Raw genomic sequence first — 67,440 nt, 5'->3', positions numbered from 1 at the left:
AGTCAATACCATGGTGGATAAATCATCTGTCACACTCAGGCATCTGGGGGGGAGGGGAGGGAGAAATCAGACACGCAGCATAAAGCCTGCAGAAGTGAGATTTTGGGTGACATGGGAGGGTAGAACCCCAGCAGTCTGGCCCCTCCATGGCCACCTCCTTCCCCAAGAGTGATTTGTGTGTGTGTGTGTGTGTGTATATTATTCTAAACTGTGTAGTGTTGCTGTGGGCTGTTAAACAGCTGTTGCATTTCACCCCAGAGGAGGCTGCATTTCAGTAATGTTTGATGTGATGAAGGTACCTTAATAGGCTGGCACGGCTACAGCTTCTGTAATGAGTGTTCGTGAGATTTTACAAATGGTAAAGCGTGGGATACAACTCGCTGACAGTTGTGACAGACGTATAAAATAACTGAGCCTAATAGTATAGTTCTTACTCCTTGAAACACTGGGGAAGATCCAGCAGATTTGAAGGAAGCTTATGTTGTGCCAGTATTTAAAGATTAAACAGGATGTCTTGGGTAATTATAGGCCTGTTAGTCTGACATCGATCCTGGGCAAGATAATGGAGCTGCTGCTATGGGATTCGATTAATAAAACACATCATTAGAAGGTGTTGTAATAGTAATGGACACTTTAACAATCGATCCACCATTAACCATTCACTGAAACATCTATTCATCCTTTATTAGCCCTTTGGATAAGGCGAGATCAATAAAAAGCAACATGAATATTTTTGAAAAATCGGGGTGTTTTTATACGCCATCAAGAAGGATTAAAAGAAGGGCACAGCCCCACTGTAGCCCTCCATTTAGCCATTGTCTTTAAGGTGAGCGTTACAAAGAATAGTAGCATTTGAGCTACATTCATCAGCATGTTCCGGCTGCTTTGGGCCGGTCCAGCAAAACAGCTGGAGCAGCCCAGTGAATCTAGCCCAAATTCTTCTTGCAAAATTAAATCTTTCCCCCCAGCTTCCCATCACCCTCCATAAATTCTAGCCCTAGAGCTTGGGTTTTAAAAAGCCATCCACGCCCTGAGAAAAGCCTGTGCCGTTTTTGTCATTCTTTGCCTTTGCATCCGCTCCGGCATGGGACGCGTAGCCGGACAGTGCAAACACGTGCAGGAGAACTCAAGGTGGGTGGGGGATGGGCTTGTCGTGGAATGTGATTCGTAATTTTAAACAGCACACCGCTCCGGCTGCCCAGAGGAAACCCGGAGGGGGCGTGGCTGGGAGCAAAGGGGGCGGAGCAGTCACGGGGCCCGGCCATGTGAAATCGACATTCCCTTCTCCGGGCCAAGTGGGATAATAGAATTCAGCAACACGGTGACTCACGCTCAGAAATAGTTGGCAGCCAGTCGGTTCCACGACTCCTGCGGTGCCATGGGAGAGACAGAGCACGCGGCCTCCTGCCTTGGCAGCGTTCGCACGGAGAGGGGCCGCGCACATGGGAGGCCCCAGTGACCAAGCTGGAGGGCCCCGCTCTGTCCGTGCCCGTAGGGGAAGGGCTGCCGCTTTTTGAATGTCAACAGCTGCCTCTGTGACATCCCCAAAAGGAATGCCCTCGGCTGAGACCTTCATGGAGGGGTGGGGAGCAGATTATCCCCTACCTAATAATAAATAAAATAATAACATATGGAGATATACCTATCTCCTAGAACTGGAAGGGACCTTGAAAGGTCATCAAGTCCAGCCCCCGCCTTCACTAGCAGGAGCAAGTACTGATTTTGCCCCAGATCCCTAAGTGGCCCCCCCTCAAGGATTGAACTCCCAACCCTGGGTTTAGCAGGCCAATGCTCAAACCACTGAGCTATCCTTCCCCGAGAGCAGGGTCCCTGCTCCTTCCTCTGCAGAATCTGGTGCAGGCCCCCGTCAGAGACAGGATACACTGCCTACGTTGCTAGGTGAGCACAATCACTTTCACAATAACCCGACCACAGTCCATGGTAATACCCCTCCCCTCCCCTCCCAGGGGTGGGGGCGGACTCAGGGGCTGGGGGTCTCTAAGTAGCTGGATGGATGCGCTGGGTGAAGGGCTGCACCTGAGAAGCGGCAAAGATGGTTACGGCCTGCAAGCCCGTACGGGTGAGAGTCAGTGAGGTCACCTCGGAACTAAAGGGATGCTACCTTAGCCTCTCCCTGGGCAGCCCCTGGAGACCTGGCTCACCCTCTCAGACTCACCAAGCCAGTGCTTTACCCATAGGAGGAAGAGGTGCAGGATCAGGCCCAGCCAGCGCTAGGCTCACCAGAAAATCCTGAGGTGGGTGGGTGGATAAAGCACGACACAGTCCCATCCCTGCGCTGCATAAAGTCAGACGCCCGCCCGCCTGCCATCTCACTTCCATTGAAATCAATGGCCAAACGCCCACTGGGGCAGGCCTGGCCGCTCAGTACCACAGACGGGCCAGGCCAGAGCCCCCACTTCCCGAGTCTCACCTCAAAGCACTGCCTGGTAGTTAAAACATCAGCTCCCTTGTTCCCTGGGGCAGGAATGTTCCCTGGGACACACATTCACCTGTGGAATGTGTGAGGAGAGGGAGGGTGTGTGTACACAACTATCACACCTTGCAGCACTTCACAAACATCAGAGAGGGAGCCAATCTGGCCCAGCAGGACTAACGGGGACAGACCCCGGCCTTCCCCCAGAGCCAGGCTGGACCTGCCGGGCTAACAGGGATAGGTCCTGGCTCCCTCCCCAAAGCCAGGCTGGCCATGTAGGGGGACCATGAGCAAAAAGTGGGGCTCATTCCTTTCAGGCTGAGTGCACAGGTGATTCGATTATGTTAAGAGCAGAATCTGTGAGGTAGAAAATAATTTTACCCCCATTTTATGGATGGGAAACTGAGGCACGGATCGAGTAAGTGACGTGCCCAGGGTCACACACAGGGAGGCTGTCGCCGAGCCGGGAACTGACGGCAGCTCTCCTTCGTTCCAGGCCTGTGTGTAATCACAGCCAGTCTTCCTTTAGCAGAAGGGCGATGTGGGATGGCAGGAAGCCAAGGGTGGAGGGAGGAGACAAAGGGCGGTTAGGAAGCACTGGCATGCCAGGCAGTGACCCGGGGCTGTTAGGCCAGGCCAGGGAACACACTCTGGACAGTTAGAAACCCAGCTCAGGTGGCACTAAGACCCCGTGCCAGCTCTGGGGCTGACAGAGGTGTTTGCATGTTAAAGACAAACTTGCCGAAATCCAGTTTTGGCTCATGGTTGCCGCATGCGGATTCCACGTCACGCTGCGACCTGCTGCAAAGAGGCCCAGAGTCCAGGCTGGGTGGGCGGCGGAGGAGAAATCGCAGTGGGGCAGGTTTGCATGATCCCTGCAGCATGGGCCAACATGGTGCCCCGGGTTCTGTTCCTGGCTCTGCCGGGTGCCCTTGGGTAGGTCACGTCCCCTCGCTCCTCTAGAATGGGGGCTAGTGACATTCCCCACCCTGGCGAAGGACTTGCAGATCTGCGATGGAGCGCTAAGCTGTGTTATCTAGAACACACACACACACACACACACCCGTGACACTCTCATCGGCCCTATTACAACCAACGCCGGTGAGAGGTGCCTGTTAGCACAACAGCCACGCTGGGTGTGAGTCCATCTGCCCTGCTGCCTCTTCGTCCCAGAGGAAAATCCCCAGAGAACGACGCCCTCCCGAGTTCCACCGCCCAGAACGCTGGGAGGAAGGAGGCCAGGCCAAACCAGTGGCAGAGGCATAGCCAGGGCACCCATCTCAATGGCATTGTCCTGAACCAATCACAGAAATGGGCCAGCGCTGCACGAACTGCTGAGCAGCTGCAGCAGGGCCAGCTCTCAAAGCCCTCTTTGATAACAGGGTTAAGGCGAGGCAGCCACTGAACTGTTTGTTTTAACGGGGTTTGCCACTGTGTGCCTCAGTTTCCCCATCTCAGCGCTGCGGGGGGAAGAGGGCGCTCGGCGATGGTTTGCAAAAGCGATCCAAAATGCTCAGGAGAGCGCTTGAGATGGGCCAAGGGTTCCAATCTTTCCCGTTACAGGTGAGAACGTTTACTCAAACCCAGCGCTTCACCCGGTGCTGCAATGCAGCCACCTCTGGGGCGAAGCTAGTAGCCACGCAGCCGCATTGAGAATTGGCGAACAGGAAACCCAGCATGTTTTCTCAGCCCCGTTTCTGAGCCTCACGCCTTGCCGAGCCCCGGCCGGAAACGCCGCACACCAGAAGCGCTGAGCTCCAAGGGGCTCTGCCAGGGTTATTTTAACCTCGGCTGCCACGTGAGCAGCCTGCGAAGTGCTTGCCAGGCCAGCCCCTCCCCTGCACGTGCCGGCGCACTCAAGTGGGCAGCAGGGTGGAGCTTTCCCAGACATTAGCACGTCGCTTCCAAAATGGGCCCCGGGGAGTGGAGAGAGAGTTTCGTTTTTCTCACCACTTTGAGGAAGCCAAAACCGTACGCGTGATGGGTGGGGCTGGTTCATGGAGCCACGTGAAATCTTGGCTCATTTGGCTACGGCCGTAAGAGACACAAGCCGAGATGCAACGGGGCCAAGGAATTGACAAGTAGTTGGCTTGCTGCTGTGATTTAAAACTTTTCAAAAAAATTACTCAAGAGCTGGGATTTAACGTCGCTGCCTCCACATTAAAGCTCGGCAGGAATTCCCCCCTCCCCCTTATATCCTTTAAACATTACAGACCAGGAATCCAAGCGTCTCGGAGTTTGTATGAAGACAGGGAGTCACTAAGTCGGGGTGGGTGTGAATCAGGCCTTAAATAGCCCGGACGTTTGAGATCACTTCTGTGCCTTTAGTTCGCTCTGCACTGGAAGCCGAGGCCCTTACCGCAGCAGGTTTCAGATTTCTCGCATCCCCCCTCTGAAGCCCAGCACAAAGCCCAGGCACTATCTCAACACCTTGCGTTGGCCCTGGGGTTACAGTGAATCTACACCCAGCTGTACAAATGTCATTCCACCCTTACCTGGTGGAGACCTTCCTACTGACTCTTGGGCCCGCTGAGCTCGGCTGGGTTTGCACCTGCCACCTGGGCCATTGCATGTACAAAGGGAGCGGAGTTACAACCCCAGCTCGCAATCCGTGCAGGTACACCTAGCCGGATCCTTTGCAAATTCCCCTTAAAGGAATGACCCAGGGCCCCCACTATCCTTGCCCAGAATTCCCTTCCTTGGGGGCCCTGCCCATCCCAGAAATTGGGGTGGGGAAGTGCTGTGTGGAGCTTGGAAAGTATGTTGGAACCTTTTATGGTCTCTGTCTGCCTCCCTGCAGAGTTGCAGGATTGCCAGGAATTCACAGGCTTGACCCTGCAGGAGAGGCTGCTACGCCTCCCTAGACCATAAAGCGCCCTGGAGCACTGCAGAAATAAACGGCAGCCTGAAGGTTCATGCAATTGTTTGCACTGGGTGTGTGAAAGTGGATATGAAGTGCTACCAGTTCAGAACAGCAGGGCCTTACCCCAGCAAGTGACTCTGTGCCCGTGCAGCAGGGCTGTATTGCAAGTTTGCTCTGGGTGTGGCTACATCAGTGCAGTTTTGCACCTGTGCAGATGATTTCACAAGAGTTCGTACATGTGGAGCCAGATTCTCCTGGTATAAAGCCAGCAAAGTCAATGGACTTACATGGATTGAAGAACAAACTCAAGGAGCCTGACCTGACACGCCTCTTCCCTGGGTAGTGGATACAGTTAAAGCTCAAAGATGCTGGAGACACTGACCCCTAAGGAGTACCTTTGACCCAGACGTTTATTTTTCTCTTGGTTACACATCACTGCATCGGAAACCAGGAGAGATCTCCTCTCCCCAGACATAGAAAAATAAGTCATGAAGGGGGTGTAAATCTTTTAACACAAATGTACAGACAAAGAAAACAAAAGCAATCACACAGCTCACAATACCCCACACCCTGCACTCAGCTTCAGTCCAATGAGTCTCCTGTACAACACAGGTAGCATCCACCTGGTCGGTTGGGGCAGAGCACCCCTCTGTTAAAGGCAGGACATTTCCACTGGAGGGTAGTTTAGGAAACACCAAGCTGCCTTGCACCTCATGGTGTCATTCACACCGGTGTAAATGCGGATCGGGTAGCGTTTCCATGGTGCGGGCCAGATCGGTTTAAAGCGCGAGTCAATGGCATTGCTTCATACTTACGCTGGAAGATGCGGGATCAGAATCCAGCCCACTGGGTCATTGAAGCCTCCACCTCCATAGGGGGTTTTATTCTTGTTGCATCCACGAGTGACTGATTTGATCATTTGTACAAATCGACATTGGAAATTTTGGGGTCATAAATATACATGAAAGATAACCCTCCCCGCCCACTACATAAAAAATTGCTTAACATATTTGGAAATAGCATTATTAAAATACAAAATCTGTTAAATAATTAAAAAACAACAACACACACACACCTGGCGTCAGATGCAATCGAAGAGTTAATGTTCCCAATGATTCAGAACTCAGATTGGTGCAGGAGGCACGGCCTGATCTCGCCTCACCTTTCACAGGACACCATCTTCCCTCTGACTCCAAGGCAGTCACTCCTGATTTACGCCGGAGCAAGCAGAGCAGTGGGCCCTTACGCAGGCACAAAGCTACAGCTGGTCTTGCTCTTTGGGGGCAAATTCGGTTTAAGTGCTTTTCCCACATTGCTGCTGAATGAGGCCCGGTGTGGGCATCCCAGTGCTTCTAGTTTCTTGCTCTTAAGTTAGAGTCAATACTGAGGACGCGCCAGAGGGACGGGACCAACCCAGCCCTAGCTGCCCCAGGATGATCACAGAACACGGGATTGAAGAGTTTCTCCCAGGTGGTTTTAGTTCATGGCTATTCGGAGAGGCTGTAAGATTCTCTATTTCACAGCCTGTTTTTCATTGGGCCAATTCACACTAGTTATTACTGATTAGATACACCCGTGGGATAGCCCTGACGTCAGGTTCCTACTATTTCAATGCAATTACACTCACAGAGTATCACAATGGTGAATCCGGACCCAGAATTCCACTGGTCATAGAGAACACAAGCCCACAAAAGATACATTTGCACGGCGTTTTTACCCCTCGCCCACTGGTGCAAAGACGGGTCAGTATTTGTGGAAGGCGGTCAGATACTACAGTGATGGGCAGCAGTGTCAAATCCTACAACACAGAGATGGGGAAACTGAGGCAGCAAGAGGTTAAAGCCCTAATTCAGATCTAAATTTACCCTGATGCAAATCTGGATTGACCCCACTGGAGTCAATGGAGCTAAACTGGGTTTTTACACCTGTAATTAAAAGGAGACTCAGGCCCAGAGCCTAACCCAAGAACAAAACCAAGGTGGCCCTGACTTCCCCAGGCTTGGCTCTAACCACCTCACTCCGCTGCCTCCCTGAACTCAGCAGTGTGATGTAGAGGGATGAAGCAGAGCCAATCCTAAGGCTGCCGAGCATCCCCACCTCCCCTATGGGGAAGATAAGGTGGCTGGTTTAGGCTAACCAAGGCCCTCTGAAGCAAGCAATTTTGCAGCCTAGCAGGACCGCCGCTGTCCAGAGGTTTGATGCTTCGCTACCCTCTGATCTAGGCGCCTCATGGGATTTGCTTTCAGTCAGGTCACACATCCTGCACAGCGGCATTGCCTCAGGCAGAAGTTGGTGTTTCCACCTTGTGCCACCAACAGGCACTCTAGGTGTGACCTTGCAGGAGTTAAGGGAACGGTTTCTGACCTCAAGAGCAGATACAATAAGTGCTGGCTCCAGCTGAGTCCAAGCCATTCTGCTCACCCCCAACTGGTTTTATCCGTTTCCTAAATCCTCCCCTCTGAATAGGACGAGAGGAATCGAACTCTCTTCTCGTCACCACCCCAGGGCCAGGGCTTGGAAAGGCACCGTGAGCATCTGGTGCCGACCTCTGCTTTTTTCAGTCTCGCAAAGTCAGATAATTCACATTCCAAGTCACGTCGCTCGGATTACCATCTTGCTTCTCCATTTTTGAGCCCTGCCTCTGTCTCCCCCCAACACCCCCATATTAGTCACTTCACAAAACAAGTTACTGCCCAGAAGAGGGGGGGGCTTTTAAATGAGGGTCACGAACAGACTGGATGTCGGGGGGCAGTGGGGTAGCCATGACAGAGTGGCTATATTAAGATCACTCAGCGAGGCCCGTGCACATCTTAATGCCCTGGTTTGTTTTGCTGGTGGTGCCCCTCCCCCCTGTTCACATTCTTAGCCTGTTCCTGTCATCGTGAGGTCTGAGCCACTCCCAGCAAGGTCGCTAGCCCCCGTCCCTCGCTCTCCACTTAAATCGATGCCAATGACGTTAACAGCCAGGCTTATTCACGGCTAGAGTCAGAGGCGAATGCTTTAGGGGACGCCAGGGCTCTATAGTGCTGGGTTGTCGCTGTAGCTGTTGGAGACGGTGGCTGCTGACATGGGGGCAGGGGGGAAGCGAGCTGGCAATTGGCAGGGGACGGTTCTAAGATCTGCCAGTGGCAGAGCCGAGGGGATCTGGAAGATTGGTCACTAGGAGCTGGAAATTCCCTACCCGCCTCCCATCCAAGCCCAAGCGAGCGTGGAGCCGGCTCGAGGGGGAGCTGGATATGGGCCTTTGGTTCCGGCCCTGACGACTGGAAGAGATGGGATTTGAAAAGGCACTGGGGCTCCTCTGTCTAGCAGAGCTTTTCTCAGCACGGAATTTGGCAAATCCTGGAGCTTTTCCCCCAGTCCCTGAGGCCTGTCTTTTTAGCCCCCTCACCCCGTCCCCGGAGCATTCCTGCTCTTGGCCATGATTTCAATAACACATGTAAGATGAAAAGGACAAACAACATCCCTTGCTAAGACAGCAATCCACGCTGCACCCAAGGGCCATGAGGCTCCAGGAGGCCCTAGACGACTGAACTGGGCAGAAATGAAGATCTCAGTCAAGCACGACCTTCCCCCGAGTCAGCTTCAGACTGCATTTGATTTGTTCAACCTTTCAAGAGACGGAAGGCACAACAGCTTGTGGACACACATCCACACCCAGAACAGCTTGCAGGGCGGCATGATGCAACACTCACACCTCTTGCAGCAATTGGTGGATGCTCGACAGCCTCCTGGTTTTCACCTCCTCAAGGCAGTGCAGGTGCCACTGCAGATGCTGAAAGAGGATCCCACCAATCAGGTCGGAGAACAGTCGCCATTTGAAACACGCAGACTTGGACAGCTTCAACCCGACCCTTCCATGGTACCTGAAATATCCAGCCTCGCTCCCATGTCCAGTGCAACCACCCGTTCATGGAGGAGCTGGGTCAACCTCAGAGCTACAAATCCTATCCCCGGCAGGAGTTTCACAGCATGGAGACGGCAACGAGCCCAGGGGATTCGGAAGCCCTTGAGCGCCACACAGTTCTGTTGTTACGGGAGGTATGTGCGGTTACGGGAGGTATGTGCGTGTGTTACTCTGTCCCATGGCTTCCTGGCCAAGGAGTAGATGGATCTCCAACCGTGTCCAAAGAAACTGGCTCAGCAGAACGGTTCTCACCTCGGGAACCAGCCCCAGCCTTGCGGCAAGGTGTGTCAAGTCTCTCTTCAATGCATGTGGCAGTTGCCCTGTGGCCCCCCCACCCTGCCCCAGCTTCCCCGGGCCCCTTTAGAAGTTCTTGAGGCGGCTGTATAGCTCCCGCTTGCTCTTCTCTCCTGCCCACGTGCGGCTCTTCTGGCGGAACTTCCGCAGGTCCTCCTTGAAGTCCTCGTGATGCATGGGACGATAGTCCCGAGGTTCACAATGTGCCTGGGGACAGATGCACAGGGCTCGTGTTAACAGAGTGGCCAACCGCCCGCAGGGTGACCCCTAGCAGGGGCCGAGCCCTTCCCACCCACAACTCCGCTACAGTCAAAAGCCCTTTGGAACAGCCGTTGGTTTACCTGCTAAGGAGCAGCCACGCGTACAGCAGTGTTTTAAAACCGGTGACAATGCCAGGAGGCCGGATATCTCCCCAAGCCCCTTTCTCGATCGCCAGGGGGCCCAAGGCACTGCAGCCAGACTGCTCTTGGCCCCGTCCTCGCTCCCCGTCACAGGCTAATCAACTAGCCTCAGAGACGCTGGCTCCTTTGCTGGCTTCCTGCAGCCACCTGGAAATCACCCTCTTTGGTTTTTAAACTCGCCATGGACTCGGTCACCACCAGCCCCGCTCATAAGGCCTCTCCTTCAACCACGACCTCACACCCCGTAATGCCCCAGTTCCTGGGGAGGGGAAATGCGGCAGCTCTTGTGTCTCCAGCTCCCCCAGTCTCTGTACAATGAGTCACTTCCCTTCTCCAAGTCTCACTTTAAAACCCGTCCCGCTCTCCGGGTCCCCTTATTCCGCAGCGCTCAGCCGCAGGCTCTGCACTGGCTCAAAGTCTGGAAGTTTTAAACAGACCCTGGAACCTCTTGCTTCCAGGATACCGGCTGTCCCCATTCCAGAGAGTGAATGTGCCAGTGCAGGGAAGCATCCGAAGAAGTGAGGTTTTTACTCACGAAAGCTTATGCCCAAATAAATCTGTTAGGGCTTGTCTACACCCAGCCGCTACTTCGGCGGCTGGGGATCCAAGTTCCGAGTTCGATTTATCGCGTCTGGTCTGGACGCGATAAATCGAACCAGGAAGTGCTCGCCGTCGACTGCGGTACTCCAGCTATACGAGAGGAGTACCGCGGAGTCGACGGGGAGCCTGACCGCCGCGTGTGGACCGCGTCTGAACCGCGGTAAGTTCGAAGTAAGGTATGTCGAATTCAGCTACGTTATTCACGTAGCTGAATTTGTGTACCTTACTTCGACTTGGGGGGTAAGTGTAGACCAAGCCTTAGTCTTTAAGGTGCCACCAGACTCCTTGTTGTTTTTGTAGATACAGACTAACACGGCTACCCCCTGATACTTGACACCAGTGCAGGGAAGGTATTTTGGTGCACGCTATCGCCACCTGACATCTGCCAACCTCAGAGAAGGTAGCACAAGCCTTAGTCACACACACTCAGCTATGCTTCCCGTAGCACCAGTGGGTGCCCCCAGCAGACGAGGGCAGTGCTTCTGGGATGGACAGACACACACACACACACACACACACACACTTCGCTGACGGGAAGACTCCGCCATGACTTACTTGGTACTGCGGGAAGAATTCTTTGTATCCTCCTTTCAAGATGTACAGTTCGGGATAGTGCAGGTTGGGGTACTCATTGCGTGCCCGATCTTTTTCCCTGACAAACCGGCACCTTCAAGACACAGATGCATGAGGTTAAAGATCATCTGACCCGGTTTAATTTTGCGCACACAAGGGTCTGCGTTGAATGCCATTGGGCCATGGAATGATTGGGCCAGATCCTTCGCTAGCTGCTCTGAAGTCAGAGCTGGGCCAATGTACGTTGGGCTAAGGATCTGGCCCACAGCACCTTTGACCCAAATACATTCGGGCTGTGAAATGCAGCCACCTCTGGGGTGGAATGTGACAGCAGCACTACACAACCCCTTCAGTTCTTCCCTCATTCAGCTACAGACTTCAGTGGCATTGCTCTGGGTCTATGCTGGTTTGAGGAGGATCAGGCCCAGTGTCTGAAAGTGAGGATTTAGCCTGATGTGGAAGCTGCAGGGAGAATCTTGGGATTCCCCCAGGCCATGAGTGGTCGAGAGCTCAGATTCTTTCGGTTCTCTCCCACCAAGACAGGCTATTCCGTTCAGACAGCAAGCGCTTACGGGACCACAAGCCAGACAGAGCGAGCCAATGGACAACCGAGTCCTCCAGAAGCCTAGATCCAAGAGGCAATTCTCTATCATTTAGTCTTGTAGGTCGATCTGTCAACACACAAGTTTCTTGGGGACCCAACGGCTCAGGGATGGATGAGCCGCTTTATACCGGTCCCAACATTTTGGGATCTGTAACTTGGTGGGATGGCGTCACTATGCCAGGGATCGTTCAGACAAGTCCTGACTGGTACGGTCAAACTGGGTCCTTAAACAACCCCCTGCAGCCACATCATTTCAAGCTCTTTTAAGTACACCAGTGTCTAAACAGAGCCCCGCTCCCGTGGCCCGTAGACGAGGGGGTTGGGAGGACATGTAGCACCCACGCAGCTTGTGGCCCACTTACATTCTGGGACCCCTCTCCGAAGAAAATTCACAGTGGAATATCACGATCACCCTCTTCTGCACGTCCAACGGGACGATGGGGTTCCTCAGCAGGAAGTCCTCGATGTCCTGCTCCAGCGGCAGGTTCACAGCCCCCTGGAGGAAAAGGGCATTTCCCTGTCAGAGGCGGCAGGAAAGACCCTCCCCTTTCCCACTGACCCAGAGAAGCAGCAGGAGGTGTAAAACCCTACAGGACCACTGAGGTCTAAGAAATCGCGAGGGCTGAAGGGCCTGATTCCCTGCGCCACTGCTCATCACTCAGCCTGTGCAATGGGTGAACAATGCTGCACAACCGGCATTTCCCCTCCCCCACTCTTTGCAAAGGGCAGTGTTCACGTCCACCATTGTTATCTGCCCCTGGGATCGCTGTCCAGTGCCCACAAACCCACTAAGCACCTGTACCCCCAGTCCAGTGAAGGGAATTCGCAGGAGCTCAGCATCGTGAAGAGAATCAGCCCATTGTTTGGGTGCCTAGAGTTTGGCACCCGTGTTTCAGCGATTTTGCTTGAAGGACTGACCCCGGGTCACGGAGGAGAGCGGAACTCCCCAGCACTGGCTCCTGGGCTCACACCACTAGGCCATGCTGCCTCTCAAGGTTAAACAGAGAGAAACAAGCTGGCGGTTCTGACCTTGATGTGACCCCCTTCATATTCGTAGGGATACCGGCAGTCCACGATCACACAGTTCTCAATGAGGCTGTTGAACTGGCCATTCAGCACGGCCACCATCTGCAGCGGAGAGAAGAAAAGGGCACGGTCACTTGACGCGGGACTGTGCCGTTCCACTAGCGTACACGAGCCCCTGCTCCCCCGGGGCCTGGCCCTACTGCCACCGCTCGGGCTAAACAGCTGGAGCTGCAGAATCAGGCCCAAGCCCGTGGTGGTCACAGTGAGGGCTGCAGGGTGTCACGGCGAAGTCACGGAGCAGATTTAGTACAAGTCACGGGTATAATGGCTGCTCATTGCAAATGTGGGGGCACCAGCCAGCCCCGGCGCCGTTACCCTAATCCCAGCCTGTTGAGGAGGGGAGGGAGGGGCTGGAAAGCAAACCTCCCCCACACTCACCCTGGGCCTTGCTCCCTGCAAGCTGTAGCATGGGATCACAGCACCATTCACTCAAGTTTGGCCCTGCCACTCCTCCATTAAGGCCAGGAGGGATGCATGCCAGTTTGAGTTAGTGTCACTGCAGCCCCATGCGCCAGGTCGTAATGCTGAGCCCAAACAGTGGAGCAGGGCTTGCCATCTGTCCCACGCCCCAGGGGCTCCCCTCCACACTGGGGAGGGGACCCACTCCAAGCCTTCCTGCAGGAAGTAAGTCAGACAAAACAAGAAATCGCAGTGTCTGGAACTTTTTACTGCACTGTGATAAACCTGCAGCCCTAGTCACAATCAATCGCCTCCTTACCATTTCTGGGGAGATGTATTTCAAGTCCTGATGTCTCCCTTCCACAGTCTGTAGAAGGTAAGCCTACAACAAAGGGGCAGTTAGCAACCCAAGTTAAGCTCTTGCCTCCTGGGATTTAGACAGAGCTGGGGTGATGGTTTTTAGAGCATTTCCCAGCATTATTAACAATACCTTAGATCAGAACTTTATAAAGGGCACTATCAATTCAAGTTTCCATTTTTAGAAGAGTTTTATTAAAACTCATTAAGACCAAAAGAAATCATTCCTTTACCACTCCGAGGCAGACAGCTGTTTCAAACCAAACATTCATCTGTGGGTTTGAAATCCCACAATGGGACCAATTCTGCCCTCTCTCCTGTTGTAATTGTACAATTGGGGTGGAGCTGGCACCATTTTGATCTGGTAGCTTTTATAACGTTGGCATGGGTGTAAAGGAAGGGGCAAAACGGGAGAATCCACCGCCCTTGTCTTGTCTGTAAAATGCCAGGCACGACTCACAAACAGGCATTTCTTTCCATTGGGACAATGACATTAGACTTGTCTGTTTCACATCAACGTCTAGTCTGTTTCATGGCCCATGCAAGGGCAGGCGGCTACTGTGTTTCCGACACAACCTAGGTAGGGAAGGTTTCAATAACTTTTGGGGGTGGGGGAGGGAGGTTCATTTTGGTCGATTTAGTACGAAGGGATTTTCCTTCTTTCCCCCAATACCTTTGAGAAGTCCCCGATGAGTTCTCGGTGATCGTTATCCAAGATGTTCTCGATCTCATCATGGCAGAAGGACCTGGAGCGCAACAGCCTTGATTTCTAGGAGGAAACCGAGACTGGGTGTCAAATCAACACTGAGAGCCTTCTACAAGAACTCAGCCAGCAGTTCTGGGCGGAGGAACCCCGGGGTGGAGGGTCTGGCCTGGGCTAGGCAGGAGGTCAGACAAGACGATCAGAATACTCCCGCAGATTGCAAGGCCAGAAGGGACCATTGTGACCATCTAGTCTGACCTCCTGCCTCCCCCAGGCCAGAGACCTGCCCCACAGTAATCCCTAGAGCCGAGCTTTTAAACAAACAGCCCATCTTGATTCAAAAATTGTCAGGGATGGAAAATCCACCACGACCCTGGGTAAATTGTTCCATGTGGCCCTAAAGACTGGGAAATCAGGTTGAAGAGATACAACGGTCACAGACGTTTATGCTCCCAGCACAGATAAATGGATCACCACCAATCCTTGCCAGATTTTGCAGCTATATGGTTAATTCAGTTTGGTCTATCCTGGTTTTAATCATATGGGGGTGCCAGAATCTAAAGAGGCAAGAAGCCTGCAGCCTTCAACTCATGTGATCAGCCCCATAGAAGTCAGTGGGTCTGGATCGCTCCCCTCCAGTGCCTTGAATGTTGTGTAGTTCCTTCGACTCGTGCACCATGAGCGAGAGACAGGGACGGCAGCAGGAGCGCAGGGTTCTGATACAGGAGCATCTCACAGCCGCTTCGCGGGAGTGCCAGGGAGGACACCCGGCAGCCAAGTATTGACAGCCACTCGTCTCGGCGGTAGCTCTTAGATCTCACCCGCCCCGTTTTCCTAGCTGCTCCCTGTTGCTGTCTGCGGGCGACAGGCCGGCACGCACGCAGGCTATGCGGAGGTCGGAGATTCCAGCTGGGTTACAGCAGAGAATCGCTTGCTCCTCCCAGGACGGCAGGAGGAGGGAAGAATGAAGAAAAACCGATTTGGGAGGAGCAGAACGTGGGGAAAACACCCCCCATTTAAGGAGGCAGCACCCCTCGATTTCTGAAGCGCTGGGGCCCATGCTCCAGTGCTGGGGGGAGAAGGACGTATGACATGGCGGGGCTAGCCAAGAGGCTTCCCCCTACCACCCACTGATTTCCAGATGGCTGGCTGGGCCATTCCAGATGCCTACAGTACAGCCCTAGCTGCTGAAGGCTTTGCGGGGAAGGGAGGTCTCGAAGCATACCCCAGTATGTCTAGTAGACAGCCCTCCCTGGGCTGGGAGGTTCTGGAGCCAGGGAATGGAGAGGGAGATCTCCCTGGCCCCAAGTCCATCTCCGTATCACCTACCGGCTCCTCCGCCTTCTCCTCGATCGGGGTGCCAGCTACGCTCTTCCGCCTCTTGGTTTTGACCGGAGTGTCTTTGTCCTGCGGCCTGTCCAGCCGTTTCAGGATGGGCCGGATCACGCTGCTGGGCATGGAGGGGGACCTGAAGAGCTGGCGACATTTGCTGTGTCTCACCGACCTCTGCACGGACGAGAGCGAGCCGTGGTTAGAGCCTCATTCTGGCCCCTTGCTCGCCCATGGGCACAGAGCAGCCATTTGCCACGGCCTGGGAGGGGCAGGTCTCGTCTGCCCCATTTCACATTCACGGGGGTGGCAGTTTGACCCAAACATGCCGATTTTGGCTTCACGCTCTGTTTAGGAGACGCCAAAAGGCCACTGGCCCAATTCTGCTCCCAGCCACACCCGTGTGGGGGAGCGACTCCGACTTGGTGTCAGTGGGACTCAGGCAGGAGACTGAGGTGCAGAACCCGGTCCCCCACCACTTGGCCCTGTGCTCCATGCACACCAATTGCCTTTACAGAGCGGCCTCCCACCGGGTCGGGGGTGTGTGTGAGGGGTGGGGGTCTCCTAATCTAGCTCTCAGCACAGGGTGTGAAAACAAAATACCCCCCGCCCTCTCCGCAAACACAACAGTAGCCTGAGAGATCTCAGACCAGAGGTGGCCAACCTGAGCCTGAGAAGGAGCCAGAATTTACCAATGAACATTGCCAAAGAGCCACAGTAATACGGCAGCAGCCTCCCATCAGCTCCCCGCCACCCCGCTCCCAGCACCTCCTGCCCACCAGCAGCTCCACTAATCAGCGCCTCCCCCTCCCTCTGCATCTCCTGATCAGCTGTTTCATGGTGTGCAGGAGGCTCTGGGGGGGGGAGGGGGAGGAGCAAGGGTACGGCAGGCTCAGAGGAGGGGGTGGGAAGGGGTGGAGTGGGGGCAGAGCCAGGGGTTGAGCAGTGAGCACCCCCCCCGGCACATTGGAAAGTTGGCGCCTGTAGCTCCAGCCCCGGAGTTGGTGCCTAGACAAGGAGCGGCATATTAACCTCTTAAGAGCCGCATGTGGCTCCGGAGCCACAGGTTGGACACCCCTGCCTTAGACTCCAACAGGTCACTATGGTCAGTGTCTCGCACGCACACACCCCCTCCTGGTCACAATTCCCATCTGGGCCAGGCTAGTAGTGACCTCAGGTCACACCATCCGGTGGCCATGGGGGGGAGGAAGGTGCCAGGAGTCACAATCCAGTTGCCTGTGGTGAGGCGTCCTCAGACTGACCCCAGCACGTCAGCAGAGAGCACACGGGGGCCCCTTCAGAACAAGGGGAGCAGTCTCCAGGCTGGCTCGCCTGGCACCTTTCACCCCCTGCCAGCTCTTTGGAAGGAGAGGCCCCAACCCTGTGCCAGGCTCCCCATACCAGATCAGTGCCTTCCTTTTTCACCAGTGGGGCAGTCAGCAGGTTCTCCATCCCCGGCGGCACGTCCGCGTCGTTCTGAGGAAGAGGCAGCGGGATCACAGAGAGAGAAAGCGAGCGCATGAGGCAGTGGATTCCCACCAGCCCCATCCCATCCTCCCCTCTTGGCAGGGAGCACGAGACAGGAGCTGGCAAATCACCAGCTACTGAGGGGCTGCAGGAGCCAGACAGACCCTGGGGTTCTCTCTGGCTCTCAGCAGGGGCCGGAGGGTTTCCCTAAAACCTGCTCTCCCCAGATCGTTAGCTATATTTGCCCCATTAACATTCATTCGCGATTCTAGAGTTAGAGACCACCCCAGCTACAGGGGAGGGACTGGCAGGTCATCCAGACGGAGTGTGGTGGATCTTCAGACAGCCCCTGCCCGAGGGAGGCCAGGCAGGAACGAGGGGCTGGGTGGTACGCGTGAGCCAGGGGGATGGGGCTGTGCTCCATTTCGGAGCAGGATGGGAGCACAGGCTCAAGGTTAGCTCCCGAAGCCAGAGCTCCCCAAGCTACGATCCAGCGGCCCGCGGGAGCAGCCGGGGCGCAGGATGTTAGGGGGCCGCGAGGGACGATCCGCGCACGCTGTACCTTCAGCTCCTCCTCGTCCAGGATCTCCATAAACCCATCGTCCTCTTCGTCAGTCACGAAGGAGGTGAGGGAGGAGCGGCGTAGGAACACTGGGCTCTCGGCTTCCACCCCCATGTTCTCCTTCTCGGGGGTGCCACACTGGGGAGCACACAGCGAAGGGGGAGGGGTTAGCGCGGGCCTGGGGGCCGCAGACTGAGCAGGAGCCGTCTGGCCGTGGGACCTGCCGTGACGCTGGGCTCTGAGGGAGGCCTCCTCTGACAAAGGAGGCGTGCGACTGGGGGACAAGCCACCAGGAAGTGAAAAGCCAAGGCCTGAGACGTGGACCCAAAGTCTCAGCCACCTGCAGCAATTAGGGATCCCAAAGCATGGAACTAGCTTGCTGCCCGCTGGAGCAAGGGACAGATCCTGGCCTGGTACCTCCTTCACCTCCCGTCCCAGACGGTCACTATTAGACATGGACTGTACCCTGCCCCAGAAGCAGCTGCATTTCAGCCATGGGTAGTTCCTGTATTTACACATCTCCACCCCGGTCCATAAGGCAGCACAGGTGTTATGGAGATGATGGGGATTAATCCGAAGAGGGACCCTGCATCAGCTTCACAGGTGCAGGCATCACCACATTAACAGCAGGTGTTAAGTGCAGCTGGTATCACTGGAGGTGATGCCTCCCTTTGCTATGCTCCAGGCCTCCCCATTACGGCCAGGCACACCCCCACCCGCCCTATCCCGCCCCCATCCCCCACCCCAGGCCTGCGCTCACCAGGAGGTCCGGGGCGGAGTTTGGTCTCTGTGCAAAAGGGTCCTTCTCGCTGCTCCCATCGAAGGGGTGAAGCCGGCTGTGATTGGTGGGCCTCAACGGGATCTTAAATACAAACCCTGCCTGCAAAGGCAAAAGGCCTGAACGTTACCCGACCAGGGACGCACTCCACGGGCATTTCGCCAACCCTTCTGGGCCACCCACGGCTCTGAGTGCTCACCAGTAACACGCCATCCGAGCAGGACACAGCCCTGGCTTGAGTGGACATGACTCAGTCGCCAATGCCGAAGGGACAGAGCTGGGCTCTCCCTGGGCCAGGGCACGATGGTTCGCCGAGGACAGAGTCTACACGAGCCCAGGGCTAAGTCCCACCTGCCTGAGACCAGCCCTTTTCTGGGCTCACGAGATGGGAGGGTCAGGCTGATCAGAAAGGGGCTGCCGCTGGAGGGCTGAAGGGGGTGGAGCTAAGAGGCTTGGGATGAAACTGAGCAGAGAATTCAGGCTGAGTATCTGGGACCATCTCCAGAAGGCGAGACCCCTTCATACTTCAGCGGGAACTAGATGGGCCGCGGCCCCAAGGAACGGCCTGTAAGGGACAAGCCCACCCTGCTCCTTCCTTCAGTGGTGGGGCTGGGACAGCGCTTGGAATCTGCTCTCCCGTCACATCCCCTGTCCGTCCCTTCTCTGCCTCCCGACTCACATTCTCCTTGTTCTCTTTCCGGCGCGAGGGCCGTTCGTGGGTCTCCGGGCTGCTGAACTCCTGGGCGTTGGAAATGTTTTTCAGGGCAGGGCTGGTGCCCAGGAGCCTCTCCTGGAAGGGAGGAGGGAGAGATCAAACCTTCTGCCACACAGGCTCCCGCCACCACTCAGGGGCCACAGGGCCCTGCCCCAGAAGCTGAGACTGGCCGACAGGGGATGGATCACTCGGTAATTGCCTTGTTCGGTCCATTCCCTCTGGGGCACCTGGCATTGACCACTGTCAGCAGACAGGACACTGGGCTAGATGGACCATTGCTTTGCCCCAGTCTGGCCATTCTTATGGGGCCCTGGTTCTGACACAGGTTTGCCATCAGTGGGTCACCTATTTCCCCACCTCAACGCAGCCCCTGGGGGCTCTTTCTACCCCCACCCAAGCACGTGACTGGGGACTGACCCACTGTGTGCTGGATGCTGCTCCCTTCAGAGCCCATCACGGCCGCTTCTAGCCCAGAGACAGGAAAGGGGGGGGTAGGGGAAGTAGCAATGCGCTCACCCCCTAAGGGCTGAGCTGCACCCCCCAAACCCTGAATCCCTCCCCTCTGTCATGGGCCAGCAGCCGTGGGCTCCTCCCAGGCCAGATCTCCTTGGCCACCACAGCAGCTGTCACCCTGGGCAGCAGGTCAGAAGCTGTCGCCCTTGGGTTTCCCCGAAGCCGGCGCTTCCGGCCGTGCAGTCAGATCCGCAGAGGGGAGACGGGGACTCACCGGCAGGGAGTGGATCCTCCGGACGGGGAATCTTTTGCTAAAAAGACAAAGCAGGAAAAGGTGTTGGGTGGTGGTCAGCGAGGTGGCGGAGTGGTCCTTCTGCAGACCCCTGCCAGAGGCTGTGTCCTGAACCCACCCAGGCCCCAAAAGCCACCAAGAGACCCTGCAAGAACTGACCGGTGCAGGCAACCCCCCAGCTAACCAGCTCTCACAAGTGACCCTCCCATAACTTACAAGTGAGGGCAGGGGAAGCAAATTTCTGTGGCAGGTTGCTATACAGGAGGGGCAGCGGTCAGGGGAAATATACATAGATGGGTTTGATTCTCCGATGCACGACTGAAGGCTGCTTCACACCAATCCGGCAGCGTAAGGGCTCTCAGAACAGAACGGGATTCCCGTCACGCTCAGTTTTTCCCTGAGGGGCGTGGTGGAAAGTGGCCTTAGTGTCAATGAGAACCAGACTCCGTCCTGACGGCACTGCCTTTGTGAGCGCAGCTCCGCTCCCCTGCCCACTCAGCGGTCTGGACACGGCACTAAGGCCTTTCCCTTTAGCGATCAACGCTCTGAACACAGCAAGCTGGGAGAAAAGCTCTCGAGAGGGCAAACAGCCGCTGCCTCCTGCCACGCAGGCAGGACAGCAGTGGATGTGGGCTGGACGTCGGCGGCTGGATGCTGCCAGAGGTTTGTTAGGGACCCGATCAACCCTGCCCCAAGTGGGAAATCAAATCCGAACAGCCTGATCCGCACGGAGGAACTGGGCTCTTCCCTTCCCCTGGGTTCAGCATGCACGTAGGGGTGCAGCACAGCGAGGAGAGATTGCGGAGGATAAAAATCAGACTTTACACATTTTTACCACGAGGAGGGGGGAAAAGACAGGTCAGTGCACTTACCCTTTGACAACTCTTCCCGACTCCTGAATTGCTTTCTCGAAGCTGCAGGAAGAGAGGGAGGAGAGCCAGGTGTTATGTTCATGTTCACACAAGCAAAGGGCCCGCGTCTGAGCCAAATTACAGTGCTCCTGACTGCCCAGGGAGAGGTTAAGGAGGGGTTTGAACTCCCGGGCCCAATTCCGCCACCCTTCCTCACACTGCGCCACTCACTCCACAAGCAGGAGCCCGGGGAGCAGTGCCGTACTCCACGCGCCCCGTGACTAAGCCATCTGGCCCAACACGGCTTCCCAGCTGGTGAAAGGAGAGGGGACGGTGTGTCTCCGGTCATGCCGGACAGCTCCAAAAAGCAACCGAGAAGCGATCTGGTCCATGGGTCAGAACTCCCTCTCCCTGCTTCCCTTCATCCCCTCTAACGCCTCCTGCCCCACAATCCAGCCAGGGAAGCTGCGTAACAGAAGGATGGTGATGGGTTTAGAGTACGGCACAGGCCGGATGCCTGGGTTCCAGTCCCAGCGCTGCTCGAGGTCATAACAGCCAAGGTTGTTGAGGGGCTATTGATTTCGGGCGTCTCTGAATCTGGGCCTGCGGGGTGCTGTGCACTCACTGACTTCAGACGGAGTTGGGGGGAGGGGGGGAAATCAGGCATCCCAAAGACTGTTTGCATATTTATACGGAAAAAAAAAAATTCAGGCCTAAACTGTCACAAGTTGCACATCAGCCTGCAAGATTGTAAAGTCCCAGCATACAGACGAGGGCCCTGGCCGCATGTGGGGTTAAGCCATGTTTGAATACAGCTGATGTCAGCCAGGTTTAAACCCTTGTGGGGGCAGGTCCTTAAAGGGACGCCGGCTCCCTGCGTGCACGAGCCGTGTCGGGCCACTGGAGTTAAGGAGCACGGATTAATTAAACGCCCTCTGAACAACCGGGTGGGCTTGGAAAAAAAACAATCCGAGAAGCCGCCGTGGCGGCGGCTGACCTAGTTCTGATTCACATGACGTTAAATCAAAGCTGGGCTGGGTGGGGGCTCTCTGAAGCCAGCCGGGGACAAAGCTCTCCCAGAAAGGAAGCCAATGAAAGCCCCTTTTGTGAGCAAGGCTCCGGATCGCGAGGGCATTTCTATAGCAACTGGCCTGAAGCGGCTGCTTTCCACCTGTATGTAAATGGGCGCCATGGTGGGAGGGGAGCGTCTGTCAGATCAAGGCCCCAGGCCTGACCGGAGCAGCTGGTCGGGAGGGGTGAAGTGTGGCGGCACAATGGGAGAGGGCTGCCACTCAGCATGTGGGGGAGGGGGCCCCCCCCCCATGCCAATGTGCCCAGCCCCAATTCATTCAGGACAGGAGGAGGGGGGGGGGGGTCTGCAACCTTTGGACTCTCTCCCTTGTGGAATTCAATCCTCCAGCCTGCCTAGCAACCGCTGGATCACCTGGTAACCCAGGGGGCTCCCGCTGGAAAGGAACTCGGGAGTGCAGGCATGTGGGCAGAGCCGGCCCAGAGCCATCTGTTCACCTCCACCCCGAAGTTACACATTCTCCAGCACAGGGGGGGGGGGGGGGGGGGGGGCTCCTCCCAAACCGTCAGAGCAGGGCCAGATGCAGCCGCCTTTTTTCAAAATGTCAGATGTCAATCAAAATAGACAACAGAGCTTCCAAGGGCCCAGGAGGGTCCCCGATCACCCGGCTCGGCTCTGCCTGACTCGCCCGGGTCCTGCAGCGTGTGCAGCTGTTGACGCCAGTGTGAGGCAGTTTCAGAGTGAAACGCTTGGACTAAACCCCCCATCCCCAGATCTAACATCTGCACGCAGCATCTCGCGCTCACTGCCAGATCTCCAGTTGTTGGACCGTGGGTACTGTGCTAGCTCATTGGTTATGGTTTGGCTATATATAGTGTAGGTTTTATAGTAAACATTAAGGTATTAAAATAAATAAATAGAATAGTAAATACTAGTATTAGCCATTTGGATCTAGACTGTTCTCAGTGGTGGCAGATGACAGAACAAGGAGCAATGGTCTCAAGTTGCAGTGGGGGAGGTGTAGGCTGGATATTAGGAAACACTATTTCACTAGGATGATAGTGAAGTACTGGAATGGGTTCCCTAGGGAGGTGGTGGAATCTCCTTCCTTAGAGGTTTTTAAGATCAGGCTTGACAGAGCCCTGGCTGGGATGATTTAGTTGGGGTTGGTCCTGCTTTGAGCAGGGAGTTGGACTAGATACCTCCTGAGGTCCCTTCCAACCCTGATATTCTATGATTTTCTTTTTATGCCTTGTAAGTAACAAACAGGATTTTGTCTGTGTCTATGTTAATTAAATTACAAAAATTTCAGAGGCCCAGGCTCCAATGTGGGAAAGGACAGTTACAAAATTTAGTAAGGTCTAATTTATGATGCCTTTTTTGTTTAACATAAAACACTGCTACGTGTTAAGTTTTGAAGGTCTTTGCAAAAAACTGTTTGTGTGAATGAGGAATGTATGCATCAGGGGAAAATAAGGTGTAAAGGCCATTTTTTAAGCCAGATGGCCAAAAAAAAATAAAAATAAAAAAAGTAAAAAAAACTGAAAAGACTCAAAAACACCAGCGCACATCCATGGCTGAGGAGGGGCAGACTGATGACCCCAAGATAAAAACTAGCACCCTTAAAACACAAAATAATTAATTAAATCAAAACCAAACAACATAACCCTCAAAAATATTTTAAGCCATCAAAAAACACCAATTAAAAAATAACCAATCACAAACTAACAGCAAAATCCATAAACCTAAAAAACCAAACAAACAAAAAAAACATAAAAACAAAATGTTTTGCCATAAAACTTTGGGTTTGTCTTGCCACTACTCCAAAAGCATCAAATCGCAACCAACAAAGCCCGGCTCCCCTCTGCAACCAATCTGGCTGGCCACTAAATTAATCCAAACTTCAAACTAATCACTGTAAACATCAACTAGCAAAACTATGTGCATAATGTATGTGTATATATACACATAGAACTAAAAAGCATATGCTAATTGCTATATTCTCAATAAATGCGGTATGTTGCCTTTTCCCCTATAAAAAAATCTCGTGTGCTCTGTTTAAGCATAACACAGTGGCCCCGTTCAGAATGGCCTCCATCCACAACAGGAATCCTGAGCCATTCAAGAGGAGGGACTTTCAAGAGCAAATGCAGAACTACCACGACTTCGGTGGCTCCCCACCCCCAAGACAATTGTTAACAGGAACTCAGGCAGCCACACGCAGCAGCAAACTGCAGTGTGTGAGAAAGGGCAGACCACAGTGACCACCATACCTCCTTGATCTGGCTGGAGTGATGGGTTTAAGATCCCCTCCCACTTTTACTGCCTTCACACCTGAACCCAACTGGGGAGGAATTTTGGAGATGCTGTCCAGGACTCTGGATGTCACCAGGGAGAGCAGTTACTCCACATTTACACCCGTGTAACCAGAATCTGGCTCAGCGACAGTGCCATAAAGCACCTACATGAGTGCTCCCTTCGATTTCCTGTGTGCAATTGATTCCACCTCCGAGTTCTGTTTGAAGCAGAGCCCGACAGACTGCTGGGGGAGTTGCACAAGGGATGAACTTGGCCCATGATCTTTCTACAGCTAGCTGGTTTCTGAACTCCAAGAAAGATTTCAGACTCTGACAGCCACAGCCCAGAGGGCCTAATTGCTCGATACCTTAATCCCAGTATTAAACTGATGCAACTCCAGTGAAGTAACAGAGGACAATCCGGCACAGAGATCTTTAAGCTCAACTTGAAAACAAAAGCTTATGTCCAGAACGGAATAACGAACACCGATTTCCAGGCTCAAATCTCAAAGGGACTAGAAAGAACCCTCTGCCCACATACATCTATTGAAAGCCCGAGCTCCAGGTTCATTAGTGCCCGGGAGTCCCTGGGGTCTGCTCTACACTACAGACCAATATCGGTATATCTATATCACTCAGGGGTGTGAAAAATCCACCCCCCTGAGCAATGTAGTTAACCCCCCCTTGTAGAAAGCGCTATGTGGATCCGAGAGCTTCTCCCACCAACACAGCTACCGCCTCTCGAGGAGGTGGGTTAACTACGCTCTCTCATCGGCGTAGAGCGTCTTCGTTACAGTGCTGCAGCAGCCCAGCTGTGCCAATGCAGCGTCTTAAACCGCAGGTGCCAGATGGCTTTGGAGAGATGCCAGTCGTCCCTTTACGGACTTGCCGCGGCCTCGTCTGTGCATGGATACCCTGGCCACCAGCTATCAGCCCCAGGAGAGTTTGCAGCAAGGCCTGGGGATGCAGCATCAGAAGTGAAGACAACACCAGTTCTGTCTGCGGGTATGTCTACACTAGGAACACTGTAACAGTGGTGCAGCTGCACTGCGGCCGCATAGACACTTTCTTCAGCACCAGGAGGGTTCTTCCATCGCTGTGGTTAATCCACCTCTCGGAGAGGCGGTAGCTAGGTTGATGTCCACTCCTTCCTTCCCCCCTCCCCCAAATGGATTACGCTGACATGTGGACAATCGTTGGAAAAGTAGATCCAATTACAACTTCACTTTATACTGGATGACAGGAGTCCCCCACTACTGAAATGCAGCCACTTCTGGGGTGGAGCACAGAAGCTGTTGAACAGCACCCAGCAACACTTCACACTACAGTTTGGGACAGGAATTGATGAAGGGGGGAATACAGGGAGGCAGAATGGAATGACTTCAAAACAGGGTTTGCAAAAAGTGCCCTGACTTTAAAGGCCACTGGCAAATTCACCTCTGATTTGACAACAGGCACCTCCAGCAGCATAGCACCCCCTAGTGATGCACTGATTTAGTGCTGCCTTCCAGAGACAGGCACCAGTCCTGAGTCACCAACACCACCTTGGGCAGCATCTAGGTTTACTTGGGTGTCTCCCATCCAAGAATTAACCTGGCCTGTCCCTGCTTAGCAAGGTTTCCCAGGATCACAGCACAAGGCATATGTACCCAAACTCCTACATTAACCCTTAAAACTCCAGCTATACTGTAACCCCTGGAAAAGAGGGAGCTAAGTGGGATCCAACAGGCCAAGTGACAAGGTAAAGGAGACATTAACTTACACGTCTTCAAAGGGTTCTGGGTCCAGCTGTCCAGGGGAATCCAGCCCAACTCCTGTGCAAATGAAACACCCATGGGTAAGTCCCTAGGGAAGCGGAGGTGGGGGCCCAGCAGCAGCGAAACCTCGGCTTCCTTCACATACATTTCATCTCTTGGGGAGAGGTGAATGACAGCAGGGTGAAGGCAGATGCTACCAAGTCTGCCGACTTCTCCACCAAGCTGCCCGCAAGCCAAGCCGAGAGGGATTTAAAGTTCATTGCAATTAGGGGAAACAAGAGCACTAGCCCTTGCCGTTCTTTCACAGGTTTAATTAAGCCTCCGCCGGTTAATTAGTCAACTGTCATCTCCATTTTAGAGACAGGGGAAGCGACCTGCCCACAGCCACACAGCAAGTCAGTGGCAAGCTGAGAACAGAACTCCGGAGTCCTATCTCCCAGTCCCCATGGCTGCAGCCACAAAACCCACTCCCTCCCAGAGACAGCAATTGAACCCCGGAGTCCTGATGCCCTGTGCTCTGCAGCAGTCAGGGAATAAGAGACTTGTTCCATACGGCTGCGTCTCTCTCTCTCTCGCTTTCCCCAGTGTACAGAACGAAGGCTTCCTAGATTCCAACCTCTGCCCGCCCCAAACTCCCCCGTGGGCCAAGGGGGCTAGACTGCAGCTCCGCCCAGAGCCCACAGTGCAGGAGGTGCCAGGAGCTGTTGCCTTCTCCCAGAGGATTGATTTAATCACACACACCCCTCCACCACATCAATGGTTTCCCTTATCTGGAGATGGCCAATAACTTAAAGGCAAGTCAGCCTCATTTCTCCCCGCCACACCGCTCCAGCGGCAAGCAGCATTCCAGATAGATGGCTTAAACGCAGCTGGGACCTCAGAGCAGATTTCAACCCAGGGGGCAGGTCACTCAACCCAGATCATTTTTAGTGATAATAGTGTAAACAAAACCCAGCCCAGGGGGCCATTAACTGTCCATTCCTATTCCATGCATCGGAATTCAATCAGGCAAGGATTGGATTCCTAGCACCCTTTCCCCTCCACTCAGAGCATCCCTGGCTTCCCGCGCTGGCTGGGGACCTGGGACCCTAGCAACGCTCGGGACCTTAGGAAGCATTACCTAGGGTGGTGGTGAAATCGCCTTCCTTAGAGGTTTTTAAGGTCAGGTTTGACAAAGCTCTGGCTGGGATGATTTAGTTGGGGTTGGTCCTGCTTTGAGCAGGGGGTTGGACTAGATACCTCCTGAGGTCCCTTCCAACCCTGATATTCTATGAAGCGCCCGACGGGAAATGAAGGCTCTCCCCATAGGGAGACGAGAGGGCCAAATGGAAGAGTGTCTCTTTAGCGAACGTTCCCCCCACGACAGGGACAGCAAAGGCCGAGCCCAGACACAGCCGGGATCTGTTTAAACGGGAGGGAATTTAGTTCACGTGGAAGTGAGCTGCGGACAGCACAGACCAGAGGCAGGCAATGTGTATGTACGCTTCACCCCGGACCCGCAGCCCCCTGCGGTGCCAGGCCTGGGCCTCCCCCACACACAGCTGGGCCCAGGCCCCTCGCTTCCAGTTGCTATTCCACTCCTGGAACAGTTAAGGCTCCTCACACCGGTTCTGCAGCATGGTTCCTCCTCCACGCTATTCCAGGCCTTGACATGCTTTGCCTGAGAGGCCCAGCACTGCAAACTGCATGGTGGGTAAGTAGTACAAAGACATGGGAGACCTCCCCTTACACTCTCCAATTGCACTTGGAGACCTGGCCCTGCCCCAGCGTCCAGGGACAAAAGCCAAGGGAGTGGCCCCACCCCCATCCCCGTTCCACGGCAGCACTGACCTGAATCCAAAGACTCGGACCACCCGGAGTCCTGCGACGACTCAGACGAGACGGAGTCCTGCGACAGCGAAGACCATTCGCTCTTGAAGCCGATCCCCAGCTTCTTCCTCTTTGGGGTGTCATATGGACTGGAAGTGGGGGCAGAGAACACAATTACTCAGAAGCCAGCAGGCAAGCCAAGCAAGAGGCATGGTGACCCACCTAGGCAGAGGCGGAAGCTAGCGGTTCGGCAAGGTACCAAGGTTCAGGACTCCTGGGTTTCTCTTATGCTAACCCTGCCACGGACTCACTGGATCTTCGGCGAGTCTCTCATGCCTACGTTTTCTTAGGTGTTCACTGATTTTGGGTGCCCAACTTGAGACACTCAGTGCTTGGTTTTCAGGAGGTGCCCAACCCGAGACAGATTTAAGGCACCCAAAGTCAGCAGCGACTTTTGAAAATTTTGGACACCAGCCCCACTCATTGGTAAAATGGGCATAACGCTATCGCCAGCCGTCCTGGGATCTGAGAAGGCTGGGTCACTTCCATCTGCAGAGCCCTGAGATCCGCAGAGGGAGGCGGTGGAGGAGGGGGAGCTAGCTTGAAAGAATCGTTAGCTATGAGCCAGAGATAATGGTGTTTAGCTCCGTTCCTCCAGGGACCTCCAAGTGTTTTACAATCCTGGGGCAGGCCCCTTATCTCCACTTACAGATATGGGAAGCCGAGGGGGCAGAGAGGAAGTGATTTGCTCAAAGTCAGAGATGGACTCTGTGGCAGAGCGTCCATCTCCAGAGGATTAAAACAACAACGCATATCCTCAGCTGCATAAACTGGATGTCAAAGACGTCCATGGAGCTGGACGCTGCTTTATATCCCCTGAAGGGTCTAGTCCAACATTTTTCCAGCACCTGTCACCTGGAAATGCCTGACCTGGACCTGACCAGTTATCCAGAAGCCCATAAGCAACACTGCCAGCGGCTTCAACAGGGCCAGGATCTCATCCCTTCATTCCCCGAACACTCCCCCACCCCCTGGGAGGGGAAAAAAAATAATTCTGCTGCATGGAGCAGGATCCCCGACACCCGCCCGCCTGCTCTATGGAGAAGGGCCAAAGGTTGCTCTCGGTTATGTGGCTGTACGTCCTTACCAACTGCACACATGGAACCCAGCACAGAGAATTCAGTTCGCTCATCGATTTGGGGACGGAGCTTGCACGGTCTGCCAGTGAAACCACGGGGAACTTTGCGCCGATGCCTTTGGGGAGAGCAGGATCGGGCCCCTTAGCATCGCCCTGTGCAGTCCAGGCTGCAGCTGATGGTAACAGAATACTCTCCGTCCCCCCACGAGCCCTCTTGGAAGGGAAGCAAACAGGCAAAATGAAACTAGGCCAGGCACAGCTCGCAGAAAACCTGCAGCTTCCTGCCTAGAGTCATTCTGAGCTGGCTGTTCCCACCCAGAGCCCACATGAGCAGCTATTCTACAGCAAGGAACATAAGCAGCTCTGTTCCCCCTGCACTTGGGCCTTGAACTAAGGCATGGAAATAACATTCATTACCCCGCATGTAACTTCCCCGGCCCTGGCTTCAAAGCCAGCTTGGAAAAAAATCTGTTCCCCGAGGCCCAAATCCTGAAAGGTATTGCCTCAGTACAGGGTGCAAGGGAGATTTCACACTGCCCCTGAGCTCAGAAAAAGCAGGGCCTAGGGTGCGTCACAGCAGGGCTGCGATGGTTGGTTATTTATGCCGGGCTCTTAAAATAGCAGGAGAATTGGGACACTGAGCAAGAGAAAATAAGATTAGCTGTTTTTCTAAATCAGGGGTTCTCAAACTGGGGGTCGGGACCCCTCAGGGGGTTGCAAGGTTATTACATGGGGGGCCGCAAGCTGTCAGCCTCCACCCCAAGCCCCGCTTTGCCTCCAGCATTTATAATGGTGTTAAATATATATATAAAAAAAAAGTGTTTTTAATGTATAAGGGGGGGTCGCACTCAGAGGCTTGCTGTGTGAAAGGGGTCACCAGTACAAAAGTCTGAGAACCCCTGTTCTAAATGGTTTGCTCTGGGAATTATCTCCGGCCTGGGGAATGCAGAGGGTCAGACTAGATGATCACAATGGTCCCTTATGTGGGGCTCAATTGTGAGTGCACCCTGGTGTAAGACCAGACCTGTGCGTGCACTGGCACAGCTGGGCACTGCCATCCCCGGCTCAGCCCTCAGACACACCAGGGCAGCTTCACTTCTTCTGGAGCAGGGTCAGAATCAGGCCTGCTTAGTTAACTTCCCAGCCACGCTCTTCCCGGCTGAGCCGCATGGCGATTTGCCCTTCCCCCAGTGCAGGTAGGGCTGACAGCCCAGCCCTGCGCTCTGTTCTGGAACCCTCTCTTTGGGGGTGGGGAAGGGGAACACATGCACCAACTAAGCCCTGGGGCCTGCCCCGCTGGGGACCAGGGCCAGTGGCTGCTCTTGGGGTGGAGGGAATATTTTGCAGTTTGGGATTTTGATCCTGCACCCTCTGCATGGGTTATATGAAATACAGGAGGCAACCCCAGCCCCTCACTCCCCAATACATTCTAGACCCCCCCATGCCACAGATCCAGCAGCCAGGTCGTCTTCCTCCTCACACCAACATAGTCTGCATGTGATACACACACACAGTACACGGAATGCACTCACATCATACACACACACACTGACAAAGAGTACATGCAATCCACCCCTTCCCCCGCACTGCATACAATGCGCCCACATCACCCACGCAGAATGAATGCAACGCACCCCCCCACACACACACACACAGTACATGCAATCCACCCCTTCCCCCCACACCGCATACAATGCACCCACATCACCCACGCAGAATGAATGCAATGCACCCCCCCCACACACACAGTACATGCAATCCACCCCTTCCCCCCACACCACATACAATGCACCCACACAGAATGAAAGCAACGCACCCCTCCCACACACACATGCAATCCACCCCTTCCCCCCACTACATACAATGCATCCACACACATGGTGCATGCCATGCACCGATACACACACACACTGCATGCAATACACACACACAGAATGAATGCAACGCAGCGCCCCCCAATACATGCAATCCCTTCCTTCCCCCCTCCTCCGCATACAACGCATCCCCATCCTCCCCACACACAGTGCACACAGTGCCCCGACACACACACACACACACACCCCGGCACGCCGCAGCGGCACTCACCTGCCCAGCCCGGCCAGGTTGTTCAGATCGAGGGTCAGGTTGGTGACCGGAGACAGGACCCCTGGCGCCGGCGGCAAGAGGCCGCTGCCCCCCCGGGGGAAGCCGCAGGGCAGCCGGGACGGTCTCCCCGCCGCGCTCCTGCTCCGGGCAGGGCTGGAGCCGCCCGGCATGTCCTGGCCGTCCATGCGGAGCGGAGCGGGGCTGTTACGGGCACCCGGGAGAGCGGCTCAGCGCTGCGGGATGGGGCGTGCGGGGCCGGGCGCTGCGGGACGGGGCGTGCGGGGCCGGGCGCTGCGGGACGGGACGGGGCGTGCGGGGCCGGGCAGGACTCGGGGCGCTGAGCCGGGCCCCCCCCCCCCGCTTCTCGCTTTCTCCGGCTCCGCCTGGCCCGAGTCAGCGCGCCCCAGCGCCGGGCCCCGTATTTATATTCGAAAAATAACACGGGCGGGCGGCGAGCGGCCAGCCAATAGCACGGGCCGCCCGGCAGAGCCAGCCCCGCCAGCCGGGGGGGGGACCGCCAGCCCCAGCCGGGGAGGGGTCAGGCTGCGGGGGGGCTGGGAAAGCGGCAGCGGGGCTTGCAGCCCGCAGAGCTTGGGGGCGCCACCTGGCCTCATCCCAGGGGTCCCCCCATCTTTGCTCCCCCAATCCGAGCCTTCTCCACGCCCTCGCCTACCGCCTGCGACGGGGATCGAGCCACCAAAAGTCCCGATTTCCCCCCCCCCCCTCCTCCCCCCACCACCTAAATACGAAGCCCCCTGCAGCTGCGGCCCCGGAGAGGTGAATTTCCGCAGGCAGAGACACCGAGCCAGCCCCCCCGTGCGGGGGTTGACAAGGACTTGTGTGGATAGAAATGTTCGCTGGGCTTTTTATTTAAATGGTGCAATCCCAGGGGAGGCTGCTGGGCATTAAATCCTCTCTGCCCACCCCCCCCTTCCCGCAATGTTTGCAGCTGGATGCTAAGGAGCTCGGAGGTGGGGGGAGCGGGGCAGTTTCTTGGGGTGCGAGGGCCCCACCGGGGCTGGGAGAAGCTGACTGTGAAACTGGCTCCGAGCAAAAGTGAAAGCTGCAGGGCTTGTTTTCGTTGCAAAGAATGAGACATGTTGGGAAGCTTCCTGTGGGGACAGGTTTAAGGGTGCGAGTGACGGGGCCTGAGGGGACATCTTAGACCCTGATCCTGCCATGCTGCCGGAGCCCCCACCGCCTGCAGGGAGCAGCTGACAGGCTCTGGGCCTGAAATGTTACCGTTCACCCCATTGCTTAAGGGCTAAAGTCCCCCTCCTCCATCCTGCCCCCACCCCACCCCATTTGCAGGGTGACGGGGTTGGGTGGCGGCTCCACCGAAACGCTAATCTGTGCCCCAACTTTGCAGCTCCCGGCGCCGGCCTACTTGGGCTTGCCACGGAGAGCATCTGCTGGGCCCAGGCCCCCTCTTTCCCGCCACCCCCAAAGCCACATCTCAGGGCTTGTGGGACGCAGAGGGTCTTGCACGGGGCCTGCACACCAGGGTGCATTTAGCACAAGGGCACCATTCCGAGCCACCCAGCCAACACTCCGCGGAGCCAGGCTCCTGGCTGGATCCGAGGAGGCCAGTTGGGTCAGGCAGGTCAAGGGAAAATTAGGGGAGTGTCCATGGGCTCCGTGACCGTGCAGAGTCGGGGGCCAGACCCCCGCGCGGTGGCTGAGAAAGCCGGTTATTTATTTTCTCGAGCAAAAAATGAACCAGGAAGTTGTGCAGTGGAGGCCTAGCCCTGCCCCCATTGAAATCAATGGGGGTTTTGCTGTGGATACCCGCCAGGATTAAGAACTCATACGCCAGCGCACCATCCGTTAACCCTTTGGAGACTGCAGCCCCTCGGTGCAGAATGAGCCCCTAAGTATTCGGGGACAGACTACGGCTAGAAGAGCTATTCTGAAGGTAACAGCAGATGCAAACAGCTAAAGGAAGCAAGGTTAAAGGTGACATTTCAAAGCATGAGGCCTTCCCAGGGTTCCTACATGCGCAGAGAAAGGGGAATTCTGCTCCTTGGTTGTATTCTGGTTTTCTTCCTTTTTTTCTTCTGTTCAATCCAAAGCTCACAAAGGTCCCAACGTTTTCTTTATCTTTTTGTCTCCACGCATAAAACCTAAATATTAAACCACTGCAATTTTCAGACTCAGACATGCTAAGGTGAATTTCCACACAGCCATAAACAAAGCCAGGATATATTCTAGCATAGTTTGAAGGATTTATTCCACAGATTCCCTGGGGAAACGGTGAGATTCCTCCCCCTGCCCACCCACCCAAAGGCAATTCCCTTGTAATACAACTGAAAACACTTATAAATGGCATACGGACATTAGTTGTGACTTTCCTTAGTCGTTTGTTTAAAAGCTGCTTTTTTATTTCACCCAGTCTTGTTAAAAATCAAAACTCCCTCACACCACATCCCTGAGAATGATCTCCCCCCTAAAGGTTTTGTCGTACTTCTCAGGCTCCTAGTTTAAGGAGATTAGATAGATAGATAGATGGGGTGTATGGGGATAGATAGATAGATAGATAGATGGGGTGTATGGGGATAGATAGATAGATAGATAGATAGATAGATAGATTAGATTAGATGAGGTGTATGGGGATAGATAGATAGAGGGGGTGGATGGGGATAGATAGATAGATAGATAGATAGATGGGGTGTATGGGGATAGATACATAGATAGACAGATGGGGTGTACGGGGATAGATAGATAGATAGATAGATGAGGTGTATGGGGATAGATAGATAGAGGGGGTGGATGGGGATAGATAGATAGATAGATAGATGGGGTGTATGGGGATAGATACATAGATAGACAGATGGGTGTACGGGGATAGATAGATAGATAGAGGGGGTGTATGGGGATAGATAGATAGATAGATAGATAGATGAGGTGTATGGGGATAGCTAGATAGATGGGGTGTACGGGGATAGATAGATAGATAGAGGGGGTGTATGGGGATAGATAGATAGATAGTTGGGGTGTACGGGGATAGATAGATAGATGGGGTGTATGGAGATAGATAGAGGGGGTGTATGGAGATAGATTAGATTAGATAGATACAGGGGGTGTACGGGGATAGATCGATTAGATTAGCTATTTGTATGATGTAGCACATAGGAGCCCCAGTCATGGATTAGGATTGTGCTAGGTGCTGTACAAACCCAGAACAAATTATTACAGATTGGAAGCTCCTCAGGGCAGGGACCATTTTTTGTCCTAGGTTTGTACAGCAGCTAGCGCCATGGGTGGGGCTCCTCCCACACTGCTGCACCAGTAATCCTATTAGAAGTCAAGAGAATATTTGCATCGTTCAGAGTTTTTTTCGCCTTGTGGAATGGTCTATCCAGCCCCTGCTGGGTTAGCACTTCACATTAGGTGGATGTTTCCGCTGAGACCAATTAGCAGTGAGGGAGTTAACAAGGCTGACACTGAAATGGTCATTTTTGCCCCAACACCCCATTGAACTGAATGGGTCGGTTCACACCTTCTCCCTAGAGATATTGTGTTGGGCTTTCTCCCCACCTGCACTCACCGGATGGCCTTACCTTCACAAGCAGACAGGGCTGCCCTTTGGTTCTGTGTTTGTCCAGTGGGGTCCTGGCTCCTCGGCACTGTGGTAATACAAATAATAAATCCTAATAACATCTGTTTGTATTTTTACCATGACAGCATGGATTGTGGGAAACACTAAATAGCCAGGACTGCTGTGGACACCCTGAAGCCACGTTCCCATGTGGAAGTTCCAGGAATCCCCACTCATCGTCCTGTGTTATGCTCCTGCAGTTCCAGCCCCTCCTCATCTGACCCGCCCCCAGGATCCCCCCAATCCAGCCTCCCCCGTCTGTGTCCTAGCCGTCTCCCCTGCCTGTAACACCCAGCTCCTTCACACTCGGATTAGCCTCAAACAGCCATGTTGGGGGGCTCCCGTGATGATGGCCCGCTAAGAACATGGCTGTGCCATGCTCTGGACACACAGGCCCAGTTCGAGAACGTGGTTAAGGTTGTAGCACGTTGTGGCTGGCCCTTTGGACATGGGTCCTTTCGTAGTCAAGGATGTTGAGGCCAGCAGGGACTGTTACAAGTATCCAGTCTGACCGCCTGCGTAGCACAGGGCAGAGACCCACGCCCAGAGATTCCAGCATCCAGCCCCATCGCCTGTGCTGGAGCGAGAGAGTGTGGAGACTCCGCCACACCCCGGGCAATCTCCAGTAAAGTTACCTTCCTTGGTTAAAATTACCTCTCGTTTCTAGTTTGCATTGTAATCTGGCACGTCCACTCCGGCCCGGAACGAGCGATGGGTTCAACCCTCCACAACCTCAGAGCGTCCGAGATCATGCCAGGGCCATCTCCACCCTGCCTCCCAGGTCCCTAGGGGCTCTCCCCACAGCCCCATCCCATGCAAACACCCCGAGCAGTTGGACAGGCTCAGCCTGGCATCGCTGCAGGCTTGGGGGGTGCAGGGGACCATGCTGTGGAAGGCAATGGGCCCCACCCACAGGATCAGGAGTTGTCAGGGAGCAGGCCTGCGAGTGGGCATTTGCTCCCCTTTCACTCACCCCCAGCCTGGGCCGGCTGAATTTTGCACCCAGAGGGCCTTGCCCGTCCCAGGGTTATCCATTCAGCTGTGCATGGCACAGCAAAGAAGGCAACGGTGGAGGGTGGGAGGCCGATTGTGGCCTAGGATGAGTTACTTACAGCTGAAAAACACCTCTAATTTAAGCTGAGCGTTCTGGGCCAAATTCACCCCGGCGTAAGGGCCGTTGTATTCTGGGGAGTTGCACCAGCCACAGACTGAGGTCACAGGGGCCTAAATTGTTTCATAAGTCTGTTTCACGGAGGTTTCTTAAACAGGAAATCTACAAATCTACTCTGTGTTATTTCAGGAAGGGCTCTAGGGAGGAAGTGTACTTTTGTGGCTAGGGCAGAGAGGGGCTGGGAGTCAGGACTCCTGGGTTCTAATGCCAGTTCTGGGGGGGGGGTCTAGTGGCCACGGGGGGGGCTAGGAATCAGGACTCCTGGGTTCTAATCCCAGTTCTGGAAGGGGAGTGGGGTCTAGTGGATTAGTGTAGCGGGGATTCAACACGGATTGGGAGTCCGGAGACTTGGAGTCTATTCCTGGCTCTGCCACTGATCTGCTGAGTCACTTCCTCTCTCTGTACCTCAGTTTCCCCTTCTGGGAATGATGATGTTGATTCACTTCACAGAACAAATTCATGAATGTGCGAGAAGTGCCATGAGAGGCTCAGCTGGAGCGGGGAGGGGCGGAGTACTACGCTGGGTCATATCCTCCCCTGGTGCGACGACTCCATCCACTTCGGCAGAGTCACAGCAAGTGTGCGCTTCACCCAGGAGCTACTGCTGTCAACTGCCAGGGCCCAGACGTGCCAGGCTGCCCTTTAAACCCCATCAGCTCTCCCATTTATCCCATGCTAAGCAAGGAGGGCTGGTCCGCTTTGGTGATTGTTAGTGGAGAGCTTTGTCTACACAAGGCTTTTTTGCCAGAATCCCAATCTTGGCTACCCTTGAACACCAATGGTGGGAGTGCTAGTGTAGACAGGTCTCTGGCACCCACTGGAGTTTTAGGACAGAGTCTATAGGTCTGATTCTCCTTTTAGTTATGCCAATTTTATAGCATTGCAATTCCAGTGGAGTTACTTCTGATTGACATTAGGGTCAATCAATTAGGGGACCATCAGTCCCAGGGAATCTAAGGGAAGTGTGATCTACCCCCCCCCCCCATTCACATCAGTTGGGGCATTGACTCTGAAACATAATGATGACCATTTGAATGTCAACGTGTACTTTTTCACTAGTGATGACTTTAGCAGAAACATTCAGCTAATGGTCGTAGATTCTAAAGCTAGAACGGAGCACTGTGGTTGTCTAGTCCAACCTGCATCACACAGGCCAGAGAATCCTTCCCGGAGCTGGATTAAAGCCTATCTGTTAGAAAGATATCCAATCTCGTTTTAAAGACCCCAAAGCAATGGTGAGTGCACCAACACCCCTGATAAGCTGTTCCAATGTTTAATCATCCCTTGCTGCTAGGAAATTGCATCTTATTTCAAGGCTGAATTTGTTTAACTTCAGCTTCCAGCCATTGGATCTTGTTATGCCTTTGTCAACACGATTGCAAAGCCCCTCCGCTATCAGATCTCTTGTCCACGTGCAAGTCCATATACCCAGGGATCAAATCACCTCTCAACCGCTCTTCCGTAAACCGAATAGGTGGAGTCCCTCCACCACTGCAAGGCTTCTTTTCCAGCCCCGTGATCATTTCTACAGCTCTCCTTTTGAACTCTCTCCCCATCCTTCTTCAAGTCTGAACACCAGGACTGGACGCTGTATTCTAGTAACGGTCTTACCAGCGCAGTGTACAGAGGCAAGGTCTCTTCCCTACTTTCTACTTACTATACATTTGAGGATCACGTTAGCTCTTTTAGCCAGAGCAAGCATCACACTGAAATCACTCATGCCGAGCTCAGGTACTGCGCTATACCCCAGAGCGTTTGGATTCCTTTGAAAGGAGACGCCACAGCGGGGTAGGGGAGAAAGGAGGCTGCACATTTTAAATGCAGTTAATGTAATGTTCTCTCCAATGCCTGATTTCAGTTATTTGTCCTCCTCAAAACAGGAATCTTGGGAGAGGGTGTGGGGGAAGGTAATCTTGATTAGGAAAAGCATGGTGAAGGCAAATTCTAGTCTTCAAAAGACAAAACTAGGGTGAAAACACCCCTCATCATTCAAAGTTAGTAGCAATATGCTCAAGTGGTTGTTAGCGTTCTCAGCTGTGTTGGGAGTGAATTTGCTTTAAAACATGTCAGATTAAAAAAAAGCCCCATTGAACAATTTACTGTGGGTAGTCTGGGTACGTGTGACAAAGCGAGAGTGTGTGTGGATGTAATATGGTGCACACGGCCACAACACTGCTGATATTTTTCCAGTGCTTCCGCTCCTTTGGGATTCAGCTCGAGCCAGAGTTTGTCTCATCGGCAGCTCTCGGGATTTCGTCGTGACTCCCATGATATCTGGATGTTTTTTCTGAATCATTTTCCAAAGGCTTGTCCTGGTTTTCTTAAATCCCCAGCTCCTGGAGTCCTGGGGTTAGCCGAGTCTCAGCTTTTACTTTTTAAAATGTGAATTTCTGGAGTCATGGCTGCAAATAAAAGCTCGAAAACATGACCAGTCCCACGCTGACCCCAAAGGCTCAAAAACCTGCAGGCAAATAAAAAGATCCAATGTTCATTTTTGTAAAAAATCTGATTTTGCGGGGTCCTTGCTCATGATTTTTGAGCCTTTGACATTGGCAATACTGTATATATTGTATATTACAGTAATGCCTAGGGGCTTTGTCCGTACTGAGCCCCAGCGTGCTGGGTGCTGTATAAACATATAGGACATGAAGTGCTTATAGTCTAAAAGAAGATAAACCCTAGACTGCAATTGTGCCTGATTTGTTGTTTCATGCCACTTCCCCTTTGATGGGTGGGTTTATCTGTTCCAGCTGCTGGGGGAGCTCAGGCACCTCGCACTCTGCCTCAGTTTCCCCAGCTGTAAAATGGGGAACATGATGCTGACCCATCCCCCAGGGCGAATCTGGGGACTGATTAATTAACATGTGTGAAGTGCTTTGATGGCAAGTGCTATAGAAAGGCTGAAGATTATTTTTCTAATGAAGGAGCTCAGAAGACAGATGGCCTTTCTACATGGTTTGTCCCACTGGAAAGTTTTCATACCATCCCCCTGAATTTATCTTTGCTCAAATGCACCTGCAGATTGAATCTGGAGGGATAATAGCTGCATTTTGCAACCAGTTTTCAGGAAATTTACGTTCCTCATAAACTGGAGGCAGTTGCCCAGTGAATGAACACTTAAGAAATGTCATTATCACAAATCAAGGGCTGCCCAGTTGTGACTTGAACCTATGAAGAGAATTGGGCTGATCCCTGGTCCAAGCCTCCCGGGGCAGAGTGATCTAATTATGACTGTTATGCAGAGCTGGGGTGATTGCAGTGTCCAGACAGAGAACTAGATCAACTGCCTGCTGAAATCAATTGAAAGCCTCCCATTGACTTCAGGGAGGTTTGGATGGGGCGCAGAGGGCATGTCTGTGCTGCAGCTTGCAGGTGTAATTCCCAGCATGGGTAGACAGACTGGCAGTGTGCTAACAGCAGTGTGGACACTATGGCCTGGGCAGTGGCTCGGGCTAGCCACCAGAGTCCAAGTCTGCCTGACCCCCGGACATTTCTATAGCCTCTGACAAGGCTCAGCAACCTATGCACCCTGACTTAGGCCTTGTCTACACGGGGTTACGCCGATTTCAGCTGTCAGGATCGCTGGCCTAGTGCAACCATCAGTGTAGACAGGCAAAGCCACTATGTGCACTGATGGTGCTTAGTCCTTCTTGAAATAGGGGGGTAACCTGTCCTGCAGGTGTGCAAATGGCGGCTTTGCCTGTCTGCACTGATAACTGATATCTGGGCAATGTAGGACAAGGTCCTACAAACTAGGAGTGAGTCCTCATTCCATTTTTACCCAGTCCTTACTCAGACAAAACTCCAGGCCATTCCTGCACTTGGAGAGCTTCGCTTGAATGTCCCCCGATCGCTATCACCAGTTCAACTCCACCCATGACAGCAACAGCGATGGGCGTGCCAGTAGAGACGGTGGCTGCTGGTGTTTGAACCACTGCATCGCGTGGACCTAGTCTGAGTGGGGTTAAACGGCATGGTGCTTGAAACAGTGGTGGCCAGCCGGAGACCTGTCTACACTAGGGCTCACACAATGGCAGTCACCAATGGAGCTGAACTTGGTGGTAGCCGTGGTTGGACTTTGGAGGGGGGGGGTCAAAAAGCCTAGTGTAGACACCTCTCCTCCCCATAGGGTCAGAGCCTGTAGTACACAGGCAAACTCTCTTATAGGCAGTATAGTCTAGTAGATAGGGCACTGAACCTAGGTCACAGGAGACTATGCTTTCAGGGCACTTCACAGTCTATTCTCACCATCCCTATCATCCCTCATTCGCTGTCAAGCTGTGGATCCTCACCTCTGATCGGCCTCCATCACCCACTTGTAAAATTTTCAGACAAGCCCCTTCATGCTTCTTCACACATGACCCATGGTGCTTGGGAGGAGCTCCCGGTAAACATCCACAACACTAATCGTCCCCCTCCAAATCCCTCCTTAAAACTCTCCTTTGCCGCCACGCCAGCAAAAAAACTGGCCCCGGTTAGGCTGCGGCTGTGCTGAGATCCCGGCTGATCATGCTGAGCTGTATTGTCTCCCGGTTTCCTTGCACTCCCCTGTCTGCCTGTCTCCATCTGTCGCCTCTTGTCTTATACTTAGCTTGTCAGCTGCTGGGGGGCAGCGCGGCGGGACACGCCCCCGTGCCTGACAGCCAGCTGCCCAAGGAGCATCCTCATAGCAATTTGGCGCACCCGCAGAGTGTGCTGTGTCTGGAGAAGGAAGCTTGAGACGGTGAAGCTGGCCACAGAGTTGGAGAGAAGTTTGCGCAGGAAGAGAGGCTGCCAGAGAGCCCAGCCCAGCCCACTCGCCTTCCCTCCCTTGCGTAGGGCAGACGTACACCACAGCCCTGAGCGGGGCTCGGGACCTCGGCTCAGTCAGTGCCCTGCAGCTGGACTTGAGGTGTGGCCCCAGGGGCTGGAGGTAACTAGACTGGGAAAAGTCCGGGGTGAACCCAGCTCTCTCAGGGAACATTGAGTGTGCCCAGGACTGGGGTTTCCAGAGGGGATCCAGGGGCAAGGGACATAAAGAGATGAGAGCCAGGTGACCCCAGGCAGGGACTGTCTTTTTATTCTGTTTGTACAGCGCCTAGCACAATGGGGCCTGGGCCATGACCAAGGCTCATAGGTGCTACTGTAATACAAATACATTATAACAATTAACAATCACAATAAATTATAACTGGCTCACTGGGTGGCCTTGTGCAATTCGCTTCCCCTCCCAGTGCCTCAGTTTTCTCATCTGTAAAATGGGGCTAATGATACTGACCCCCCCATCCCAAGGCACGTTGAGATCTACTGATGGAAATCGCTATATAAGAGCTAGGTGTTATTAATTATTATTGTATTTAATGAGTAAGGACTGAGCTAAAAACAGAGTCTGTATCCATCCATCCACACCCCGCTATCTATCTCTACCGTGTCCGTTGCCGTGGCGTCTGAGCTGGGATGTATCACTGTCCAGTCCCGAGGGTGCTGGGTGATCTGTGTGTGGCTACACCTGCACCCAGGGCCTGATCCAAAGCCCACCAAGGTGACGTCAATGGCAAGGCTCCCATTGGCATCAATGCGCGTGGGATCAGGCCCGAATGAGGAAGCCTACAGGGACGCTGCATGACGCGGCTGGCTGTGACGCTCACCCTTCCGCTGCTCAGTTGTGGATGGCGGCATTCACCACAGCGAACTGGGAAATCAGGGGAGTTAGGCGCCCAGCGGCTTTTAAAAATCCCACCAAACTGCCTCTTCAGGCACCAAAATACTGGTACAAATCTGGCCCCAACATGGGCGACTGCCCCAGTGCATCGTGGGGCTCCTGCAGCAGCTATCCCACAATGCCGAGCACTAGTGCCAAGAGCAGGGCTGTGGAGGCGAGTTCCCAAATGCTAAGGAAAAGATCATGCACGCTTGAGAAGCCGCCTCAACCACCTGGGATCCGTCCTGACTCTCCCCACCAACCACCAGCCTGCCTGCGCTCCCAGAGCTCAGCACCCCACTCCTCAGGGAGTTCTGCGGGCGCTAAAGGAGGCCTGGCCCAAGACTTGCGCCTCCCACGCACGCCCTGCCTGGCTGGTGAAAGAGAGTCACATAACGACTGGTACCGGTCCTGACCAGGACAGCCAAGGAGTCATTCCTCCCTTCCTTCTTCAAACACACAACCGTCCAAATACCACTGGAGAAACCCACCCTGGACACTTCAGTCCTAGGCCACTGCCACCCTGTGTCTAATCTCGTGGAGAAGCCAGAAAGGCCAACTCCAAACACTTCCAACATCTAGCCACATCTAGCCACAGCACAATCGGGAGTCAGGCCAGGACACGGAACCGAAACGGCTTCCATGGCACTGAGGGATGCTCTCCTGCTCTCAATGGACAGGGCAGACATCCATTCCTGCCCCGCTGGACGTCTCTGCAGCATTGGACGCTGCTGACCTGCCTGAGGGAGGTGGCCGGAGTCTAGGGTCATGCGTTAAAATAGGTTGAGTCCTTCTTGCAGGGACACACCCAAAGAGAAGTGATGAGAAACTGCACCTCCACCACTGGACCCCCCTCCCTTGTGGAGTCCCGCAAGGATTCTTTCTCTCCACAGTCCTATTCATCATCTACACGGAACCACTAGGTGAACTACTTAGAGGACACAGACTAGCGTGCCAGCTATATGCAGATGATGCGCACCACATCCGACCACGCCACTGCCACCAAGATAGCCTGGTGCTTGCATGAGACCAGTTCTTGGCTGAAGAACAGCTGGCCGAAGCTGAACCTGAGCAAGACAGAGGCGATGCTGATGGGTAGAGGGAAGTATTTTGAAGAGCTTGCTGAAGATACACCCCCTGAATTGATCAGTTCAGTCCACAGTCTAGGAGTACTCTTGGATTCCTCGCTGACGCTGAGTTTGTGCACAGCAGCATCCACGAATTACGCTTTACAACATCTCCGGTTGCTAGGAGACTCCATCCCACCCTGGCGGACAATGACCTGGCCTCAGTTACTCATACCTTCATCACCTCGCAGCTGGGCTCCAGCAACGTGATATACCTGGGCATGAAACCCGCAGTGCTTAGGAAACTCCAAGCTAGACCAGAACACTGCCGCTTGTCTCCTCAGCAACATGGGCTACCGTGGGCACATCAGACCTGTCCTCTGCTCAAGTTCAAGATCTTGGTCCTTATCTCCAAGGCGCTCCATGGCCTGGGCCCAGGATACCTAAAGGTTCTTCTAAAGGTCTGGGATGAAGACCGTAGTTGACAGCTCTGCTCCTCTGGCTCAGAGGAACTTTCCCATGAGGGCAAAGCTTGTCTGTGCAGGAGACAGAACCTTCTCCGGGGTGGTCTGAGATTGTGGCATGAACTCCCCCAGGAACGAAGGACTATCACGAACCACATCTCCTCCCGCTCCAAGTGCAAGTCACCTTTCTTTGACCTCCCCTCTCTACTATCAACAGGTAGCAACAGGTATATTTATATTTTAAAAAATTGCCAAGAGACACACTCTACCAAAACAAGACTCATAGACTCATAGACTTTAAGGTCAGAAGGGACCATTATGGTCATCTAGTCTGACCTCCCGCATGATGCAGGCCACAAAAGATGACCCACCCGCTTTCCCTTAACTCAGCTGTTGAAGTCTCCAGATCATGATTTAAAGACTTCAAGTCGCAGAGAATCCTCCAGCTTGGGACCCCTGCCTCATGCTGCGGAGGAAGGCAAAAAACCTCCAGGGCCTCTGCCAATCTACCCTGGAGGAAAATTCCTTCCCGACCCCAAATATGGCGATCAGTAGAACCCCGAGCATACAGGCAAGATTCTCCAGCCGGACCCTCATTTTACCAGCGATGGCACGTTATTGCCTAATTGACTAAAATCACGTTATCCCATCAAACCATTCCCTCCATAAACTTATCTAGCCTAATCTTAAAGCCAGAGAGGTCTTTCGCCCCCACTGTTTCCCTCGGAAGGCTGTTCCAAAATTTCACCCCTCTGATGATTAGAAACCTTCATCTAATTTCAAGCCTAAACTTCCCCACAGCCAGTTTATATCCATCCAAGACACTCCGCGGCACACGCATCCTCTCTCTGGAGAGGATGAGAGAACAAACAGCACGCAACCGATGTGTGGTCATGTGGCTGAACACGATTGCAAGGCTCATCCTATGGCGCTGAGCGTGGTACGAAAACCTGCCTAGGCTAGAATAGAAAGTACTGTGCCATGGAGTGGAGCAGGGCGGCCTGGCCAGGCTGACCTGGTGCCGCACCCGCTCTTCTGCATCCAGACCCCACAAAAGGGGAGCTGTTGCAGATGACACCAGTTGAGTGGGTCCTGAGCTAACGATCCCATTGCAGTCCAAGGAGTGCAATCAGCATAGAATGGAGCAACTGGTGCATCAGATCAGGCCACAAGCCAGTCCCAGCCGCTTCAGAGGAAGGTGCAAGAAACCCATTTGTGGCCCATTATAGGCTTGAAAGAGGACAATAACCGCAAATTTCTTCCTCACCCCCCATCGATGAGGCCCCATCTATCCAGGGTGTTTTCACACGAGTGTAGCTGCACCAACATGGTGGTGCTAGTGATATATTGGTGCAAACCCCTAATCTAGATATGTTGTTAACACTGAGCTTTCCCAGTGCAGTTCTGACACCAGAGTGGGACGCATCTCTGCAAGCTCTGCTTTCCACCAGCTGCAGCACATTTTACACCAGGGGTTCGCACCGGGGGAACTACGCGGGTGCAAAAACCCCTTTATCGATGGGCCCCTAGTGGGTAGCTTCAGCCCCAGAGTAGGAGAGTTTGTAACCCCATCTAGCGTGACTCTGGCTGTTCCCACTATCCAACCTTTTTTGGACACCTGCAAAGCTCTTGTCTCAGGAATATCTTGTGGCGATGGGTTCCACAGGACAATTATTGTTAATTAATGTTATCTGTGTCTCAGTCATTGTGCTAGGTGCTGGACAAACACAGAGTAAGAGACAATCCCTGCCTGGAAGATCTTACAGTCTAATGGCTGGTGCATGTAATGCAGTGTTTCCTTTTGTCAGTTCTGTGGCCCCAATCAATCTCGCAGGTGAACCCATGCTGGAGGACCCCGGGCCTGTGTGGAGCCCCATGGCAGGGGTCTAACCACAGGGATCCGAATTCAGGATCAGGGCCTGAGTTTGTTGCCCTTCACTTTCAGTGGACACCCCTTTACGCCATCCATATGACTGGCAATCCCATGTCCAAATGCCTCTGATGCTCTCTGCGTGAGGACAGGCCCAGGCCTCCTGCAAGCCGAAGACCTTCCAAGCAGCGGGGTTAGGCCGGGGCTATACTAAAAAGTTAGGTCAAGCCAGCTATGGCGCTCAGGGGTGTGAAAACCCCCTACCCCTGAGCAACAGAGTTAAGCCGACCTAAACCCCGGTGCAGCCAGCGCCAGGCTGACGGAAGAATTCTTGCAGCGCTGCCGCTGTTGCGGTTTAAGTGAAGATGCAGCCTTATCTTTTGCAAAGCTTTTGGGTTTAGTGTGGATGGGCTCCACCTGTCAACGCCAGCCAGAGCTTGTGTGACTTGGGAGGTTTCCAGGGCTGAGTGGTGTGGAGCTTTCTCATGCAAAGCAGCTGTTATCAGCATTCCACTCCCCTGACCCCGGCTCTCCGAGGGCTCCCCAGGGCTGGGGGTGGCATTCCTGTCAAGCCAGTGTCAGGGAGGGCTTCATTCTTTCTTTTCGGGGGGAGGGGGGACCCAAAGGGGGACAGAGGGGCGGGATCTGTTTTGCCTTTGCCCAGGAGCTCTGAGCCTTGCTTTGTGCCGGGGCCGGGAGTGGGGAGCGGGGAGTGGAGGATGGGAACAGCAGGCTGGGTTGACAGACCACAGGGGAACCTCTCGGCTCACCAAGCTGAGTGGGGGGAGGTTGGAAGGAGACAGAGAGTTCAGTAAGATCACTTGCTCCGTGGGGAATAGACAGTGGGCCAGATTCCATCAGGGACACGGGGTAAAGGCCAGATTCTGCTCTCAAGTCATTGACTTGGATAGGGCCAGGGATCAGCCCTAAATCCAGAGAAACTCAAGTCCAGGGGGACACTTTGGATTGACACCAGCATCACTGAAGTCTGGCCCAGCTTCTTTATTACTCCTGGGAGCAGGGCTGGAGCCAGACTGTGTGTGCCAGGACGCGAGGACGGCACCTCGCTTACCTAATACATTGACCTAGGTTTGAATATTAAAATTCAGTAATACGCCAACACCTTCCCCATTCCCAGAACGAGTCAGGCTGTCACTGATCCCCTCCGCCCTCCCCTCCCCAGCACCCCTGGTTTCTCCTGCTCTTGTCCTCTCCCGGCTTCCTGCCCCATCCATGCACTGGCGAGTGCCCGATCGTGGCTCTCCACCGGCTCGCTGGAAGAGCGTTCGCGCTCGAGCAGGGAACATCACAGGGAGGCTTCCTATTCCGAGGCTCTGCCGTGGTCACAGGCAGCGGGGCCGCTGATGAAGCCCCACTCGACACCGAGCAGCCCCAGTGTGGAGTCGTTGGAGGCTACGCCGTATAATCCAAGGCTGCTCTGCACAGGTGGCAGGTGCTCGGCTGGTGGGAGCCGGAGCAGCCCTGGCGAGGGAGGAACATAAGTACCGTAGTCCCCCAGCATGGGCCATCTCCCGGGCAGTGGGGATGTGGCTCATCGCTCCTGATAGCAGCAAGACCGGAGGGGAACTGACTTACCGACTGGTCGGGGGCCCCTCGGACACTGGGGCACACGGCCCTCGTTTAGCACAAGGCCAGGCACGCTTGGGCACTTAGCAGGATGTGATGAATTATGCTGCCCAGCCCTCCCATCTGCCCTTCCCGATCGGCCCCCCTTGTAACCCAGCCAGCCAGAAAGCCCAGGGGGCCAGACCCTCCGCTGCGTTCCCAAGCAGCACTGGCCACCAGAGGTGACTCTGAGCCACCTTGGATTGGTGGGGGGGGGGCCTTCTGTGGTCAAAGCGCAGAGCCAAGCAAACAGAGCTCTCCCCGGTGCGCGGCCTGGCCCCACCCAGCAGGGCTGCCGTGCCAGGGCTAAGGCCTCCCAGGGTCCTGAAAACTCGCTGGAGCCAGCTGGCTGCAGTCTCGTTCGGCTGGCGAGGGGTTTAATTGCTTCCAGTTTCATAAACAAAAGCTTGATGGGGGGATGGGATGACAGAAGGCGCCTTCGCCCGGAGGCCACCGCTTCCACTTCCGGTGCTGCTTGGGAGGGACCAAAAGCCGCCCCGGCCCAGCCGCGATTCCGCCGCCTCCAGCTGAGATGGGGGAGGTCTCGGTCCAGTCCATAAACCACCACAAAACGAGGGGACCTTCCCCTCCTGGCGTCCCGGGGATGTGCTCCCGGAGAGCAGTCGCTGCCAGGCTGCTGCCCATCCAGCTGCTCCCCGGGGATGGGCTGCTCCCTGGCGGTGTCACACATTGCGATGTTCGCGTCCAAAGAACTCAAACCCGGCCCGGTCAGGGAGCGAGGCTGGTCCAGCGATTTGGGTGCTAGCCCGCGGCTGGCGAGAGCAAGGCTCAGGTCCTAGTTCTGCCCCAGATGCCCTGTGTGACCTGGGGCAAATCATGTAACCTCTCTGGGGCGCAGTCCCCCATCTGTAAATCAGGGCGAACAGCACGGCCATCCCTGCCTCCCGGAGGCACATGAGGATAAATACACTAACGCCTGCGAGCTGTTCAGATACTGTGACACTGACTCGGGGCCAGATGGGGACCTAGAGCTAAGGACTGATTTATAGATAACTCAGCTGGGGATGGGTGTGATCAGGATTGATTCGAGCGAAGCCAGGGGCCTCCGGAAAGGCCTGCACCCCTGCACCAGGTCAGCCCCAGGGTGTGCATAGGGGACAGACCCTGTGTGTGTCCAGAACTCGGCTGTGCAGCTGAGAAAGGACTGGATGGAGGAACTTCAATGGGAGGAGGGGGAGACTGGGCCATGCCCCGGGCAAGACAGAGATACGGGGGAGACATGCCTGGGAGGCCTCCAGTTCTCAGCCCCACAGAGCTCTCTCAGCCAGCACGAAGCAGCTTGCAGCCCAGCTCAGACACTCGCTGGGCCATGAACCAGGATCAGCCAGCAAGCCCTGGGTAGGGTTTGAAGTTATTTTCTGAAGCACTCGCCCAGCCCTTGCTGAAATGGGGCTGGGGGCAGAGTGGGCCGCCGAGGGAGTGGGGTGGATCCCCACGCAGCAACCCTGAGCTTCCCACTACATCCCTCCCAGCGCCCAGATCCCTTCCCATGGGATCAGGGCAGAACCCTCCCTTGCCCTCCTCGGGGAATGCAGCCCAGGAGGGCGGCCAGCTAAGTGGGAAGGGAGGGAGCTGGGTCCAGAGGGAGCTGGTCTCACTTTAATGGCTGTGCTGGGAGAGCTGCCGTAACAATTAGTTTAATTAATGGCGATGGGGCCCTGGGAATATTTGCTGCCTTCCAGCCCAGCACCTGGCTGGAGAGACTAGGGCAAGGTTCGTCCCGCCGCATTCCCAAACGGGGTGTCTCAGTCGTCGAACTGCCAGGTAAGGAACCCACATGGATTGAAATCTTGGCAGTGCCAGCCCAGCTGGGCCTTCCTCCACGCTGGGCCAATGGATCACCAGGCACGTGCTGTGGGTGGGTCTTTCAGATCAAACCCAGATCCTCTCCACTCTGAGCACGTGGATCTTAACAAAACCAACATGGCCACTCGGCGAAGGCTCCCTCAGCACCTGCTGGTTGCCCTCCGCCCCAGAGAGCTAATGGAAACCTAGGCAAACAGGCCCTGAGGTGGAGAAACGGAGAGAAAGACAGAAAGACAGTGATCCTTTGTATGAACACAGCCATGCTGAACAGCATATCCACTAACAACAACAAGAACGCCTCTCTCTTATAGACCATGGGTCATCAGCAGATCTCAAAAGCACTTCACAAAGCAGGTCAGTAGCATTATCTCCATTTCACAGATGGGGAAACCGAGGCACACAGTGGTGAAGTGACTTGCTCAAGGTCACCCAGCAGGACAGTGGCTGAGACTGTCAGGGCAAAAATCCTGTATTTTCTCCTAGTAAATGTCCTTGTTTGCAGAGCCGAACAAGTACTGTAAAAAGGATCTGCGAACTAATAAAGGCCACAGATTTGCTATTGCGATCCCCGGTCATTCACTTTCCAGGAACGTTGGTACAAGCAAACATTTGTTTCAAGGAAAGGGATGGTGCGGCGGATACTTGTGGCAAATGCATTTCGCCCATCAATGCTTGTGCAAACCTGTATTCTCATGAGTGTTCACGTGGGAAGTCTTCAGGCAGCCAGTTTGAAGACTCCTTGTAGGTTTGGGGGTCATCCAACCAGAGAATGGAAACGATGCCGGGTGACTGAGGTGGGCCATGTGAATAGTGCATTACTGACTGCGACAATTCAGAGCAATAGTCCTGGTAAATTGTTTGCGAGCGACCCAGGAGGCTGAAATCACTTTACTTCCACCATGTGTGAATTTTAAATCTGTTACTGGATGATCCACAAATGGGAAAAGCGGCTGAATGTGCCGAACGGTTCCTTGCCAACAGCTGTCCCTGCTCTAGTTACAGAGACTATCTCGCATTGGTGCAGCTCCCATCATTGGGAAAATCCCCATTTCTTTTATAAGCACAGGGGCCGTTTGTTTGCTGAGCGCCCTTTGCTAGCTAGACTGGTCAGCTTCACTTTTGTTTGTAGTCAGTTTCACTTTCCAGTTCCCATGCAGACCAGGGGCTTGTCTACATTTGAAATGGCGCACAGCCGCTGCAGTGCTTCAGCGTAGACACGACCCACTCAAACAGGAGGGGTTCTCCCGTCGCCGTAGCTAATCCACCTCCCTGCGAGCGGTAGCTAGGTCGAAGGAAGAATTTTAGGGCTGTCTACACTGGGGGTTAGGTTGTCTTACTTACATCCCTCAGGGACGTGGATTTTCCACACCCCTGAGCAACGTAGCTGGGTCAATCTAATTTTCTACTGTGGACCAGCCCTAGGAGAGCAAATTCTCATGCATGCTGTGTTCTGTTATCTGGACTTTCTCTTCCAATGCCCATGCAATGATCACACCCAACAGACACACTCTTGGCAGGATATTGAATAAGTAGCACTTACAGAGCATTGTACCTTCCAGCTTCAAAGCACTCTACAGACATTAACTAATTAATCCATCTACACTCACGTCACTCCAGAATCGTGAGCTGGGTGATGAATATGTGTTCCGAGCGCCCTCTACTGGATGGAACTGGAGCTGCTCAACCATGAGTCCACGGCCCTATACTACTGAGTGCTAATAATGATTCTCCTGTAGCTCAAGGTTACAAGCTCTTGTGGGCAGGGCCCTTCAGATACAGACAGCACCTAGCACACTGTGGGTGCAACTGGAACACAAATAATAATATTGACAAGTGGGATGTAGTATTGTTACCATTTTACATAGGAGGAAGCTGGGAGGAGACTCCATAAGGAGGATCCAGGGAGTTAGGCCTCGTTATTTCAGGCTCTAGGACCTAGTGTGTTATCTGCATTCTGATTGCATCACCATTTCTCCCCTTCTATCTTAGTTGGGTCAGACTGTGGAGAATGATCTCCCGCTGTTTGCTCCATGGGCCATACAAGCACGCAACTCCCCCAAAGTAAAGTCTGCCCTGCGTCAGCTGCCAGCGTCCCTGGAGCTCCGCACATCACACTGAAAACAGACCCCCCCGATTTGGAAAGACCCTGTTGCTTTCAGTCTGTTGTGTGAGTGTTTTGGGGGGACACTGATGTGTCATCGTTTTGTGGCACTGTGGCAAGGCCGTTGCACTGCAGGGAGTGTGGTCAGAGGCTTTCCCGCACACTGGCTTCCTGATGTGAATTTCAAGCAGTCTCGGGCTTCTTTGAAATGGGCTGAGGGGAAGCGTGTGTGTGTGTGGGCCTAGACATCACAGTGGCAGATGGCTGGACTGGGCGGAGCTCCTGGGCGAAGCAGGGGCAAATGCAATGGGGTTGTTTTGTCTGGTGAATGTGTGACTGGCAGACCAGGTCTCTTTCCTTTGAACTGACTCATTCAAGCTCTTTTAAAGGACAACTGCAGGACTCGTTATAAAACTGTAGGCAGTTAGATATTTACTAAGGCCATGTCTACACTATTTGCCTTTATAGAGCTATACAAGAGACATAGTAGGGATATAGTAGTTCTTTTGCCGGTATATCTTAAACCAGTTCCCTGCATGGAGTAAACCAGGGATCGGCAACCTTTCAGAAGTGGTGTGCCGAGTCTTCATTTATTCACTCTAATTTAAGGTTTCGCGTGCCAGTCATACATTTTAACGTTCTTAGAAGGTCTCTTTCTATAAGTCTATAACATATAACTAAACTATTGTTGTATGTAAAGTAAATAAGGTTTTTAAAATATTTAAGAAGCTTCATTTAAAATTAAATTAAAACACCGAGCCCCCCCGACCGGTGGCCAGGACCCCGGGCAGTGTGAGTGCCACTGAAAATCAGCTCACGTGTCGCCTTCAGTGCACGTGCCATAGGTTGCCTACCCCTGGAGTAAACTGTACCAGCAAAAGGACCTTTTGTTGCTATAACTGTGTCTACACTACAGGATTTGTTGGTTTAGCCATGTTGGACAGGGGTGGGGTAAAAAAGCACACCCCTGACTGATGTAGCCACCTGAGCAAGTCTTGTGTCGAAGTGGGTATTCACCCACGAAAGCTTATGCTCCAATACATCTGTTAGTCTATAAGGTGCCACAGGACCCTTTGTTGCTTTTTACAGATCCAGACTAACACGCCTACCCCTCTGATACTTGAGTCTTGTAAATGTCGACCAAGCCTAAGAAAAGATACTTCAACAGATCCTAGGTGTTCATGGCTGTGCTGCACCCTTGGAACTTCATAGAAAGAGCAACAATAGAACTCAGATCCTGCATTACTGCTGAAGCTAAAAGAGAATCTCCATTAGCTACTAGCAGTATAGGACCTATGAAACACAGCTGAGCCATTCTTAGTCCATCCCGCAGAGGGCAGTGCCGATACACACTATGAAAAGTCATTTTTCAGAAGTTTTTCTTTTCGGAACACCTGTCTGTTTCTCGCCACAATTGCCCGTGGCGCTGGGGGTTTCTCTCTGCAACAGCTGCCATTTTACTGTGCTTCCCAGCAGGAGCCCTAGTCGAATGTGAAAGGGCTGATTTCCAGGAAAGGCAGCTGGTTGGTGCAAGGCATAACAAAGGCCTTTCAGAGCTGGTGGAAGTGGAGTTTTTGTTTATTCAAATCAGTTTTTACAAAACCGAAAACCACTAGAAGGATTTCCATGATTTTTTAAAATAAAAAAGATTAAGTTGCAATGGATGAAGTTGTTAATAGAAACACATAACCATTCCCCTGTGCCTTCTGCAACCCAGCCATGGAGCTGGTGCACCAAAAAACAAAACAAAACACCAAGAAACCCTCACCGTGAAACTGATTAGGGGCTCTCAGGGATTGTTTGCCCAAACTTGCAACCATTTAGCTCTAGGAGTATTTTGACAAGAATTGAGTGAAGCATCAGCAGGTGAGTGAAAGCCCTGCGGATTTGTGTGTGGAATTCCTATGGCGGTTTCAAAGTGCTTTGTGGCAATTTGGCTTATGTTGTTTCCTTATCAGTTTAAGCTAAACTGCAATAAGCCACGTTTAAAACTAAAACTAAGAGCATGTACAGAGGGGTGTGCCCTGGTTTAACTAAATCACTTGAAAAAACGATTTCAATTTAAACCAGTGGGACTCTGAATATACACAGGGTCTGCCGATGTGGAGCTGATGGCAGGATTGTGGTCCAAGGCTTTCTCTTTAGGCAGCTCTTCACAATTCTTGTAAAACACGTTGCATCCATTCCACCCACAAAAGAGCAGCCACCAGTTTACAGGCCTGTTCAGAGCTGGCTGGCGTCGATCCTGTCGACAGGGTTGAGAACCAGCTCACTCTAAACTGGTTTATTAAGTGCCAGACCTAGACAAGCAGAAATGGTTAAACTCGTCCACCCGCTACTCTTCCACAGTGCACCGGTGTGGCTTTCTGAAATCTCCCAGAATGCCCTGCTTCCAGGAGCTGTGCCGAGAACTCTGGGATAGGTGAGCAGAGGGCATTGCAACTGACACGGTTCAGGACAGCGCTGATGTGGATATGGGGCAAAAGTGCCAGGGTTCCCAAACGGATTCAGCAAGGCCTGGTGTGAACAGGCTGAACGGTTTGTGCCGACCCCTGGTCTGTCTGGACACTTTGTCTAGCGCAGAGCTGGAGGTAGGGCGTCTGGCGCTGCACCACAGAAAGCAGAACTTAGCGCCCCCTATGGGTTCAGAGACAAGAGAGAAAATTTTAGGGAGCTTTGCCAAGGAGACAAAGAAGTGTATGTACCTAAGGTACTTATCTACCCCCTGTTACCGCGGTACCTGCGCCTGTCACAATCATTAATGTATTTAGCCTCATCACCACCACCCCCGGGAGGCAGGCCGCTGCTGTTATCCCCATTGCACAGATGGGGAAACTGAGGCACAGAGCAACTAAGTGACTTCAGCTCAAACAGGGAGTCTGTGGCAGAGCAGGGAATTGAACCCTGCTTTTTTCCACCCCCAGTTAGCACCCTAAGTTGTGGACTAGCCTTCCCTGCAGGGACCTGGATCTCCCCCTCGTCGTCACACACCCCCCCCCCCGCCCCCCGGCAGTGTGAGCTTGTCACTGGAGCAGGAAGTAGTGATAAGCAGCACCAGCTGTGTCAGTCCCCTTGGGGAGAGCAGAGCCCTCCCTGAGGACACCACCCTGTGCCAGCTCAGGAAACCAGAGGCCTCTTTGCGGTTTAGAAGCATCAGCAGGTGAGGAGGGCGTCAGCAGGCAGCACATGTTTGTCGAGAGCAGAGGCAGAGCGGAACAGAGACACTCCCGACGAGGAAGTGCTCACCCTGCTCAGAGGAGCATTGCACAGACAGACACAACGCAGAACGCACAAGTAGCTGTGGTCTACACCACAGTGGGTGTGGCTGGGGTGAGCACCCCCTGCTGTCTCTGCGTGGAAAGCCGCCTGCAGCCCAGCAAACATGCACCTGGAGAGTCCTGGCAGTTCTCATGTAGCCCCTGCCGAGCTCATAAAGTCTGGGACTAATCTCCAGGCTCCTGGGCAAATATATGGCTGTGACCAGCTCTAGGCGAGGGGGGCATGTGTGGGCATCAGCAGCAGAGCCAATGGCCTCCCAGCAGCCCTCCACTCGCCCCCAGAGCTTTCCCTGGGCACGTCCAGCTGTCGCTGCCAGTCTCTGCTCCGTGGGCAAATTAGGGTGGCCTCTTTCCAGGGCCCGATCCTGAGGCGTGCTGAGCTCCCTTTGCCTCCAGGATGGGAGCCCACACGCCAGCACGTCTCAGCGCCGCCCAGCACCTCACGGCCCACCTGTCCACATTCTTGAATGCACAACCCCGCCAGCGTCCCCTGCTGCTTATTCAGCTGCAGCAAAGCCAGTGGGGGAGAGTGGTTTGCAGAGCAGACCCCAGGGCCCAGGACAATGGCCTCTCTCCCTAGGCAGCTCTTTGTAGGCTAGATTGGGTGATAATCTGGCCCTCCTTTTGGAAGGCACCTGGAGGGATCGGAGGGCAGGTGCAGGCCGCCTGTTCCTCTGGGGTGGGGGGAACATGTGAGTTGCAGAGGAATCTGCTTCCTTTGGCTTCAGGCTTGTGAATTCAGCCCCATTGCCCCCTCCTGCTGGAAAACCACATGGGAGACGAGCTCTGCCCCCAGGGCCTCTCTAAAGGGGCAAGCAAACCTCACTCACCAGGAAGGAGCTGGGGCAGGAACAGTGTAGCCTCAGGCTGAGTTATACTGGCAGCCCCAATCAGATCAGGGCCCCGCGTGCTAAGCGCAGCACACGCAGAGAACAGGCCCTGCCCTCACATCTTACCATCTAACCCAGTGGTTCTCAACCAGGGGGTACATGTACCCCTGGGGGCAGGCAGAGCTCTTCCGGGGGGACATCAGCTCATCTAGAGATTTGCCTAGTTTTACCACAGGCTACATCAAAAGCACTAGCGACGTCAGTACAAACGAAAATTTCATACAGACACTGACTTGCTCTATGATACACTGACATGTAAGTACAAGATTTATATTCCAATGGATTTATTTTATAATTATATGGTAAAAATGAGAGTCAGCAATTTTTCTGACTGGTGTGGCTATAACACTTTGGTATTTTTACCTCTGATTTTGCAAGCAAGTCGTTTTGAAGTGAGGTGAAATTTGGGGTATACAAGTGCAATCAGCCTCCTGAAAGGGGGACAGACAGTGGTCTGGAAAGGTCAAGAGCCACTGATCTAACAGACAAAGGAAGGATCGTGATCGCCATTGTACATAGAGTAAGTGATGTGCCCAAGGTCACACAGAGTGTCGGTGGCAGAGCCAAGAGTAGAAACCAGGTCTCCCGCGTGCTAGCCAGCTCCCTGGTCACATGACCAGCCTGCCTTTCCCTTAGCCTCATTTCTCTGCTCTGATTTCATCTCAGGTGGGTGTGTGGCAATGGGTATCCACCCCGCCCCCCTGCTTCTCCCAATCCTCTCCAGTTCATCTCTTAATCCTACACAGATCCTTGGATCGTGAAATGCCGCTGGGGAGTCTGGGGTAACAGAGGGGGTTTACTGCCACGGAGGAAGCTGAGCCCCCCCCCCCTTAACATGCCACGGTGCAAACGCTGAATCGCCCGGGTCAGAAAGGACTGGTGAGATGGACAGACTGCTGGAAAACAGGCAGAGAGAAAGGGATGGGTGGGGATAGAGAGACTGGAACTGGTTAGATTAAACAGAGAATTCCTCACCCACCTTACTAATAACCTTACTCTGTAAGAGTCTTAACACGGATTCCCAGTTTGAGAGAGGCATGGGTTTAATTTATGGGGGTGGCTGGCAGCACATTATGCTACGAGATGGAGACAGGACTCCTGGGTTCTGTCCCCAGCTACTGTACTGACTCACAGGGCTGCCTTCGGCGAGCCACAGCAGTCCTTTGTGCCTCAGTTTCCCCACCTGTAAATTGGGGCCGGTGACACTGATCTTGCATTCTTTGGCTGTAGAGGGGTGATCTGGACTTGGCCTGGGGTGCTGAGCATCCTCTCTCCCCACTGAAAGCAGGAGGTGCTCCGCTCTGCCAAATGGGGGTCAGAGCCTAGAAGGGCGCTGCATGGGATTGGGCCCTGCTAGGACATGGTTAGGATGGCCTGGTGCGCAGGGTATTAATATAAGGGGGTGGGGAAGGCAGAGGGAAAAAAACCAATTGATTATTAATCAGCTGCCAGTTTAAAGAAAATGCTGTGAAAATTGCTTCCTGCAGCAGATCACAGAGACCGGGAACCATGACAGATGCCTAATTCAGGATGCTCTTTAGGGCTATTGTCAGCAGCAAATGCTCTTTTCCCATCTGGCCCGAGTGCCAGCTGTCCCAACGGGTGTGTTGTATTAATTTGGAAGGCATCAGAGGTGTTAACGTCACCACTGTCCAGAGTTAAACAAGGTTTGGGGTTTGGTACACAGAGACCTCAGCTCGCTTAATACCATGGGAGACACATTAGGAAACGTCCTTTTAACCTTCTATTAAAGCAGAAAGGCAAAGCGGTCAGAGTGTTTGCAATGGAAAGTGTTCAGCAAGGCTTCCATTGTAACACCATCCCTTGCTCCCTTTCCCTTTAGCTGGAGAGAGATTTTAGAAGGAAAAAGCCCCTTGTCTGATAGTGTGTTAGAGGGTATCAGAGATGAGGTAACTGGGCTTTTGGGGACTCGAGAAGGAGTTAGCTGAGAGCGGCTGGAACTGGCATTGTTGCTGCTTTTGTTAAAGTCTGATCCTAAGGAGACAAAACAAGGCAAACCCACGCCAAAGGGAAGAGAAAAGAACAGCAAAGGGAGAAAATGCAGCGTCTGTCTCTAGCGCTGCTTATCACTGCGGCTGAAAAACCCAGGCCAGTCTGATGGGCCACGCCGAGACCTGCAAACTCAGACCAGCATCAGGCTGTTCATGCAGGGCACTGCTTTTAGCTGCCTCTTCCTGGTCACAGGCTCACAGCAGTGTGGCAAAATGTGAGCGAGTAAACCAGACTCTTCCTAGACCGAAGGCAAAAGGGGAAAGAGACGAAATAAGGGGGGAGGGGGAAGAGAGAGAAAGGGACACATGGGGGAGGGGTGTGTCACAGGCTTGGTCTACACTACAAAATTAGGTTGGTTTAACTACGTTGGTCAGGGGTGTGGAAAATCCACCCCCGAGTGGCGTTGTTAAGCCGACCTAAGTCCCCGTGTAGACAGCACTAGGTGGATGGAAGAATTCGTCCACTGACCTAGCCCCTGCCTCTTAGGGAGGTGGACTAGCTCCCCCGACAGGAGACCCCCCCCTCGGCATAGGTGGTGTCTACACTGACGTGCTACAGCCGCGCAGTTACAGCAGCAAGCCCCCAGTCTCACATCCCAAGTGGTGGTTGGGACTCAGCCAGAGCTGGTGGAGGTGATGGTGGCATCTCGGTCCGTCTCCTGGCCTGGTCAGGTCAGGACATCTCTCACTGTCTTCCAGAGCTGTTCCAAGCTGCAGCGGGGGGGACAAGGAAGGCAGCGGGAGAAAGTGGAGGTTCGGATAATAGGGTTTCTGATGAACGGGAGGATACTGTATATGGGAGAGCCTGGAGGGGAAAGGTGGAACTCTGCCCAAGTCTTGTCAGATTTATACTGATTCCTATTTGCATTAGCGTAGAAGCTCGAGGCCCCAGGCAAGGTCAGGGTGAGAGACGGTCCCTGCCCCAATTCTGCAGCGGGGATGTGCACAGACAACCCCTGCACCTGCAGGCAGCTCATTGCAGGATTGGAGCCTAAACAGACAAGGGGTTAGAGGGAGGAAAGAAAGATTACTATTGTCATCCTGGTGCTGCTGGATGACTGAGACCCAGAGGGAGTAAGGGACTGAAAAAAGCCCATGAGAAAATCTGGCAGTGATCTCTTCACCTCCCTTGCACCATTTTTAATTTCTAGGGCCCGTTAAAAGACAAACAAACAGGGAAAGGGAAGATAAAGTTTACTGACCCCTGGAGCACTGGAGTATTACAGACTGCCAAACTACGGGCTGATTGTGAGGAAGGTCTGTCTACACTAATCTAATCTATGCTGATACTGTGCCCATCACCACAGCATCAGGGCATCTGACACTGCCACAGCATCCTCATCAGAGAATGTGGAATGGACCAGAATGCGCAGGTCCCCTGAGATGGCTTGTTTCACCAGGAGGCAGATGTTACCCTTGGCGAGGTTGGACTAGAGGTGAAATGGATGGTGGTGTCTCTCCAGTCTCTCGGGGCTTCCCCCAAGAGCTGTCAGAAGACAAACACCAGCTGGCTCAAAGTGGTTGTTAACTTGGATTTACTTATCTCAGGGTATTTTTCCTTAGCTTTATCTTTGCCATTTAATACACACACACAGGGATCACCTTACCTGGCACTGAAATGCAACCATCTCCAGGGCGGAGCTCAGTGCCATTTAACAGCCATCAACAACACAACTATAATAAAAGTTAGTTTAGGGCGGGAAGTTGCAGAACACCACAGCCAGCTGTACCTACGGGAGGAATTTATGGAGATGGAGTGTAGATACCCAACCAGGAATTCAGCCAGGATACACCCAATCCTTGCAAAAAATGCAAGCACAACAAACAGTCAAGAACTCGAGATGGACAGGCACATGCATTGTAACAAATAACTGGTTTGATCCCTTTGCCTCGTTTTCTGTGAGCCAATTGTCCATGAATAAATCAGGATCAATGCAAGTGTATTTGCAGCTGGAAATTATTTGCGGAATAATTGTCATGTACGATTCTTGGTCTGTGCCTTGTTCACTGTGAGCATTTGGAAATTCAGAATTCAAGCTGTTTTGATTGGACACTCAGCTCACAAGCTATCGTTTCTGTTCTCTTACTGGATGAGCGCAAGGCCAGATCTACCTGCATTTTTAAATCAAGACTGGATGTTCTTCTGAATGATCTACTCTAGGGATTATTCTGGAGAAGTCCTTTGGTCTGTGTCACACAGGAGGTCAGACTAGATGATCACAATGGTCCCGTCTAGCCTTGGAATTTATGAATCGATGATATAGTTTCTATTATTGTAATGAAATTGATGTAATGACACCAATTGGGTGAGTCCACACTGCTGCGCATGCACTGGTTTAAACGCCATCATTCGGAAGCAAGGTGTCCATCCAGTGCAGTGCTGCATTGAGAGAAAGGCATTTCACGCTGGGTAGGTCTCTCGGGAGACTAAGCACCGCTTCTCTAGACTGTGCATTCTGGGTAATTGTCACAGGGGATTGTAGAATCCCAGCTGGATCCCAGAGGTTCCTGCCAATATCCTGCCGCATTCAGTGACTTCAAAGTTTGCTGCCTTGGCAAAGGATTGTCCCCACTGGCAATCTCACTCTAGCATATTTGCGGGAAGTGAGCATGAAAGAGACACAGACAGAGGCAAAGCAGGTTTGTTTTAAAAATTCAAACCAATTCTCCGGATTCATTTATTTGCAGTAAGAAGCAACAGAGGGTTCTGTGGCACCTTTAAGACTAACAGAAGTATTGGAGCATAAGCTTTCGTGGGTAAGAACCTCACTTCTTCAGATGCAAGTAATGGAAATTTCCAGAGGCAGGTATAAATCAGTATGGAGATAATGAGGTTAGTTCAGTCGGAGGGTGAGGTGCTCTGCTAGCAGTTGAGGTGTGAACACCAAGGGAGGAGAAACTGCTTCTGTAGTTGGATAGCCATTCACAGTCTTTGTTTAATCCTGATCGGATGGTGTCAAATTTGCAGATGAACTGGAGCTCAGCAGTTTCTCTTTGGAGTCTGGTCCTGAAGTTTTTTTGCTGTAAGATGGCTACCTTTACATCTGCTATTGTGTGGCCAGGGAGGTTGAAGCGTTCTCCTACAGGTTTTTGTATATTGCCATTCCTGATATCTGACTTGTGTCCATTTATCCGCTTGCGTAGTGACTGTCCAGTTTGGCCAATGTACATAGCCGTGTTATTTGCAGTGTTTACCCAGCTCTAATCCAGATCTCAGGTTCCCAGCTCCCCTAACAACCTGCACAGTCAGCAGCATAGCTCCGGCTAGCATTGACTCAGCATCCCCAAGCACCATGACAGAGCACGGACAGAGGGAAGGGTGCCACTTATCTACTTGTTCCTGCACCACCTAGTTTTTCCTTGTATCAGAGTGGTAGCCGTGTTAGTCTAAATCTGTAAAAAGCAACAGAGGGTCCTGTGGCACCTTTAAGACTAACAGAAGTATTGGGAGCATAAGCTTTCGTGGGTAAGAACCTCACTTCTTCAGATGCAAGTCTTGCACCTCACTTCTTGCATCTGAAGAAATGAGGTTCTTACCCACGAAAGCTTATGCTCCCAATACTTCTGTTAGTCTTAAAGGTGCCACAGGACCCTCTGTTAGTTTTTCCTTGGCAGTTCCCCAGCTGAGCGCTCGCTAAGCCGGACCCTGCTTCGTTGTCCCCGCCCAAGCTGCGATGGCTTCGTGTTTAGAGGACAGGTGTTTTTTCCCAGTCAGTCCCAATTTCCGGGCATGGGTCCTGTAAACCTGGCAGGGGCACGGCTACGGTTTCAGGTGTAATTCAGCTACCAAAAGCCCCTTGCTTTGTGTCAGCTGTGATCTCGCGCTGTCACGCAGGGCTGGCCTTACCATGAGGCGAACTGAGGCGGCCGCCTCAGGTGCCAGCCTGGTGGGGAGGGGGGCACTAAGAGGCAGAGGGTAGAAAATTGTGTCTGCTGCTGGTGCATATGTATTCTCTCTGCTCTAGTTGCACAGAGATGGTGGAGTGCTGTGCTGGAGGAAGGAGGGCACAAGAGACATAACAGGCAGGCAGGAGAAAAGGGGAGAGGGAATAACAGAAAGCACCAGGAGCTGCAGGGAGAGAGAGGAGGAGCCTCTTATGTACCTCTCTAGAACCCCCAGGAGGCTGGACTGATTCACACCAACTTCTCAGGGAGCTTCCTGTTTCTGCTGCTTCCCTGAACCCACTTGCGGAGAACAGGCAGTGAACTGAAGTAGTAGGAGCCAGTTAGGCCCTTAAGACGCTGCTATCTCCCCTCATTCAGGGCTTGCTACCAGCCTGCTTATTTATCCCCTTCAGTTGAGTGTTGAGAGCCACTCTAGCTGGCACAGAACAGCAGTCATGAGTGAAAGAAGAAAACGCCCCTCTGGGGCAGCATTCAGAAAGAAAGAAAGCAAAGGAAGCGTTTCTATCTAAGCAGGAAGGAGCTCTCCTGAGATACATAGACACAAATGTTCACGGTGAGCCTTCCGGCCCCAGTGAGGATGTGCGTGGTGAGGAGATGCCTGATCTTCCAGTTAGTCAGAGTGCAGGTGACCTGGCAGCTACTGCAGCATCCATATCTCCATCTCAAATGGATGTAACCATGCACATTCCTGAAGAAAAGTGTAGATCAGAGAAGAGTGTGGTGGAGGTGCAAGCAACAGCGGCTGATGAGTTTAGTTCCTTAAGTCTAGATGATCCAGGACTGTGGACCCACTTGAGCAGTAGCCTGTGGGACTTCCTTGTACTGCACGGGCCACAGCAAGTGAAAAACTTCATGTTCCCCAAAGACAATGAAAATAGAAGTTTCCATCCAACACAGTACTGGCGTGAAATCCCCAATGGTGACAAAGTGGAGAGGCCATGGCTTATGTATTCAAAAACCCAGAATGCTGCATACTGTTTTTGTTGCAAACTCTTCCAGTCTAATGTTCCAGCCACATTGGGTTCTACAGGAACAAAGGACTGGAAAAATCTGGCTAGAAATCTGGCATGCCACGAGAAGGCAGCAAATCACCAGCGAGCATTCCATAGGTGGAAAGAGCTTGAGATGAGACTAAGGTTAAAGGCCACCATAGATGATCAGCATCATGAGAAGATTGCATCAGAGTCTCTTTACTGGCAAAATGTTCTGAAAAGGCTCATTGCCATTGTGAGAATGCTTGCTACCCAAAACCTAGCACTGCGTGGCACTTCAGATCAGCTGTATGTGCCAAACAATGGAAACTTCCTTAAAATTGTGGAGCTGACGGCTGAGTTTGATGCTGTACTCCAGGAGCATCTAAGAAGAGTCACCACCCAAGAAATGTACACACACCACTACCTTGGAAAAAATTCAAAATGAGTTCATACAGTTACTGGCAACAAATGTCAAACAGAAGATTGTGGCAGATCTGAAGTCAGCAAGATATTACTTTGTTATTCTGGACTGCACACCTGACATCAGCCATACGGAACAAATGACTTTACTGGTGTGTTTTGTAACAACAACAGAACCTAGTGAAAATGTCCCTGCAATGGTGACTGTCAGAGAACATTTTCTAGAATTTATTGACATTGATGATACTACAGGAGCTGGTATGACAAATGTGCTTCTTAAAAAGCTGGAAGATTCGGGAATTGCGATAGCTGACATGAGAGGTCAGGGCTACGATAATGGTGCCAGCATGAGAGGAAGGAACAGAGGAGTGCAGACACGGATCCGAGAGTTAAACCCTCGAGCTTTTTTTGTCCCATCCAGTTCTCATTGATTGAACTTGGTGGTCAGTGATGCAGCATCAGCTTCTAGGGAGGCTGCTGAATTTTTTAATGTAATTCAAAACATCTATGTATTTTTCTCTGCATCAACTCATCGATGGCAAATTTTGAAGCAACATCTGGAAACATCCTCTCTGACACTGAACCCACTGAGTGCCACACGATGGGAAAGTCGAGTGGAGGCGATAAAGCCTATCAAACACCAAATTGGGAAGATAGATGATGCCATAGGTGCCATTATGGAGGATAATGCTATGACAGGAACTGTTTGTGGGAGAACAGTGGCAGAGGGAAATGGAATCACCAGAAACATACATAACTTCACATTTCTGTGTGGCTGTGTTGTGGCATGACACTGTTTGAAATAAATGTTGTAAGCAAGAGACTCCAAGGCGTTGACCTTGATATACCTGGAGCAATGGAACAACTGGACAAAGCAAAGTCACACCTACAGTCTTACCGGTCAGATGAGGGATTTCAAAACGTTCTGAAGAGTGCACAGAAGTTGGCAGAGGAACTTCGCACTGAAGCTATTTTCCCACCCATTCAGGAATACAAGAGTCACCAAAGAAGACGACATTTTGATTACGAGGCACGGGATAATCACATAAGAGACCCCAAACAACTATTCAAAGTTGAATTCTCTAACCAGGTGCTAGATTGTGCAATACAGTCAGTTGAAGAACATTTCATGCAGCTCAAGGAACACAGCAGTATATTTGGGATGTTGTATGATATTCCAAAACTCCTCACTATACCTGAAGACCACCTACACCAGCAATGCAGAGCACTAGAGACAGTGTTGACACGTGATGACATGCACGATATTGATGCGAGTGATTTAGGTGATGAACTGAAAGCCCTTTCAAGATACATTTCAGCAGGATCAACTCCAAAGGCTGTTCTGGAATATATGTGCACAAATAAGATGACCACCTTCTTTCCAAATGCTTTTGTTGCTCTGCGCATACTTCTAACACTTCCTGTAACAGTTGCCAGTGGAGAACGCAGCTTGTCCAAGCTGAAGTTAATAAAAACACATCTACGCTCCACAATGACACAGGAGAGGCTGGTCGGCCTTGCAACCATCTCAACAGAGCATGAGCTGGCCCAGACTGTGGACCTTCAGGAAGCAGTTCAAATCTTCGCAACCAAGAAGGCACAGAAAGCACCACTTTGATTATTCAAACGGATAAATATGCCAGTGTTTACTATGCAGAGAAGAAAAGTTATTGCTGTTCAGGCGTTTGAAAGTTAAGTGTTACTTAAAATTTTTGAACAAGATATTTTAAGTTGTTAGTTCTCCTTTATTGGGGTAGGCAGCAGAGCAGTACCATGAGAGGAGAAGAACAGGAAGAAGGCAGAATTGAGACCTTTCAAAGTTTTGGCCCAAGCGAGGGGGCAAGGGGGCATCATTTGAGCTCCCCTCCTCAGGTGCCAAAATGTTGTGGGCCGGCCCTGCTGTCACGCTGCAGCATGACATAATGATAACTGCCTCGTAAACTCAGACCTCCAAGAGTTACTTCCTGACTGCAGGTGTCAGATTAGGCTGGGTTAGGTGCCCCACCTTCCCTTTGCCTTGTATGCACCATCCATACCTGTCATCCAGGAGGTTTAGTGCTTTGAGAAGGAATCATGATGCTGCCACTGACTCACTGTTTGGCCATGGATAAGTCATGTCCCCTTTCTCTGCCTCAGTTTCCCCATCTGTAAAACAAAGATGGTACTGACCTACTTCAAATTGCTTTTGCCATCCTTATGACAGGGGATATTTGGCAGCATCTGTCAAAGCCAGGAAAGCAGGTCTAAGCTCCATCTTCCAGAGAGGGTGGTTTAAAACCTCACTAGCCGCTTTAGGGCTCATTGTTGGCAGAGCTGCCTGTTTAACTGAAGGCATGATTTTAAACCTACTTACTTATACCAGGGCAAAAGGACATGTGGACATGCCTATTTCAGTTTAAACATGGGTTACTTCAGTTTATCTTAACTAGATTGGGAACACGTTTAAACTAGACCGAAATGAGCTACTCAAAGCAAAATAAGAGCATGCACTCAGGGAGTTGCACCAATGTAACTAAACTGGAGCAACCTTTCTGTTTAGACAAGCCCTTAGTCTGTTTTCCATTCTGAGACTGGGAGCATTTCTAGCATCTCTGTAAAGCTCTTGTGAGAGGCAGAAGCTGGGAGTGCAGACTTTAAGGCCAAAAAGCAGAGTTTGGGAGGAGAGGAATCGGGGGTGGGGGGGTATCCTTTTTTGCTGCTTTATTATGTATTAGGAAGGAAGGAAAGAAACACGTTTTTTCTGCTCATTTTTAAAATTCAAATTTCACACTTTCTGTACCCCTGGATGGATGACAGGAGAACCAACAGATTTATGAGCTCACACACAACAAGGAAGTGAAGCCTGGTTAATTGAGAGTGGGAGGGGTTTTTACTCAGACACTATTTACTTGGGTCCTACTAACACAGATGTATAACAAACAGCTGGGAGAAAAGCTCTCTTTGTTAAAAATCAGGCATTCGTATCACTTGTATTAAAGGCGAAGAAAGGTCCCAAGCCATATTTCTGAGGGTATGTCTACACTACGAGAGTAGTTCGATTTTAGTTAAATCGAATATGTGCAATCGATATTAGAAAGTCGAACGTGTGTGTCTACACTAAGGACAGTAATTCGACTTTGTCAGTCCACACTACCAGGGAAAGCGTCGACATTGGAAGCAGTGCACTGTGGGCAGCTATCCCACAGTTCCCGCAGTCCCCGCTGCCCAGTGGAATTCTGGGTCGAGCCCCCAATGGCTTCTGGGTAAAAAATTGTGGCGAGGGTGCTTTTGGGTAACTGTCGTCATCCGTCAGTCACTACCGCCCTGCCTCCCTCCCTGAAAGCGCCGGCGGGAAATCAGTTCGCGCACTTTTTGATCAGTGACAGCGCGGACGCCACAGCACTGCGATCATGGATCCCGCTGCGACCATCGCTGCAGTTGTGGCCGTTCTCAACGCCTCGCACCTTATCATACACCTTTCCCAGAGGCAGATGCAGAGAAATCAGGCGAGGAGGCTACGGCAGCGGAGTGAGGGCCTGAAGTCGGAGAGTAGCACAGAGCTGTCAGAAACCACGACACCCAGCGCCGAGGACATCACGTTTGCAATGGGGCATGTGGATTTTGTTGAACGGCGATTCTGGGCCCGGGAAACAAGCACGGACTGGTGGGACCGCATAGTGCTTCAGGTCTGGGATGAATCCCAGTGGCTGCGAAACTTTCGCATGCGGAAGGGGACTTTCCTGGAACTTTGTGAGTTGCTGTCCCCTGCCCTGAAGCGCAAGGACACCCGCATGCGAGCAGCCCTGACTGTCCAGAAGCGAGTGGCCATAGCCCTCTGGAAGCTTGCAACGCCGGACAGCTACCGGTCAGTCGCGAACCACTTTGGCGTGGGCAAATCTACCGTGGGGGTTGTTGTCATGCAAGTAGCCAAGGCAATCGTCAAGGTACTGCTGTCAAAGGTAGTGACCCTGGGAAACGCGCAGGCCATCATAGATGGCTTCGCTGCGATGGGATTCCCAAACTGCGGTGGGGCTATAGATGGGACTCACATCCCTATCCTGGGACCGGGCCACCAGGCCAGCCAGTACATCAATAGAAAGGGGTACTTTTCAATGGTGCTGCAAGCACTGGTGGACCATCGGGGACGGTTTACAAACATCTACGTCGGATGGCCGGGCAAGGTTCATGACGCTCGCGTGTTCAGGAACTCTGGTCTGTTTAGACGGCTGCAGGAAAGTATTTACTTCCCGGACCACAAGATAACTGTTGGGGATGTGGAGATGCCTACAGTGATCCTCGGGGACCCAGCCTACCCGCTAATGCCCTGGCTCATGAAGCCCTATACTGGCGCCCTGGACACAGAAAAAGAACTGTTCAACTACCGGCTGAGCAAGTGCAGAATGGTAGTGGAGTGTGCTTTTGGCCGTCTCAAGGGGAGATGGAGAAGCTTACTCACTCGCTGTGATCTCAGCGAAACCAATATCCCCATCGTTATTGCAGCTTGCTGTGTGCTCCACAATCTGTGTGAGAGCAAGGGGGAGACCTTTATGGCGGGGTGGGAGGTTGAGGCAAATAGCCTGGCTGCTGATTACGCCCAGCCAGACAGCCGGGCGATTAGAAGAGCCCAGCGGGACGCGCTGTGCATCCGGGAGGCTTTGAAAGCCAGTTTCAAGGCTGAGCAGGGTACCCATTGACTTTTAAGTTTGTGGACACAGAAGCTGAACTTGCCCCCGTTTCTTTACCCAGTTGCCGTCGACTATCCTCTCCAATTACATACCCCCTTCACCCCCTTCCCAAAAAATAAAATCTGTTCTGTTTTGTTCATGGACACCGTTGTCTTTATTACTGTTTTCACGGGAATGTTTTAAACCTGGGACGCAGACTGTGGCGGGGAGCGGGTTTAGGGTTGTGATGCAAATGATGCTTCTAAACTCCAGGAATGACAGGCTCCGCGATGGTGGACTGGTTGTTTCAACGGAGCCTGCCAGCCCTCCTGGCCGGGACTGCGTGTATGTGTCGGCTATGTGACTGTCTTGCAGGGGGAGGAGGGTTACAGATCCCCTGCTGCGCGGCTCTGTGATCCAGGGTAAGGACCGCTGCATAAGATCTGTAACTGCCCTCCCCCGCCACCAAGTCACAGAGCAACACCACCGCCCCCACCACACAGAACATGAAAACCACCTCCCAGACTGACCAGGATAACTAGTCACTGCACTGTATATGTGCCCTGCTGCTGCACCTGCCCCCTGCTAAAGGTGACTGTCCTGTCCAATGACCAAGGCCCTTCCCCCCCCTCCAGACAGACTCCCCTCCAAAAGAAGAGGATGGAAACAGAAATGAACAGAAACGTATTCTTTATTAACAACCGCACATGGAACGGGGGGGTGAAACTTGGACGGGGTCTTGTGTGAGGCGGGTAGGAAAGGACTTTTCAAATTTTGGGGAATGAGAGCCTTCTAGTGGTAGAGCAGTCCGCAGGGGTGGAGTGAAATTTTTCCCGGCCCCTTCCACCCCTCCGTGTTTGGACTTTGGGTGAGGGGGGTATGGGACTTGGTGGCGGGGCAGGGCAGTTACAGAGAGACTGCAGCGGGGCTCTCTCCTCCTGCCTCCGGTCCTGCAGAACATCCACAAGGCGGCGGAGCGTGTCCGTTTGCTCCCTCATTAGTCCAAGCAGCGTTTGAGTAGCCTGCCTGTCCTCCTGTCGCCACCTCTCCTCCCGTTCAATGTTTGCCCGGTGCATTTGGGACAAGTTCTCCCTCCACTGTGTCTGCTGGGCTGCCTGTGCTCGGGAGC

At 53.0% G+C, this 67,440-nt stretch overlaps 1 protein-coding gene across 1 annotated transcript; it reads right to left on the bottom strand.

Annotated features, from left to right (window-relative positions):
• Positions 1 to 9,339: 9,339 nt before the first annotated feature.
• CDC25B (cell division cycle 25B) lies at positions 9,340 to 31,055 on the bottom strand. The gene is made up of 16 exons (XM_024216437.3): positions 30,785 to 31,055; positions 27,583 to 27,710; positions 25,758 to 25,809; positions 20,690 to 20,731; positions 19,800 to 19,836; positions 19,037 to 19,147; positions 18,340 to 18,459; positions 17,580 to 17,717; positions 16,952 to 17,026; positions 15,551 to 15,727; positions 14,192 to 14,287; positions 13,481 to 13,543; positions 12,706 to 12,804; positions 12,039 to 12,172; positions 11,055 to 11,166; positions 9,340 to 9,705 (listed from the first exon to the last, which is right to left on the bottom strand). Exons 1-16 carry the CDS (start codon positions 30,967 to 30,969, stop codon positions 9,565 to 9,567), a joined length of 1,710 nt encoding a protein of 569 aa, XP_024072205.2. The 5' UTR covers positions 30,970 to 31,055; the 3' UTR covers positions 9,340 to 9,564.
• Between the last annotated feature and the right edge of the window lie 36,385 nt (positions 31,056 to 67,440).

The sequence above is a fragment of the Terrapene carolina genome, unplaced genomic scaffold, assembly GCF_002925995.2.
Source record: "Terrapene carolina triunguis isolate 2854851 unplaced genomic scaffold, T_m_triunguis-2.0 Scaffold633, whole genome shotgun sequence".
Classification (NCBI taxonomy): domain Eukaryota; kingdom Metazoa; phylum Chordata; order Testudines; family Emydidae; genus Terrapene; species Terrapene triunguis.
This window is presented reverse-complemented; position numbering and strand designations above follow the sequence as displayed.

Coding starts and splice junctions, on each gene's coding strand:
- CDC25B (XM_024216437.3), bottom strand. CDS start 30,969: ATGGACGGCCAGGACATGCCGGGCGGCTCCAGCCCTGCCCGGAGCAGG. Junction 19,148..19,799: donor GGAGGATCCACTCCCTGCCG/GTGAGTCCCCGT, acceptor CCTCCCTTCCAG/GAGAGGCTCCTGGGCACCAG. Junction 12,805..13,480: donor AATACATCTCCCCAGAAATG/GTAAGGAGGCGA, acceptor TCTCCGCTGCAG/ATGGTGGCCGTGCTGAATGG.